At 35.7% G+C, this 72,089-nt stretch overlaps 3 protein-coding genes across 7 annotated transcripts; 1 reads left to right on the top strand and 2 right to left on the bottom strand.

Moving 5' to 3' along the window:
* Positions 1-16,854: 16,854 nt before the first annotated feature.
* On the bottom strand, positions 16,855-30,909 carry LOC308701684 (SLAM family member 5-like). Of its 5 annotated transcripts, XM_081384078.1 has the most exons (10): positions 30,541-30,909; positions 29,705-30,040; positions 27,998-28,285; positions 27,790-27,894; positions 27,225-27,292; positions 18,485-18,817; positions 18,059-18,340; positions 17,859-17,972; positions 17,617-17,687; positions 16,965-17,185 (listed from the first exon to the last, which is right to left on the bottom strand). In XM_081384078.1, exons 1-6 carry the CDS (start codon positions 30,680-30,682, stop codon positions 18,773-18,775), a joined length of 984 nt encoding a protein of 327 aa, XP_081240204.1. In that variant the 5' UTR covers positions 30,683-30,909; the 3' UTR covers positions 16,965-17,185; positions 17,617-17,687; positions 17,859-17,972; positions 18,059-18,340; positions 18,485-18,772. The 5 variants fall into 5 exon arrangements, with proteins under 5 accessions (XP_081240202.1, XP_081240203.1, XP_081240204.1 ...); XM_081384076.1 differs by having other exon boundaries at positions 16,855-17,185; positions 17,844-18,340; XM_081384077.1 differs by having other exon boundaries at positions 16,855-17,185; positions 17,859-18,340.
* Positions 30,910-33,264: 2,355 nt separating this feature from the next.
* Positions 33,265-51,788, top strand: LOC308701688 (uncharacterized protein). Its single transcript, XM_081384089.1, has 6 exons — positions 33,265-33,484; positions 40,722-41,057; positions 42,102-42,428; positions 42,763-42,885; positions 48,733-48,758; positions 49,867-51,788. The coding sequence occupies exons 1-6, from the start codon at positions 33,427-33,429 to the stop codon at positions 49,879-49,881; spliced, it is 885 nt and encodes a 294-aa protein (XP_081240215.1). The 5' UTR covers positions 33,265-33,426; the 3' UTR covers positions 49,882-51,788.
* Positions 51,789-64,228: 12,440 nt separating this feature from the next.
* LOC308701687 (uncharacterized protein) lies at positions 64,229-70,849 on the bottom strand. Its single transcript, XM_081384088.1, has 6 exons — positions 70,404-70,849; positions 69,661-69,978; positions 67,957-68,265; positions 67,782-67,877; positions 67,577-67,638; positions 64,229-65,135 (listed from the first exon to the last, which is right to left on the bottom strand). Exons 1-6 carry the CDS (start codon positions 70,450-70,452, stop codon positions 65,088-65,090), a joined length of 882 nt encoding a protein of 293 aa, XP_081240214.1. The 5' UTR covers positions 70,453-70,849; the 3' UTR covers positions 64,229-65,087.
* Between the last annotated feature and the right edge of the window lie 1,240 nt (positions 70,850-72,089).

Raw genomic sequence — 72,089 nt, 5'->3', positions numbered from 1 at the left:
TGATAAATGATGGTGTGTGTGTGTGTGTGTGTGTGTGTGTGTGTGTGTGTGTGTGTGGTACAAATATAACAAAGGTTTTATTTTCCAACATGAAAACAAACATAACAGAGTGCTAGTGCACAAACAATAACCGACAATGATAATGGATGAGAGGGGAACTTAAATACACAGATCAAGACAAGGACAACAGGTGACGGTTATGATGATGAGGAGCAGGTGATGACGAGGAGGGTGATGAGGAGCAGGTGCAGGTGATGACGACAGATGGTGAATGTGATGAAGACAAAAGGTGAATGTGATGAAGGTGAATGTGACACCAATATCACTGAAACATTTGTGTGTGTGTGTGTGTGTGTGTGTGTGTGTGTGTGTGTGTGTAGCATTATTGTGTGTAGCATATGTAGCAAGTATGCATTATTGAGTTAACATGGAAACACTGGTTTGCTTTAGTGCAGAAAACTGGTCAAAATCATGAGGTTTAAAGTGAAAGTGAGCCAATAAGTGGTCTTCTACTGCCCTCTGCTGGCCATTCTACTTATTAATTAAATTTTTCCACATGTGCTTGCATTTATACTTGAATACACACTAAAAATCACTTATATAGCAATAACTATTATAACAATCATATTTTGTCAGTGTTAATCACTTTATTTGCACTGACACTTCAAATAATTGCTAGTAATGTGGTAAATCATGGTAAATCATGGTTAACTATGCTGTGTGTGTGTGTGTGTGTGTGTGTAAGCATGCATTGAGTTAACATGGATAAACTGGTTTGCTTTAGTGCAGAAAACTGGTTTAAAGTGAAAGTGAGCCAATAAGTGGTCTTCTACTGCCCTCTGCTGGCCATTCTACTTATTAATGAAATATTTCAACATGTGCTTGCATTCATACTTGAATACACACTAAAAAAATCACTTATATAGCAATAACTATTATAACACAATCATATTTTGTCAGTGTTAACCACTTTATTTGCACTGACACTTCAAATAATTGCTAGTAATGTGATAAATCAGGCTAGAAACATGGTAAATCAAAGTAAATAATCCTAGATTGTCGTTTATCTCCTGGTAAATAATACTAGAACGTGGTATATCATGGTAAATCATGGTTAACTATGCTGTGTGTGTATGTGTGTGTGTGTGTGTGTGTGTGTGTGTGTGTGTGTGTGTGTGTGTGTGTGTGTGTGTGTGTGTGTGTGTGTGTTGTGTGTGTGTGTGTGTGTGTGTGTGTGTGTGTGTGTGTGTGTGTGTGTGTGTGTGTGTGTGTGTGTGTGTGTAAGCATGCATTGAGTTAACATGGAAAAACTGGTTTGCTTTAGTGCAGAAAACTGGTTTAAAGTGAAAGTGAGCCAATAAGTGGTCTTCTACTGCCCTCTGCTGGCCAGTCTACTTAATAATGAAATATTTTACATGTGCTTTTGCATTCATACTTGGACACACACTAAAAATCACGTATATAACTAACTATTATAACACAATAATATTTTGTCAGTGTTCATCACCTCATTTGCACTGACACTTCACATATTTGCTAGTAATGTGGTTAATCATGCTAGAAACATTGTAAATCATAGTAAATAATACTGAAATGAGGTGTATCAAGGTAAATCATGCTAGAATCCTAATAAATCATTCTGGAACATGGTATATGATAGTAAATCATGCTAGAATCATATTAAATAATTCTAGAATGTGGCAAATCGTTGTGGGAGGAGCCTATTTTACTCAAATGGCTATAACTCAAGAAGTAAATGAGATATCTTCACCAAACTCAGTACACATGTGTATGGGTTCAATTTGAGGTCACAGTAAACAATTCTATGGAGATCGGAGCATAGGTGGCGCTATAACTGTTAAAAAGCTTTAAAACCATATATATCCCATGGCAAATTGCCTGTATTGGCTGTAAATGGTCTTTTCCATCTATTATGTCAGTGGTTACATGCTTGCTAAATAAATCTTAATAACTTTTGATGCTTTTGTGCTTAAATGCCTTAAAGGCCTTAACTGCTTGAACCCCGATAAATGCTGCTTGCAGCTTTAATTATTATTATTATTTTCCCCTAAAACGCATCGTGCAGCCCAAACCGTAAATGCTGGAGACTTGAAACTCAGCCAAATGGTAGTCCTCAATTTGGGGAGAACTTATCAAAGTATGGCCCCGATTGGTCAATAGGTGGCGCTATAGCAAGCAAAAGTATGAAATCGCTAATAACTCCTAGACGGTTTGTCATAGAATCAAGTGTCTTATATCACTGTAATCCTTGGCTCAAGACGGTCAAAACGTATATCTCCGATTTCATTTCCGCCTGGGCAAATTTTCCGCCATTTTGAATTTTCTCAAAAACCTACTTTTGCGAACTAGTCCTAGGTTTTTCGTCCGATTGGAACCAAACCAGTGCAGAAATGTTCTCTGGAGTCTGAATATCAATAATTATCGAAAAAAGTTGAAATTTCGATTCACGGTCGCTAGGGAGCGCCAAAACGTACGTTGTGGGAGGAGCCTATTTTACTAAAACGGCTATAACTCGAGAAATAAATGAGGTATCTACACCAAACTCGGTACACATGTGTAACAGTTCAATCTGAGGTCACAGTAAAAAAATCGCGACGATTGAACAGTAGGTGGCGCTATAACTTGAAAAAAACATGAAAAGGGCTATAACCACCTGACCGTTTGTCCGATTGACTTGAAAATTGGTATGCAGTGTCTTGGTCCAAGGTGCCATGTATGCCTATGAGGACATTGACGTATCTCAAAAAACATGGCCGCCATCGGCCAATGAAGTTTGAGCACCTATTAGACAAGGTTAACGGAGGCTGATCGGAACGAAACTCGATGGGCATGTTCGGCTCATGGCCCAAGAGGTCTGTAAGAATTTTGAAAGAAATCGGCCACTAGTTGGCGCTAACGAGATTTTCGGCTCTGTAATCACGTGGTGTTGCATACATCCACACAATATGCATATCAGTTGATAGATCTCCTCATACTGAACAACTTTGCCTCAAGAACCATTGCTGTCAATCAAACCGTTCATTTAATATTCGCAAACATGTTAAAAACCTACTTTTGCGAACTAGTCCTAGGTTTTTTGCCCAATCGGAACCAAACCAGTCTAGGACAATTCTCTGGACTCTCTAGATCAATAATTATCAAAAAAAAGTTGAACTTTAGCATTTGGATGGCTGTAATAGGGTCATTTATAAAATGGGCGTGGCAAAATACACTAAAAAGCCTATAAATCCTAAATGAAAACTCAAAACTTCACAAAAATGGGTGAGCATATGTCACATAACATCATTAACAAGCATGCCAAATTTTATGGACATCGGACCAAAGGTGGCACTATAACTGTTAAAAAGCTTTAAAACCACATATTTCCTATGGTAAATTGCCTGTATTGGCTGTAAATGGACTTTTCAATCTATTATTTCAGTGGTTAAAAGCTTTCTAAATAAATCTTAATGTCTTAAATGCTTATGTGCTTAAAGGCCTTAAATGCTTGAACCCCGATAAATGCTGCTTGCAGCTTTAATTATTATTATTATTATTATTATTATTCTGCCGTAAAACGCATCGTGCAGCCCAAACCGTAAGGGCTAGAGCTTTGAAACTTTGCCATATGGTAGTACAAAAATCGAGGAGAGGTTATCAAATTATGACCCCGATTGGCCCATAGGTGGCGCTATAGCAACCAAAAGCGCGAAACTGCTCATAACTCCTAGACCGTAAGTCATAGACTCAAGTGTCTTATATCATTGGAAAGCTGGACGCCTGACGAACAAAACGTATATCTCCGATTTTATTTCCGCCATGATAGATTTTCCGCCATTTTGAATTTTGTCGAAAATCTACTTTTGCGAACTAGTCCCTGGTTTTTTGCCCGATCGGAACCAAACCAGTGCAGAATTGTTCTCTGGAGTCTGAATATCAATAATTATCAAAAAAAAGTTGAAATTTCGATTCACGGTCGCTAGGGGGTGCAAAATTAACGTTGTGGGAGGAGCCTATTTTACTAAAATGGCTATAACTCCAGAAGTAAAAGAGGTATTTTAACCAAACCTGGTACACATGTGTAAGACGTCAATATGAGGTCACGGTAAAAAAATCGCGGCGATTGGTCACATGGTGGCGCTATAACATGAAAAAAACATAAAACAGGCTATAACCACCTGACCGTTAGTCCGATTGACTTGAAAATTGGTATGCAGTGTCTTGGTCCAAGGTGCCATGTATGTCTATGAGGACATTGGTGTATCTCAAAAAACATGGCCGCCATCGGCCAATGAAGTTTGAGCACCTATTAGACAAGGTTAACGGAGGCCTATCGGAACGAAACTCGGTGGGCATGTTCGACTCATGGCCCTAGAGGTCTGTAAGAATTTTAAAAGAAATCGGCCACTAGTTGGCGCTAACGAGTTTTATGGCTCTGTAATCACGTGGTGTTACACTTATTGTCACAAAATGCATACCATTTGATAGATCTCCTCTTGTTGAACAACTTTGCCTCAAGAACCATTGCTGTCAATCAAACCGTTCATTAAATATTCGTAATTATGTTAAAAACCTACTTTTGCGAACTAGTCCTAGGTTTTTCGCCCGATCAGAACCAAACGAGTCTAGGACAATTCTATGGACTCTCAAGATCAATAATTATCAAAAAAAAGTTGAACTTTTGCATTTTTCGCATGGGTATATTGGGTCATAAAGAAAATGGGCGTGGCAAAATGCACTCAAAAGCCTATAAATCCTAAACAAAAACTCAGAACTTCACGAAAATTGGTGAGCTTATGTGCCATAACATCATTAACAAGCATGCAAAATTTCATGGAGATCGGACTATAGATGGTGCTATAACTGTTAAAAAGCTTTAAAAAACACATATTTCCTATGGTAAATTGCCTGTATTGGCTGTAAATGGACTTTTCCATCTATTATTTCAGTGGTTAAAAGCTTTCTAAATAAATCTTAATGTCTTAAATGCTTATGTGCCTAAAGGCCTTAAATGCTTGAACCCCGATAAATGCTGCTTGCAGCTTTAATTATTATTATTATTATTCTTCTGCCGTAAAACGCATCGTGCAGCCCAAACCGTAAGGGCTAGAGCATTGAAACTTTGCCAGATGGTAGTACAAAAATCGAGGAGAGGTTCAGAGATTATGACCCCGATTGGCCCATAGGTGGCGCTATAGCAACCAAAAGCGCGAAACTGCTCATAACTCCTAGACCGTATGTCGCAGACTCAAGTGTCTTATATCATTGGAAAGCTGGACGCCTGACGAACAAAACGTATATCTCCGATTTCATTTCCGTCATGATAGATTTTCCGCCATTTTGAATTTTGTCGAAAATCTACTTTTGCGAACTAGTCCCTGGTTTTTTGCCCGATCGGAGCCAAACCAGTGCAGAAATGTTCTCTGGAGTCTGAAGATCAATAATTATCGAAAAAATGTTGAAATTTCGATTCATGGACGCTAGGGGGCGCAAAATAATCGTTGTGGGAGGAGCCTATTTTACTAAAATGGCTATAACTTAAAAAGTAAATAAGATAGCTTCACCAAACTCGGTACACATGTGTATGGGTTCATTCTGGGGTCACAGTAAAAAAATCGCGACGATTGAACACTAGGTGGCGCTATAACATGAAAAAAACATGAAAAGGGCTATAACCACCTGACCATTAGTCCGATTGACTTGAAAATTGGTATGCAGTGTCTTGGTCCAAGGTGCCATGTATGTCTATGAGGACATTGGCGTATCTCAAAAAACATGGCCGCCATTGGCCAATGAAGTTGAGCACCTATTAGACAAGGTTAACGGAGGCCGATCGGAACGAAACTCGATGGGCATGTTCGACTCATGGCCCTAGAGGTCTGTAAGAATTTTGAAAGAAATCGGCCACTAGTTGGCGCTAACGAGTTTTTTGGCTCTGTAATCACGTGGTGTTACACTTATCGTCACAAAAAGCATATCATTTGATATATCTGCTCATGCTGAACAACTTTGCCTCAAGAACCATTTCTGTCAATCAAACAGTTAATTAAATATTCATGAATATGTTAAAAACCTACTTTTGCGAACTAGTCCCTGGTTTTTCGCCCGATCGGAACCAAACCAGTCTAGGACAATTCTCTGGACTCTCTAGATCAATAATTATCAAAAAAAAGTTGAACTTTTGCATTTGGATGGCTGTAATAGGGTCATTTATAAAATGGGCGGGGCAAAATAAATAAAAAAGCCTATAAATCATAAATAAAAACTCAGAACTTCACAAAAATTGGTGAACATATGTGAAATAACATCATTAACAAGCATGCCAAATTTTATGGAGATCGGACCAAAGGTGGCGCTATAACTGTTAAAAGCTTTAAAACCATATATTTCCTATGGTAAATGGTCTTTTTCATCTATTATGTCAGTAGTTACATGCTTGCTAAATAAATCTTAATAACTTTTGATGCTTTTATGCTTAAAGGCCTTAAAGGCCTTAATTGCTTGAACCCCGATAAACGCTGCTTGCAGCTTTAATTAGGGGTTCAAGCACGAAGTGCTGAAACCCTATTGTAATTGCCCTGATTTTTAGGGGTTCAAGCACTTCAGTGCTGAACACCTATTGTAATTGTTAATTTTCCCATGATGCAACATTCAGACATAAAACTGATCGGGCAGACCAAACCGTAAGTCGTGGAGACTTGAAACTTTGGGGGCTGATAGTACTCACACCGCCTACAGCGTCACCAAGGCCCGCCCCGATCGGCCTGACGGGGGCGCTACAGCGGGCAAAAGTACGAAACGGCTCATAACTCATCAATCGTGAGGCGTAGGCTCAAGTGTCTTATATCGCTGGAATCCTTGGCTCGAGGCGGACCAGATGCATGCCTCGGATTTGCTCGTCACCCTGGGAAAATTTTAGGGTATTTGGGGTTTTTCCAAAAACCTACTTTCGCGAACTAGTCCTAGGTTTTTGGCCCGACCGGAACCAAACCAGTGCGGCAAGATTCTCTGGAGTCTGATTGTCAATAATTATCAAAAAAAAGTGTAAATTTCGCTTCACGGTCCCTAAGGGCCGCCAAAATGTTCGAAGTGGGAGGAGCCCATTTTGCTTAATTGGCTATAACTCGTGAACGGAACGAGATTTTTGCACCAAACTCAGCACACGCATGTACGAGCTCATTCTGTGGTCACGTGAAAAAGGGCGCAGCGACTGGCCACTTGGTGGCGCTATGGTGTCAAAATGATGTATTTCTATGGAAAAAACACATGAAATGGCTGAAAGCGGCCATCTTGCTGTCTGATTTGCATACAAGCTCACAAAATCGGGCATGCGCATGCGTCACGTGATCCTGAAGAAGCTTGAAAACTTTCATGGACGTCGGGCCATTGGTGGCGCTTTAACTGTCATAAAGGTGAGAAGGCCTCTGTATTACCCTATGCAAAATGACATTTAAATGACTGAAAAATGGGGGGAAAAGAGCAGAGCTTCACCAAATTAGCTGAGCACATGCGCCATATTATTCTAAAGAAGCATGCAAACTTTTATGGAGATCGGGCCATCAGTGGGGGTGTCACAGTTTAAAAGGTAAAAAAAAAAATGCACCACATTTCCATGATAAATGAGCTAAAAGGGCAACAAACGTTCTTTTTCCTCTCCGAGGCACATGTTAGAAGGCTGGATAAAGTTTTTGGAACGCAGCAGCGCAGACGGCAAGCGCCTAGACCCTATAATTTTTTTTTTAGAGGCCTTTTTGTGGCCCTTTTTTAGCCACTTATTAGGGGTTCAAGCACTTCAGTGCTGAACACCTATTGTAATTGTTAATTTTCCCATGATGCAACATTCAGACATAAAACTGATCGGGCAGACCAAACCGTAAGTCGTGGAGACTTGAAACTTTGGGGGCTGATAGTACTCACACCGCCTACAGCGTCACCAAGGCCCGCCCCGATCGGCCTGACGGGGGCGCTACAGCGGGCAAAAGTACGAAACGGCTCATAACTCATCAACCGTGAGGCGTAGGCTCAAGTGTCTTATATCGCTGGAATCCTTGGCTTGAGGCCGACCAGATGCATGCCTCAGATTTGCTTGCCCTTCGGCGCCAATTTTGAGTAAATTGAGGTTTTTTGAAAAACCTACTTTTGCGAATTACTCCTAGATTTTTTGCCCGATCGAAACCAAACCAATGCAGAAATATTCTCTGGACAGAGACTATCAATAATCATCAAAAAAATTCTTAATTTAAATTCACGGTCGCTAAGGGAAATCAAAATGTTTGATGGCACCAGGGCCACTTTTACTAAAACAATTATAACTCGTGAATGGAAAGAGATATTTTCGCTAATCTTGGGAAACGTGTTTATGAGCTCAATCTGAGATTACTTGAAAAAAATCGCGACGATTGGCCACTTGGTGGCGCTACAACATGGAAAAAAATTTATGAAAATGGCTATAAACGCACCCAACCGTTAGTCCTTTGAAATCCTCAATCTTTCCCGAGTCCAACAATACCAAATATGCCAGGTTTCTCCTTATAGTTTGTGTATCATTGTCATTAAGCACTTAAAAAACTTGCAATTATCTTCGAAACCGATAGTCCAAATTTCTTGAAATTTGAAAACATAGATCAATAGCTAAACAATAACGCCCAAATGTCACAATTAAGATAGGAACTGACAAAAATAAATAAACAAATAAAATTTTTAAATCATTGTCACCCATGGATCATTTTTATTCTCTCATAAACAGAACTGTCTAAACTTCAAAACAAAATGAGATATTTACAACAAATTTGACAGACATGCATGGGCACACTTTGAGGACACTTGAAGTGGTGGAGATCAGGCAAGATGTGGTGCTATAACTGTCAAAAAAACTTTCCTCAGTAAATTGCCTGTATTGGCTGTAAATGGTATTTTCCATCAATGTTATAAGTTTATTTGTTTATTTGGATCCCCATTAGCCTCTTTCTAGGCAGTGGCTACTCTTCCTGGGGTCCCAAAAAGTAAATCATACAAAACTACATTTAATCAACAACAATAAAAAGTCAAGTCAATGAAACGCACTAACCCATCATCCATTCCAAATATCAAAATCAACAATTTAATATATTTTGCCATTAAATATTCCTTTGAATATTTTTTTAAAACTAATTTTTCTTGTAAAAATGTGTGATATCAATAGTAAATGATTCCATATTTTCATTCCTCTATACATTACTGTCCGTTGGTTTCCAGTGGTTTTCGAAACAGGAAATAAAAAACATTCCTTTTATTCATGCCTGGTGTAAAAAAATATGACTAGTACTATTATACAAAAGTTGAGAGTACAGCGCATTAGGAACTCTAGACACAGAAATATTTCTTATAAAATAAAGCAGAGAGACAATCCTTCACCAGTTCATTCTCAGTATATTAGCTCTTCTATAACAGTTTAAATTCAGTCCTGTCGCTCTGTTCTGGACAAATTTATTTTTTCAATTACATCCATTTTTTTTTATTTACTTGATGCACTGGTAAAAACCACTGGGCAAAAACACGCGATTCGTCCAATCACTGATTGTGCTGCAGTGACTGCCACCCCTGAGAGCCAACAGTAGCGGCATATTCTTAAGGCCCGCCCACTGTTCGCGCAGGCGCTGCTGCTGTCAGCATGATGAGAGAACAGAATAGATCAGATGAGACAGCAGCACGGAAACTTTCTTCAGAAACTCCTTGTACTAAATGATCATCATAATCTATCGGGAACTGTGATTGTGTGCACTTGGAAACTTTGGATGCATCAACTTGTCGTCAGAGAAAGGTGTAAAAGGTGAAATCGGAGTAAAGATTTATAGTGTGATAATCTTTATTGAACAATCTTCTTTAATTGAATATGTGATGCAGTCTCGTTTTGGTGAGTGACTTTTTTTTGTCATATGTTATCTTATGACAGATATCTATTTCAGAAATGATTTGATATGAGCTGAGTTGACTAGGCCGCAGTCACAGCGCGAGCTGAACTAGTTAGCCGTGTGCTAAAGCTACCGCGTGTAGCTAACATCTTTGTATCATGAGTTGTGACAGTGACTGTTTTATGAGTGTCGAATCGATGTGTTAAATAAATTTGGATTAATGTGTCATTTGAGCTGTGCATGTCATTTGTTACTGAAATGTTGAGTCAGAAATTAATTATTGTACGTTTGCCTTGTGTTTTCCAAGGCTGCGTTTTCTTGTTCTCTATTTTTTTTCCCTATGTGAACGTGATCGGCAAGTGTATCCTGTTTTGTGCCATAAATAATCCTGTGAAGGTGAATCGCCTGCCTAGTGGATGCAATTACATGCACAAATGCTAACCAGTGCCCATGGACCTGTTTCCCATTTGAACTGTAATTTGAAACCATCAACTGGTAGGATAACTACAATTTTCTTTTGTTTGTTTTTGTTTTTTATATTTATGTGTTGCTATATAAATAAGTGTTACGATGTGTATAGCATGCACAAAAATCAAGGACATTTTTTGTAACGAATGTAGCGAAAACTAAACAGCGTCTCTGCGCATTGAAAGGCTGTCACTCAGTGCACAATCACATTGTTACAGCAACGGATTGTCTTTGAGTCATTAAACCGTACATGTACAAACATGTTCAAAAACACTGATTCGTTAAAAAGATAGATGTGATGAAACTAGGTGGTAATTATTTTTAACTTTAAGCTCCACTTTCGAACTTCACCTAATTTAATCGAAGCTTTTAGGCTGTTGAATCATTAAAAAGAAACAAGTCGGTGATGTCTGTTTTCATTTACTAACTCTCTATTGTTCTTATTTGTCACTCATCTTTCTGAAACAAACTACAAAGAGAACTTTTTAATTTATCAATATCATTTTCTCTTTGAATCAGAACAAAATTGTCAACTAATTGCTCTCCTGTTGCACCATTTCCTCCCTCCAGTAGATGATCCTTGCTTCTGATTTAATTATGCCCTACCGAATACTATATCTAGGTGTAGCACATCAAGTCAAGTTGCGCACTACATGCTACACAGTGTTGTGTAGGGCTGGGTTTCGATTCAAATTTCAAGAATCGATTCGATTCCGATTCTCAAGATCTTGAATCGATTATCATTATTCGATCCGATCTGATCCGATCTTCGAGATTTAGATAATGTTAATTTCCGCCATGATAAATTTTCCACCATTTTGAATTTTGTCAACAACGTACTTTTACTAACTAGTCCTAGGTTTTTCGCCCGATCGGAACCAAACCAGTGCAGAAATGTATAGAAATCCTATAAATGTTAAACAGCTTTAAAACCATGTATTTCCTATGTTACATTGCCTGTATTGGCTGTAAATGGTCTTTTCCATCTATTATGTCAGTGGTTACATGCTTGCTAAATAAAACTTAATAGATTTTAAAGCTTTTGTGCTTTAAGGCCTTAAAGGCCTTAACTGCTTGAACCCCGATAAATGCTGCTTGCAGCTTTAATTATTATTATTATTATTCTTCCCTAAAACGCATCGTGCAGCCAAAACCGTAAGGCCTAGAGACGTGATACTTGGTCAAATGGTAGTAGTATTGCTCGCTACTCAGATACACGGACTTAGCCAAATCGGCCCATAGGTGGCGCTACAGCGACCAAAAGCGCAAAACTGCTCAGAACTCCTAGACCGTATGTCGTAGACTCAAGTGTCTTATATCATTGGAAAGCTGGATGCCTGACGAACAAAACGTATATCTCCGATTTCATTTCCGCCATGATAGATTTTCCGCCATTTTGAATTTTGCCAAAAACCTACTTTTGCGAACTAGTCCTAGGTTTTTCGCCCGATCTGAACCAAACCAGTACAGAAATGTTCTCTGGAGTCTGAATATCAATAATTATCGAAAAAAAGTTGAAATTTCGATTCACGCACGCTAAGGGGCGCCAAAACGTACGTTGTGGGAGGGGCCTATTTTACTAAAATGGCTATAACTCCAGAAGTAAATGAGGTATCTTCACCAAACTCGGTACACATGTGTAAGAGGTCAATCTGAGGTCACAGTAAAAAAATCGAGGCGATTGGCCACATGGTGGCGCTATAACATGAAAAAAACATAAAACAGGCTTTAACCACCTGACCGTTAGTCCGATTGACTTGAAAATTGGTATGCAGTGTCTTGGCCCAAGGTGTCATGTATGTCTATGAGGACATTGGTGTATCTCAAAAAACATGGCCGCCATCGGCCAATGAAGTTTGAGCACCTATTAGACAAGGTTAACGGAGGCCGATCGGAACGAAACTCGATGGGCATGTTCAACTCATAGCCCTAGAGGTCTGTAAGAATTTTGAAAGAAATCGGCCACTAGTTGGCGCTAACGAGTTTTACGGCTCTGTAATCACGTGGTGTTACACTTATTGTCACAAAATGCATATCATTTGATAGATCTGCTCATGCTGAACAACATTGCCTCAAGAACCATTGCTGTCAATCAAATCGTTCATTAATTATTCGCGAATATGTTAAAAACCTACTTTTGCGAACTAGTCCCTGGTTTTTCGCCCGATCGGAAACAGACCAGTCTAGGACAATTCTCTGGACTCTCCTGATCAATAATTATCGAAAAAAAGTTGAACTTTTGAATTTTTCGTATGGCTATAATTGGGTCATAAAGAAAATGGGCGTGGCAAAATGCACTCAAAAGCTTATAAATCCTAAACGAAAACTCAGAACTTCACGAAAATTGGTGAGCATATGTGCCATAATATTCTAAACAAGCATGCCAAATTTCATGTTGATCGGACCATAGGTGGCGCTATAACTGTTAAAAAGGTTTGAAAACCATATATTTCCTATGGTAAATTGCCTGTATTGGCTGTAAATGGACTTTTCCATCTATTATTTCAGTGGTTAAAAGCTTTCTAAATAAAACTTAATGTCTTAAATGCTTATGTGCTTAAAGGCCTTAAATGCTTGAACCCCGATAAATGCTGCTTGCAGCTTTAATTATTATTATTATTCTGCCGTAAAACGCATCGTGCAGCCCAAACCGTAAGGGCTAGAGCTTTGAAACTTTGCCAGATGGTAGTACAAAAATCGAGGAGAGGTTATCAAATTATGACCTCGATTGGCCCATAGGTGGCGCTATAACAACCAAAAGCGCGAAAGTGGTCATAACTCCTGGACCGTATGTCGTAGACACAAGTGTCTTATATCATTGGAAAGCTGGTCGACTGACGAACAAAACGTATATCTCCGATTTCATTTCCGTCATGATAGATTTTCCGCCATTTTGAATTTTGTCGAAAACCTACTTTTGCGAACTAGTCCCTGGTTTTTTGCTCGATCGGAACCAAACCAGTGCAGAATTGTTCTCTGGAGACTGAAGATCAATAATTATCGAAAAAAAGTTGAAATTTCGATTCAGGGTCGCTAGGGGGCGCAAAATTAACGTTGTGGGCGGAGCCTATTTTACTAAAATGGCTATAACTCCAGAAGTAAATGAGGTATTTTCACCAAACTTGGTACACGTATGTAAGAGGTCAATCTGAGGACACGGTAAAAAAATCGCGGCGATTGGCCACATGGTGGCGCTATAACATGAAAAAACATAAAACAGGCTATAACCACCTGACCGTTAGTCCGATTGACTTGAAAATTGGTATGCAGTGTCTTGGTCCAAGGTGCCATGTATGTCTATGAGGACATTGGTGTATCTCAAAAAACATGGCCGCCATTGGCCAATGAAGTTGAGCACCTATTAGACAAGGTTAACGGAGGCCGATCGGAACGAAACTCGGTGGGCATGTTCGACTCATGGCCCTAGAGGTCTGTAAGAATTTTGAAAGAAATCGGCCACTAGTTGGCGCTAACGAGTTTTATGGCTCTGTAATCACGTGGTGTTAGATATATTGTCACAAAATGCATATCATTTGATAGATCTGCTCATGCTGAACAACTTTGCCTCTAGAACCATTGCTGTCAATCAAACCGTTCATTAAATATTCATGAATATGTTAAAAACCTACTTTTGCGAACTAGTCCCTGGTTTTTCGCCCGATCGGAACCAGACCAGTCTAGGACAATTCTATGGACTCTCTAGATCAATAATTATCAAAAAAAAGTTGAACTTTTGTATTTGTATGGCTGTAATAGGGTCATTTATAAAATGGGTGTGGCAAAATACACTCAAAAGCCTATAAATCCTAAATGAAAACTCAGAACTTCACAAAAATTGGTGAGCATATGTGTCATAACATCACAAACAAGCTTGCAAAATTTTATGGAGATTGGACAATAGTTGGCGCTATAACTGTTAAAAAGCTTTAAAACCATATATTTCCTATGGTAAACTGCCTGTATTGGCTGTAAATGGTCTTTTCCATGTCTGATCATATAATTTTCATATCATAATGTTCAAAACTAGTGCAATACAATTCTCTGGACTCACTAGATCAATAATTGTCAGAAAAAGTTGAACTACTTCATTTGGATAGCTATAATAGGTTCACTTCAAAATCTGGCCTTTACCAAGTGTCCCCGAAAGCCTATATCTCTTTAATCAATGCTCAGACCTTCTTAAAAACAAGTCAGAACGTGTGAAATATCAACCTGAACAAGCATGAAAATTTTCAGACAGATCGGACAAAATTTGCCTCTATAACAGTTAAAAAGGTGAAAATGATATGATTTAATGGCATGTTAAGCCAATAAGTGGTATTTTACTGCCCCCTGCTGTTTAAAATAGTCATTTTCTCATATTGGTATTGGTATCAGCCATGGTAAATCATGATAAATGATGGTGTGTGTGTGTGTGTGTGTGTGTGTGTGTGTGTGTGTGTGTGTGTATGTGTGCCCTTGTTTATATTACATTGTGGGGACCAAATGTCCCCATAAGAATAGTAAAACCTGAGATCACCTACATTGTGGGGACCAGCCAGCGGTCCCCACTTTTCAAAAGGCTTATAAATCACACAGGATGAGTTGTTTTGAGAAAGTAAAAATGCAGAATGTTTCCTGTGATGGGTAGGTTTAGGGGTAGGGTTAGTGTAAGGGGACAGAATATACAGTTTGTACGGTATAAAAACCATTACGTCTATGGAGAGTCCCCACAAAGATAGTGAACCAGACATGTGTGTGTGTGTGTGTGTGTGTGTGTGTGTGTGTGTGTGTGGTACAAATATAACAAAGGTTTTATTTTCCAACATGAAAACAAACATAACAGAGTGCTAGTGCACAAACAATAACCGACAATGATAATGGATGAGAGGGGAACTTAAATACACAGATCAAGACAAGGACAACAGGTGACGGTTATGATGATGAGGTGCAGGTGATGATGAGGAGGGTGATGAGGAGCAGGTGCAGGTGATGACGACAGATGGTGAATGTGATGAAGACAGAAGGTGAATGTGATGAAGGTGAATGTGACACCAATATCACTGAAACATTTGTGTGTGTGTGTGTGTGTGTGTGTGTGTGTGTGTGTGTGTGTGTGTGTGTGTGTGTGTGTGTGTGTGTGTGTGTGTGTGTGTGTGTGTGTGTAGCATTATTGTGTAGCATATGTAGCAAGTATGCATTATTGAGTTAACATGGAAACACTGGTTTGCTTTAGTGCAGAAAACTGGTCAAAATCATGAGGTTTAAAGTGAAAGTGAGCCAATAAGTGGTCTTCTACTGCCCTCTGCTGGCCCTTCTACTTATTAATTAAATTTTTCCACATGTGCTTGCATTTATACTTGAATACACACTAAAAATCACTTATATAGCAATAACTATTATAACACAATCATATTTTGTCAGTGTTAATCACTTTATTTGCACTGACACTTCAAATAATTGCTAGTAATGTGATAAATCAGGCTAGAAACATGGTAAATCAAAGTAAATAATACTAGATTGTCGTTTATCTCCTGGTAAATAATACTAGAACGTGGTATATCATGGTAAATCATGGTTAACTATGCTGTGTGTGTGTGTGTGTGTGTGTGTGTGTGTGTGTGTGTGTGTGTGTGTGTGTGTGTGTGTGTGTGTGTGTGTGTAAGCATGCATTGAGTTAACATGGAAAAACTGGTTTGCTTTAGTGCAGAAAACTGGTTTAAAGTGAAAGTGAGCCAATAAGTGGTCTTCTAGTGCCCTCTGCTGGCCATTCAACTTAATAATGAAATATTTTACATGTGCTTTTGCATTCATACTTGGACACACACTAAAAATCACGTATATAACTAACTATTATAACACAATAATATTTTGTCAGTGTTCATCACCTCATTTGCACTGACACTTCACATAATTGCTAGTAATGTGGTTAATCATGCTAGAAACATTGTAAATCATAGTAAATAATACTGAAATGAGGTGTATCAAGGTAAATCATGCTAGAATCCTAATAAATCATTCTGGAACATGGTATATGATAGTAAATCATGCTAGAATCATATTAAATAATTCTAGAATGTGGCAAATCGTCGTGGGAGGAGCCTATTTTACTCAAATGGCTATAACTCAAGAAGTAAATGAGATATCTTCACCAAACTCAGTACACATGTGTATGGGTTCAATTTGAGGTCACAGTAAACAATTTTATGGAGATCGGACCATAGGTGGCGCTATAACTGTTAAAAAGCTTTAAAACCATATATATCCCATGGCAAATTGCCTGTATTGGCTGTAAATGGTCTTTTCCATCTATTATGTCAGTGGTTACATGCTTGCTAAATAAATCTTAATAACTTTTGATGCTTTTGTGCTTAAATGCCTTAAAGGCCTTAACTGCTTGAACCCCGATAAATGCTGCTTGCAGCTTTAATTATTATTATTATTTTTTAATAATTATTTTAGGCTCAAAATTAATATTTTTTGGGTATCCCAAGAATCAAATAATACTTCAATGCGTCAAATGATTTAGATAATTTATTAAACAATGTACTGCATGGCAAATTCATTTGAGGTTTTTAGGAGAATAATCCAACCCAAAATAAAAGTCTTTCATGTTAATAACACATTATCCATGTAATTTATTTATTGTTTTATTTTTGTCAGAATTGTTGCTATATACATGTGATGAATCTTACCAAGCCAAGAACTCAACCATAGACTTTGAATCTGAGGTTGTTTCAAGAGTTTTTAAATGAAGGGATGAAACAGCTGGATTTGGGAAAAAGACTGAAGTTTGATCATCTCATGGCAACAGGTGCATAAACCACATGATCCTCCTCTTCAGCTTTCTGTAAAAATACCACACAAGCTATAATATTTTAGCTAATATATAATATAATATCAATGTGAAATATTAACAGTAAATAAATATGAACAGTTTTTTTTTTTTTTTTTGCATATTTGTTTCTGAATGTGTACCATGAACTCCACAGGCCTAACACTATGCAAAATATTAATATATTGTAAAAATATGATATAATGTAAGCTGAAAAATTGGATATTTATTTAATGGGTTAATAACAACAACAGCTGTGATTCTCAACAATCGTAGATTTAATAGCCTATATTAAAGTAATCTCAAATTGGTCACAAAAATATGATCTGATACATGATTTTGCTGTAACAACATTTAATCTGTGACAGAAAAAAACATGGACAGTGTAAATGCTGGTGTTATAAAGCAGGTTTGACGGTCATTGAATGATTTAAAAAATCTTACCGGTTTGTGTCGATTTTTTGCTTTGTAGAACGTTGTCTCTGCATAGGTTATTTCTTCATCACGAGTCTGAACTATTTAAAGAATAATAAAACAACAAAACTCAATCTCAAATCGATTTGTTCTGTTCTGTTCTTTTCACAGCATATATTAATAAGGCTCAAATGTAAGCATTTTGAAATGCAATTATTAAATTACATGCAATTAACTAAAATGAATTAATGCCATACTCCATATGTTTTTACATTTCCTGCAGATCCAGAAGATCACAACAACTACAGCAACAATCAACAGAGATCCAGCAGAGATCAGCACTATTAGAGGCGAGTCTTGTTGTGAAGGAGAGTGTGGGTTTGGTTCTGTAATGATAAAGATAGAAGTGAATGTGCCAGTCTGATCTCCAACAGAAGACAGAGATCAGGTCAGTTAATTAACCACAGATAACCTGCACATGTGTGACAGAGTGTGTTGATGTCCAGATGTGTGGTCTGGTTGCTGATGGGATTGTTCAGCACACAGCTGTAGGTGTTTTTATCCTGATATACCACCTCCAGAGGTAGAGAGAGACTGATGCTGAGATCACACACACTGATGCTGGACAATACACTGATTCCTGCGTGCCAGGAGAGAGTCGCATCACACACATTCAACACTGATGAACACACCAATGAACAATTTGATGATGATGAAGAACAGTTTCTACTGATGACAGGAACAGGCAGACGAGCTGGAAAACATGAGAGAGTAAACAAAAATATGGATAAATCTAATCAACATATTGGTTCAGTGTGTTGAATGTTTAGTGTGATGGTAGTGTGTGTTTTTTTTTTTTTTTTTTTTGTGAACAATTGGACAAATGCTCTCTACTCACCATAGACAGAAACATTGAATCTTATTGATGTCAGTTTTGCTCTATTTATATCCAGTTGATAAACTCCAGCATGTTCTGTTGTGATGTTTGTGATGGTCAGAGATCCAGTTTGATTGTCCAGCTTCAGTCTGTCTCTGAATCTCCCATCAGGATCATCAATTACAAAGGTTAGTTCCTTTCTTCGAATTTTAGCTATCAAAGAGTTGTTGGCTCCAAATTTCAACTCTATGACGTCGGTTTGTTGTATTTCGGTAACGTTAGTGTGTAGAAGGACAGAATCTCCCTCCATCACTGACACTGAATGCACTTCACTTGTTTCGGCCCAAAACACACCTGGAGAACATGAACAGGAACAGATTAAAGCTCCTGATGGTTTACAAAGCCTGAAATCAGATTTAATTGTTTAAATATGAACTGAAGAACATCCAGAACAGCAGCAAAGACACAAAAGCAAAGTGAAAGGTGAGATTTATGAAAAAACTGATATAAACCAAAAATTTGATCTTTAATATATTTTAAACTTATAAAAGATGTCTGGTATTTGAAAGTGGTTAAACGCTGATAAAGCTGATTGTTGGAGATTTTAACATTCACGTCGTAGATAATACAAATGATTTGTTAGGGTTGCGTTTACAGACTTACTAAACTCATATTGGGTAAAACAAAACGTAACTGGACCCACTCATCATTTTAATCATTAGATTTAATTATGATGCAAGGTACCAATCCTACCGATATATATATATATTCTACCGCAAAGTGATGTCACTGTTCACTACCTTCTAATGTGCGGACTGCTTAAATCTTCCATATAGCGCAGTGTTATCAACAAGAACAATTCTCCCAAACACTACAGACAGATTCACTATAGCCTACCTGATCTGTCTCAGCTTCTCAGTGTCCCCAAACACACAAATGAACAAGAGGAAATGACAAGCATTTGCACCATTTTCTCAAGTACATTAGAAACTGTTGCACCCATCCGATTGAAAAAGGTCAGAGAGAAAAGTACTGCACCATGGTACAACAGTATTACTCACGCTATCAAGAGGAAAAACTCATAATCTAGAGCGCAAATGGAAACAAACTCATCTAGAGGTTTTTAGAATCGCGTGGAAAGACAGCTCTTCCCGTTATAAAAAGGCGCTAAAAACAGCCAGGGCCGAGACTATAGATCATAAATACTCTTAGACCTATTACAAAATTACACTGGTATTCAGGTACAGGCATTCAGGGGGTTTAGTTCGTATCTATCAGACTGTTACCATTTTGTTTATTTAAATGGAGAATAATCCAAGTATTCATCAGTGAATTATGGAGTGCCACAAGGATCTGTGTTAGGCCCTCTGCTATTCTCAAAATACATGATGCCTCTTGGTAATATAGAAAACATTGAATAGTTTCCACTCTTAAACAGATGATTCTCAGTTATATATTTCATCACGTCCAGATTAAATCTCTTACAGAGTGTGTTAAAGATATAAAATATTGGATGACCTGTACTTTTCTTAATTAAATTCAGATAAGACTGAGGAATTACTTATTAGACCAAAAACATGTACACAGAACCTACTAGAATACAGTTTGCATTTGGAAGGATGTACAGTAACTTCATCCTCTTCAGTTTAAGACCTAGGCGTTTTATTAGACAACAACTTGTCTTTTGAAAATCATATGTTACAAACACAGCCGTCTTCCACCTCAGAAAAATTGCTAAACTCCAGAACATGCTCTCTGTTTCTGATGAAGAGAAGTTAGTTCATGCATTCATGACCTCTAGACTGGATTACTGTAATGCGTTACTAGCTGGTTGTCCTGCATCCTCGGTAAAAAAAGAGACAATTAGTCCAAAATGCAGTAGAGTTCTTACTAGATCAAGAAAATATGATCATAACACCAATTTTATTGTCTCTACACTGGCTAACTAACTTACATATCAATTACAAAGTATTTTTACTGACCTATGAGGCCTTAAACGATTTAGCTCCTGTGTATTTAACTGATCTTCTATCGCCTTACAATCCATCACGCTCTTTAAGATCATAAAACTCTCTTCTAGTAGTACCTAGAATAAGTCCACTAAAGGAGGGAGAGTGTTTTCACATTTGGCTCCTAAACTCTGGAATAGCCTTCCTGATCATGTTCGGGGCCCAGTTTAAATCTATAGATCAAAGACGCATCTCTTTAGTCAATCATTCATAATGCACTGCATAACCCTACGCAATTATATCAGATCAAATGCACATGATTATCCTGGCTCAATGTTATGAACAGCAGCTATGCTAATTATTTGCTTTTATGTCTCTACCTCGGGATGTCTAACATGCACCCCTGCCAAATTTTCTATAGTGTATCATTTTGATCACGTATTTTTCTGTAAAACTGCTTTGAAACTATAAGTATGGCGAAAAGCACAATATAAATAAATGTGAATTGAACTGAGTTCAATGAAGGTTTTGTATTTTTGAGCAAGATAAATTTCCAGTCACAATAGAAGGCATGGAAATTGCCACTATGCATACCAGTATTTAAATTTAAATAATTAATAAAAATTAATTAATTATTTAATTAATATTTAATTTAAAATTCCAATGAAAACAGAGACGGGTATTCAAAGTAAATCTAATGATATTGATTCATCTAGTACATATGACAGCAGAAAATAATGTAATATGAGCTGCAGAATACTTTGTTGCCCTGAAATGGAAAAAAATTACATCGTAAAAAAATATATATAGATTTTATAACTTACCCATCAGACTCCAGGAGCACAAACAGAACAAAACAAACTTGTGAAACATATTTTTTTAATGGTTCAGTCTGCTGAAAACTCCCACCCTGTTGTCTAGTGTGTGAGTCCTCCCCTGACAGATTTTGACGCTCTTAGTTCACATGCTCTGAACGTGTTATGAATAAATATATATTGGGTAGTATAGAATATATATGGGTAGTAACCCATATTTTTTAAAAAAAGTGATTATATAATTACATGTCATTCTCACAATGGCAGTAAATTATTCATAACTCATTGAATCCCTCTACTACTTTTTTATCTTTTAAATGTTCCAGTCTATAAAAGCCTATACTGCTTTATACGTTCAGAAGATCTTCCAGGTTTGTGGAATTGCTCACACAGACCAGTCAATAGTCATGTGACTATCACTGAAAACTGAGACCCGAAGGATTTGATCACTGGATTCACGGAAATAATTTCACTTTTAACAAGTCTTCTCAACATTGCAGCACGGCATATCTAATCACCTGGCAAACACATTAATTTGAATTATCAATCAGTGTGTCATTTAACCAAGTATTACTGTCTTTGGAAGGCTTTTGTCTTTCAAGCACATTAAAATACAAATTCATGTTATTTCATAAAACATGCAATGCAGGGATCCCCAACTTTTTTGTCAGCTGAACCTCTTTGACCTAATATACTTACTTGAAGTGTAAGTTAATAAGTTAGGTCAATAATACAATTATGTCAATAATAATAACAATAATAAAATAACATTCACAGTTCTCTGATGTCGGTTAATGGTCACATGATAAGCATGTAAACAAATAAAAAAAAATGTATCTTTTTTAATGAGTGTTTTATTTTGATTGCTTTTATTTTAAAATTGTTTATTGTAATTTTACATTTTTATTATTGAATAACTTAATAGCTTTTAATTGTACTCACATACTAATAAAGAATGGCATATATTTTCTTTCTCTTAGCATTTTTTTATCAATATGGTACAAGATTATCTTGTTAAAAAAAAAAATTGGATAAATGAGTTAGGCCAAAAGTAATTAAAAGTAATCAAGTAAGACTAAATTACCTTATGTATAGTGTAATGGATTTTGTTATATATATATATTACAAAATATATATATATATATATATATATATATATATATATATATATATATATATATATATATATATATATATATATATATATATATATATTCACATTCACTTTAGTTGTCTGACTGGATTAAATGTCTGTTTTAAATCTATTGTGAGTCAGACTGAAACCTGCTGTGGTCAGGTCTCTTCAGAAACGTGGTTTGATCTGTTTGGTGGACAAACATCTTGTGTGTGAGAAAACACGTTGCAACAAGCATGTAGTTTGTGTGTGAAGGGCCTCATTTCCATGGCATGTTAAGCTAAAAAATAGAGTATTTTAGCTGAGTTTCTGTATGCTGTGATATTTTTGAACCACAGACATCACAGAACTTATAAGCGTAATCAAAAGTTGTGATATGAAGAGCAAAAGTAAGTGCAGAAAGAAAAAAACCTGGCAGAGAATAAATGTGACCAATATTTAACTGAACATTACTTTGTCTGTAGAGTAAAATAAATTGAGTGTTATGAGTGGAATGAACCTTAGAAACCTGCACCATCTGAATGACTTCACAATACACAAGAACAGCAGCAACTGTTCAGAGCAGTGAGAGGAAATGACATCAAACATCCACTTGATGTAAACCACATGACCTTTAAACGGTTAAATGATCAAACATGCACAGTTTGAGACTCACTGATTCAGGGGTTGAAATTAGACAGAAGCGTAGCAGATTTCAGGCTTTATTCAGCTCTGTTCAAGTCTCATCGACTGCACTTGATCTGTGTGAGTATCAGCATCCTCATGTCCAGCAGATTGCATCAAACCATTTACAAATAACAAGCAGATTCAGCCATTTTTTTAAATACAAATATGTTTAATTAATGTTTTGATGTGAGATATATATAGCATTCCTGTGAACAGTTTCCCCATGGTGAAAATGAATCCTGCCCTTTTCTGGTTAATAGTAATAGTAATTCAGCACATTTTGGTGATCATTTATTTAATGGTTTTTAGTATGATGTACAAATGTCATTTTCACTTTTGTTTTAATTATTTTTTTTTAAATATTACAGTGTAGTGTAGGTCTTTATAGAATGAAATTTATTTCCACATCTTATATTTGACATTATCCGGGACAAACGTAAAAATAAAACCCATTTAAGCACACAAACCTGGATCCATTGCCGTTTCATTAAACAAATTGTTCATTCCACTGCAGAGCGCCATCTTGGGTCCAAACAAGACCTCACTTTTGGAAGAATAACAACTCTACCTTTGACCAATAGAGGGCCCTATAATAAGATCTCTACAGCAGATAATGACCCAATAATAAACCCTTTTAAATCAAAGACACTCTGACATTTTATATTTGAGTGTCTAATGCTCTATGATTCCTGAGATTTCTGAATCATATTGATTCACACTGCATTGCTAACCCGGTTGAGTAGGTATTCCTGCCGTTTCAGGACAGCGTTTCTAGGACACTATTGTTGACACTAACCTTAAACATACCCGTTGGTAATTTATTTGAAATATGAGCCCCTATATTCTAGTTTTAAATTTCGTTTTCTTGGAAAGAGCAACGTTTTTTATATCTCCTGACCACTAGGAGGCACTGCGCCAAAACTGTGCAGGTGGCCTCAGGTCACCGGATTCTGATAGTGAAACAAGGTAATGATACAATTCACATCCGAATCTGAATCTGCAATAAATCCACTGAAATTAACTAAAGTGATTAATAATGAGATAGGGCAGATTGACAATGCAAAAATGTTGAGGGGTGGTAAATTGTTATTATTTTGTAAAGATAACAAGCGGTTATCAACAAAGTGTAGTATGGTTATCAACACCATGTGTCACTCACTATGGGTTAATAGGTTGTATTATCATGTAGTGAGAACCTGAATGAGTTGGATGCTTATCTGGTCCAGTAGAGGGCAGTACTAAAAGTGAAGTGAATTCTCTAGTGCAGAGGTCTTCAATCCTGCTCCTGGAGGACACTGTCCTGCAGAGTTCAGTTCTAACCTGCTTCAGCACTCCTGCCTTTGGATTTTCAAGTGATTGTGAACAGCTGATTCAGAATCAGGAGTGTTTGATTAGGATTGGAAGTTGGAACTAAACTCAGAAGGACAGTGAACCTCCAGGAGCAGGACTGAAGACCTCTGCTCTAGTGATAAGGTAAGGTAGGGATTGGGAATTGAAGCCTCATAAAGAAATTCATAACCACATACTACTCTGACGATGGTGAGAGTAGTTCGAGTTGTATACTACTATGCGATTCTGAACTCAGTACGAGGGTTTCCCCGACTGTTATGGTAAAATATTCTAAATTCCCACAGTGAAAATAAAGCAGCTAAAAGCTTGTGGAAGATTCAGTTTTAGATTACGGTCAAACCAGTCGAGATTATATATATAAAACACACACACACACACACACACACACACACACACACACACACACATTAGAGTGTGCATTACTATGATTACGGCAGTTTCAGGAAAAGCGAATTGTGAGGAAAAAACAGTCATGATTTAGATTGCAGTTTTTTTACTTCTACTTTGTTATATTATTACCTATAGGCGCAGTGTCTTTGATCCATCAATCACTCAATCAATCAATCAGATTTATTTATATAGCACATTTAAAAACAAATCAAATCAAAAATCAAATGCAAAGAGATGAGTCTTTAAATGAGATTCAAATGCACTAAGGGTGGCACAAGATCTAACAACTGTTCCATAAACAAGGAGCTGCAACAGAGAAGGCCCTGTCTCCTTTTAATTTTAGTCGAGACTTAGGAATGGTTCGCTGAAGAGGATGTATGTTGCTTAAGAAGTTCACTAATGTAACTTGGTGCCATCCCATTTAAGCCCTTAAAAACAAATAATAACATCTTATACTTAATCCTAAATTGATAGTTGTATTTCTTCGATTTTTTTTTTTAAAGATTACTGTTAATTCTTTGTAGATGTGTTAACAGCAGGATTATTTGCATGGGCAGAACAAATAAATTATATATTAATCATTCTAAATATCTCCATTGCTCATTTGTTTTACTGTACTGGAATTGGTGTAAGTCTTGCATGCATTGTTATATGATGAGGTTTAACATCTGTGCTGAAAGTGAATGCATTATTCTACGAGTTTGAGGATACAAGATCATTGTTTCATGTTAAGGATCTCCCACGCTCTGTGCACTGCGCACACGGCATTTTTTCACTCCAGCTGCCAACAGATACCTAAAAAAAATGAACGGCCAAAACAGGGGAGGTCCCATACTATATGCACACCTCATATAAAACCATTTTTGCTGCAGCATGAGATGTGTGACATTCCACTTCAACAAACACCTCTACAGATTGACATGGTGTCATCGATTTGTCATCAAAGTGTTTATCATTGGGTGTTAGTATCTGTTGGAAGGAGTTTTAGGAGTGACCAGTTATTACTTCAATGTCATGCTACAAGCGAATAATCAGAAATAAAATTAAAATATTAATTAATTAATTAAAATACAAAGAGCATTTTTTAATATATCATATTCACATTCATACAGTAACATCTCTCTTTGGTTTGAGATTGAGATGTTTTTATGTTGGATTTAGATTGGATTTGTAGTAAAGCGGTTTTGTCTAAAGCAAGTCAAACAGTTTCATGTGAGCAGGAATGGAAAAAAACCTTTAGCCACACGCTATTGACACCTCATACACACTCTCACACCGACATTAACACAAACACACAGCAGTTACAAGCTCACGCATAACCTTTGTCCAACAGATCAATCCACATTTCTGTACAGATGTGAATAAATGAGACCACAGTCTCCACTCCTCATGGTGATTATTTTGCATCTACATTTTGCACTTAAAAAAAAGGAGAGATTTACACACATGATCTCTCTAAAACTTTAAGATTTAAACATGAAAATGCTGCACTGTGCCATATGATTTAGATAATTTTTTAGTTAAAGTCAAAGAAGCTTCCAAGTTTTTAGAAGACCATTTCATGAATCCATCTTTTAGTACCAAGAATGATCCTGTCCGCTGTGATTTCCTGATGAAACATGTTGTCATCTTCATCATTGAAGTTTGATCATCATCTTATGGCAATAGGCGTATACACAACATGAGTTTCCTCTTCATCACACAAGAGATGATAAGGCTAAAAAACAAACATCTGAAGCGTGACCCTTATAGCAGACAGAGAGACAGATAGACAGATAGATTATTTTTGTTGTGATGTTCATTTTACTTTCTGACTTCAGTGATTTGCAAATGTATTGAAGTAAATCCAAATTGGACACAAAAAAATATCTGATAGAGATTTTGCTGTAACAAGATACAATCTCCCAGAATATGAAAAAAAAGAGATGGACGTGCTCAGTGCTTTGTCATATTACAACGATGCTTTTGGGAAACGCACAACGAACATTCGCAAACAGCATCGCAAAGTTCTGGAACGTCAGAAGCACAGTTTTGACCCTACTACTCTACTGTATGTTAATATTGGTCATTATGCTGGAACTTGGAGAGCCAAATATTTTCTGAGGTGGTAGCCTACTTGGTGTATAAAGTTAAATTTGCGCGTGAAGGGGTTATAAGATAGTAAATTTCTGCTAAAAATACATTTGTTTGTAATATCATGCACTCTTTCAATGCTTCTGAGTTGTTTTAAAAATGTATTTAAAAAAACTTTTTTGGAACTACGTTTTTTACTCAAAGCACATTTTTGGGTTGTTTCTGGCATTGAGTGGTGATCTTATGGCTTTTATAAATATTGGTTAAGCTGCTGTTGTGTGTGATGGATCATTATACAAAAACACAGTCACACACATCTAATCTTACTCACTGCTAAATGTATTCATAGACACAGAACATAAATTAGGAATAAATTCTCTTACCAATTTATGTGCTTTTCTTTTGTGGAATGTGAGAACAGCGTATGTCATCTCTTCTTCACGAGTCTGAACTGTTTTAGCAACAACAACAAATCAAATGCAGACAGGATGTTTAAAGCATCTGAATTCTTTGTATGGTGAAATTAAATCATCATAAAACTCAAAGTGAAACAGCGTCATTCATATTGATGTTCATTTGTGCACAAGCAGAATGCTGCATCTTTACACACAAGTTGTTTTATTATTGAAATAATTTAGTTTTGCATTTCTATGTTCATATTTCCAGTGTGATTTGTAAAGAGCTGAGTTCAGTGTCATTATATAGATATAGACATGCATAATGTAATATACCGAAACAGCAAAAAAAAAAAAAAACTTAACTTTTAGTTTTATATATATATATATAGATATCAAAAAATAATTTGTAATACAATAATAATACAAAAATACAGTATGTATTAGTATTTGTTATAAAACTTATTTGTTTGTATAATAGTTATAATAATTTATTCATAAAACTTATTGTTATTTGTTATAATACTTCTTAAAAGCAGTATGTAGCTCTTGCCTTCTTGATCAGTTTTTCTGCGTCTCCTGCAGATGCTGAAGATCACGACTGTAGAGACAATCATCAGAGATCCAGCAGCAGCAGAGATCAACACTATCAGAGACACTGGAGGATGGACGAAGTGAAGGAGAGTGTGATGAGATGATTAAGAGAGACAGTCATTAAGTCAATGAGTGGATAAACAGTAATATCATCAGTGCTGTGGTACCTGCACATGTGTGACAGAGTGTGTTGATGTCCAGATGTGTGGTCTGGTTGCTGATGGGATTGTTCAGCACACAGCTGTAGGTGTTTTTATCCTGATATTCCACCTCCAGAGGTAGAGAGAGACTGATGCTGAGATCACACACACTGATGCTGGACAATACACTGATTCCTGCGTACCAGGAGAGAGTCGCATCACACACATTCAACACTGATGAACACACCACTGAACATGATGATGAGGATGATGATGAAGAGCAATCTCTGATGATGACAGGAACAGGCAGTCGAGCTGGAAAATATGAAAATATTTATGAAAATATTTAGAAATCTAATAATATTATTTTCAGTCCAGTGTGTTGAATGAGGGTTTATTCAGTGCTGTTTATCCCTATTTCGAACCTCTCTTTTCTCTCTAAAATATTAGAAAAAATTGTTTCCTCCCAGTTACAGGCCTATTTAACAGCATAACCTCTATGAGCCTTTCCAGTCTGGCTTTTGTCCTTTACACAGAACTGAAACCGCCCTGGTTAATGTTCTTAATGATCTCCTCGAAGCTTCTGATTCTGGCACTCTCCTTCTGTTAGACTTTTGACACTGTTAGTCATGAGATTGGAATTACTGACACAGCCTTTGACTCCTATTCGACAGCGAGGCAAAGATTTGTTATTTATCAGAAGCACAAACCATTCAACAAATCCATCAGTTCGGGTGTCCATCAGGGTTCTGTCTTTGGCCCTCTTCTTTTCACTATTTAAATGTTACCAACTGGATAAATTCTCAAACGCTATGGGTTTAACTTCCTCTGTTATGCTGATGACATTCAGATTTATTTTTAGCACACCTTCCGCCTCAGTGTTTCCTCCGCTTACATTAAAGGGTAACTCTCGCCAAAATGCAACCTTGGGTCTTTTTGTTAATCTACCCGAGGCAAACTCTCATTTAAAAGCATAATAAGAATGGAAACGCCACTTTTAAGTTTGACCGTATTTTCGTTTTCGGTCAAATTGCCTTTTGAATGGGAGTACATGGGGCACTACTATGATAGCATCAAAAATCACTATTTTTAAAACACAAAGGCGGCTCGACACAACATGAATGCTTGAAGTATCACCGGTGATTTACAATGAATGAAATACCTTTCAACTAAAAATATAAAACAATTACAATATGTTCAAAACTCTGCAGCCCACTTGATCACTCACAAGAAAGAATGAGCACATTACTTCAACTGCCTCCTTCATTGGCTTCCGGTTTCCTTGCGTATAAACTTCAAGGCACTAATCCTCTCTTACAAAGCTCTCCATAACCTTACTTATCTGACTTTAGCCTTGTGTTCCTGTTAGTTTCTTACGCTCTTGAAATACAGTCAGTGTCAGTGATGGAGGGAGATTTAAAAAAATAAACTTTCTCCGAATATCACTCTTCAGCTCTCAGTCTGTAAATTGTACCTTGTTATGGATATGTTATTTGTCTGAATCCCTCTTTGTTTGTATCTCTTGGTTTGCATATTGTGCTTTTATGTTGATATTTATTTTGTTCTGTTCCTTAACCTATCTTTGTAAAGCGACCTTGGGTGTTGGAAAGGTGCTATATAGTACAATTTATTATTATTATTAAACTATAAAATAATTAAATCAATATGCAAATAGTTTAAAGGTCAAGGTACTAATAAAATAAGAATAGGACAGAACAAATGCTCTTTACTCACCATAGACAGAAACATTGAATGTTTTTGATGTCAGTTTCTTCACTCCAGTTATATCTAGTTGATAAACTCCAGCATGTTCAGTTCTGGTGTTTGTGATGGTCAGAGATCCAGTTTGATCGTCCAGCTTCAGTCTGTCTCTGAATCTCTTATCAGGAACACCACGTGTGGGGAAGATTTGGTTCTCAATGCTGATTTTAGCTATAAGAGACTTTTTATCTCTAAATTTCCACTGTATTTCATCGTCTTCATGTATTTTAGTATTAGTGTGTAGAAGGACAGAATCTCCCTCCATCACTGACACTGACTGTATTTTAATTTTCTCAGCACCAAACACACCTGTAGAATGTGAACATGTTTAAAACAGATTAAGACTCTCGTTGGTTTACAAAGCCTGAAATCATCTAGTTATTGTCATTTACATATGAACTGAAATACATTCACAACAGCAGTAATGTGAGATATATGAACAGACAGATGTTGTTATAGATGAACCAATAATTTGGTCTCTGTTTTAAAGTTATCTACAGTTGAACAAAATCATTGCTTAAAATTACATAATGTACTGAAAACAAATACATGAAGTCTAATTATGCTGGATATTTTCTAAAATTATTTTTAAATAAATAAGACGGTTAGATCAGTAAAACAGAAAAATGAAAACTGCAGAAGTATTGAAAAATAAATTAAGGAACTCGATTTCAAAGTTAGTATCTCACCATAATTATTCATCTGGTAAAGATAGCAGCAGATGAAAATAATCTAATCTGAACAGTATAGCAACTTTTTTGCTTCAAAATGGAAAGAAATGAAACCATTAAAATGTTTTTATAACTTACCAGTTAGACTCCAGCAGCAGAAACAGAACAAAATAAGCAAGTGAAACATTTCCTTTTCAGTGCTTGATCTAATAACACTGTTAACCAAAACACTCAGTCTATGTGAATCCTGTAAAAATACAGAGTTAAAAACTACTGGCATCTCACAGTACCGGCTGCACTGACGTTCATCTTCCAAGTCAAACTGAAAGTAGCTGTGGTGGGTTTTCAGAGATGTGGTTTGATCTGTTGGGTGGACAAACAGCTTGTAGGTGAAAAGTTTCTTCCTGTCCTGCAAACAGCCTTTAAGACTCTTAAAAAAAAAACATGACGAGAAACTGTTTCTGACAGAGGGAGAGAAACGATAACTCTCATCTGTTGTAAGTAAAGGACTGTGTGAAGTTTCCACTCACTGTGCAAAAAAAAAAAAAAAAAAAAAAAAAAAAAACTCAGTGGCCTTTAACCCTTTGATTTACTGTTTTTATGCTATAGAAATCGTCTAATGGCTTTAGTAGGTTCCCACAGCAAATGTATAGAGAAGGGTATATATGAATCAGGATGTTGGTTGTATGATGTTCATTAAATTGATCAAGATCATCCATGAGAGACTGTAGTTATATAACAAATAATATAACTGATGAGATCATCTCAATCACCTTCACAATGACGCAATTTTCACACTGAGTCCAAGGTCGAGGCAACGTAAAGTTTCTGAGGAGAATGTAAAGGATTTGAAAACATTTTTTTTCTTCCATCCCAAATTTTTTCCACCACCATGTCCCTTTATGGGCTTCATTACCAAAGGCATGAGATGCCAAGAACACATTGCTTAAAAGGCTACATGTGTTGCATTTAGGTGTTAAATGTGTTGCATTTAGCAAGTTGTTGCATCGTCTTCATAGATCACAGACATGATTTCTATTTTTGAGGTGCTGCATCTGTCTGATGTTTCCTGTTGAGCTGGCAGTGCTGTGATGCTGCTTTAGCTGCTGTTTCTCAGAAACCCACTAGATGGTGCTATTTATCAGTTAAACCAGTGTCATACACCTGAAAAGTGGCACTCACTGCAGAGTCAAATGACGTCCAGCTCCTCCTCTCTGGTTAGGGTGTGGTTAGATATCTAGCTCCACCCATTAGGCCCAATTTAAATTTACTAATACATTTTATTGGAGGATTTCAAAGGTTGTGCTCATGAAAACTTGGTGGTTCTTGCTGATGAGTTTATAAACTGTTTTTTTCTCCAGTGGGAGGTTTGATTAAAGGTTGCTGTCCGTGGTTCTGAAATGCAGATGAAGAGAGGACAGGATGCTAATACCAGATTTAGCCGGGGTGGGGCGTATGGAGGGGGCAGATCCACAAAAACTCACTCTAGTGAGCGGCGGGTTTGTTTCTACTGTATAGATGCAGGATCTGATCGTTGATTGTGAAGCCTGGAAAAAGAAAACTGTCAAGCAAGCCTAAAACTGTAGGTTTTGTGAATTCTGTTTTACCCATTTCTCCCTCATCTGGTTATAGTAGTGAGGAGGACGATAATACACACATTTGGATATTATGAGCAGCTCAATCACTCATTGTAAGCAATGTGCTAACGCTGGCCCCAGAGACTACTACTGCTTCGCGGTGTGGGTGCCGATTGTATAAAAGTTCCTCTACACAGACTTTTTCTGAAGTCAGACTCTGTATCCGGGTATGAACGTGGCTGTGAGCACACAACTCCCGGTGGATTGAGTTTAGTTCATCTTAGGGAATGACCTTTCTGGTGGTCAAGTGTTTTCCCAGTCTATTGTGGAAGAAACCCCAGAGGAAGTTAGTGATTTCCCTCACAAATGTAAGGATGCTTTTCCTGCATGTGTGATAAAGCGAGCACAAACTTGTAAGTTTAATGATTTGGTGAACTTGTCAGATTCATTTATTGTGTCACCTGATAAGAAAGAATCATGTTCTGATCCAGAAGAGCGTGTATTCCTTCTAGAAACACCTTTACAGATTGGTCGCAAGCAGCTAGCTAGCTATTATGATGTATTGGAGAATGATTAAGGTATTAATAAGCAGATTCCTGTAAGAGAAGAGAAAGGGGAAATGGCCATTAGAAATAAAGATAATGTAGAAGTCTTAGCTTCAACCTTTGCTAAAATCCATAGTGTTGAAAACTTGGATGATACGTTTTTTAAAAAGAAGGCAATAAATAAGTTAGAATGCCTGAAAAACTTGAAAAAACAAGGAGTAGATAGCAATTTGGATGAAGATTTTGATTATTTTGAGTAAAAAGTAGCAAGAATAAAGAATGAATAAAGAGTCGAAAGGGAGACACCTATTCAGCATTCAACCTAAAGTGGGGATTGAAAGAAGGTGTTTGGAAGAGAAGATACTGTTATGGCTCTGTATAGGACACACTAACCTTCATTATTCACCACATAATAGGAAAGTGTGAGACAGACTGCTGCAGAATAACAGTTTGAATAACAGAAACAGAACATGTGATTTTACACTGTGAGGCAAAGCTATAAAAGAGAAATAAATCAGCTTGTTGAAAAACTCCAAAGAGATTTGGAAATCAATGTCATTACAGATCACGATATATTTCAGAATGCACAGAAACATTTAAGGGTCTATGATATTCTTCTAAAATATTTAAGAGATACAGATTTGATCAGAAGGATATAGTTTTATTTTTCTTATTTTTTTCATTCTTTTTATTTTATTCTCATTTCATTATTCCTTTCGTCCATCGAGGCTTCACACTCCACCCCAGTAGGTGGCGGAAAAGAACCTGGTTGCCAAGTAGAATACCGAGGCTGAAGCGAAAGAAAAAGCAGAAGCGGGAACACAGAAGAACAATAACGACACGTGTTTGCCCATGTATGCATTCATTCATTTTTTAAGATTAACTGACGGGAACAACTGTGCATGGAAAACATGAACGCAAAATATTTATTTTGCTCAGTGTTGTTTTTACTCGCACATGGTAAGACATTTTATGTTACAATCTCTGTTCAAGTCAACCATAAGAATGAATGAACGCTACTCCGTGCGCTGCTCCGAGAGCATTGCTCTCTCACAAACTTAAATCTTTTAAAACACTACAGAAACTGATCAATGTACATTGAATGTAATTTTAGTGGCTTTGAATAATAATAATGAAAAAAAGTAACACTTTAATACGGGTGCACTAATCTGCATTAATTCATGCTTAACTAATGCACAGATAATCATTTGTTAATCTATAACTCATGAAGAACTAACGTTAAACCATTAATTCATGATTACTGCATCAGCAACTAATAAAGTTTCTAAATGATTAGATTAAGTTATAAACGAATTGTTATTAATTAAATGTCATAATGTATTAATTCCTTAATAACTTATTTTATTAACTTAAAGTGTAAATTAATGAATTAATTAATTAACACATGATTATCTGTGCATTAGTTAAGCATGAATTAATGCTTATTAGTGCACCCGTATTGTAAAGTGTTACCAAAAAATCTTCTGCCAACTGAATAATGCAAATGAACATCAAACGTTTTATTATAACTAGTCACCCCCATGTTTTAAAGGAACCGTATGTAAGAAATGTAATTCAATTAATCATAAAATGGCCATACAAATGTTTTAATGGATAATTTTTATCTATAATTCTTATAATGGGAAATGGTCTTTATGAAGCTATGAAAATTGGTTGCATGAATCCACTGCTAGGGGTTAATAGTTTAGGACCCAATGACTAGGTCCTGTATGTATAAAACTTCTAAGAAATGCTCTTAAGTTTAGTCTCAAGCTTTGACTTAAGTGTCAAAATATTCTGAGTAAAAAGTAGGACTTCTCTAAGAGTATGACACTTTTATAAAGCTAAAAGCAACTTTCAGTAAAGTTTAAGACTGATTCTTAACTGCTGACTGAAAATGGACTTAAGTGCTGTGAACTAAGGACTACAATGATGTCAACCCAAAATGGCCACCCTCAATCTCTGAATCAGCCAATAGTGAGCCTGCAAGGGTGAGGTCACTGCAGCATGGCACCAATCATTTAATGTAATTACAATAAATCATTTAATTAAGACACTGAAACTTTAATACATGGGTCAATGACGTGACGCCTAAAAATGGGGTTAAATGCATAAAAAGATACTGTATATTTGTAGTACCTCTCCCATGTATGTACTCACTTTAACTTTTCAAAAACCTTTACTTATATTTAATTTTTTTTTGTTATTTAAAGTGTCAAAACATCATGTGGTGCGACCGTCCGGCCATAACTTCTGTTTTGAAAACGTCTTTGAAATTACTCTTAGGGCTGCAACAACTAATCGATAAAATCGATAATAATCGATTATGAAAATCGTTGTCAACGAATGTCATTGTCGATTAGTTGGTCTGCTCACGTCACGGGGAGCGTTACTGATGACGTCACTTTCATGACAACGCAGTCACGCGAAATGGCAGAGAGTAATCGGAGAGAAACATCAGCACGGCAAGCAAAAACTGTATATTCTCATTATATGAAGATGTGAACATGGTATAGTCTAGTTTAATTCAATGCTACTGTGTAAACAGCTTTGTTGACTAACTTCGGGACAGTCACACTAGATCTATTTTGTATTGAGCATCAGGTTGCGCAATCAGTTCGCTCGCAACATAAGTGATGGATTAAAATAGCGCTACCGCAGAAATAGGTTAAATTAAATGGTGTTTACAAAGTGAAGCACTAAATATAAAAGCAGTTAATAACAGCAGCAGTAAAATATTGTTTTTTAGTCACTGTAGTCAGTAGGGCTGCACGTTTTCAAGTTTTTCATTAACCGTTAACCGAGGCCCTTAGCGGTTAATACTCGGTTAACCATAGTGTGCGCGCCGCAACCCCGAGATAGGCAAAATTTGCGGGTGGGACATGTCCCCACCACTATTTTCTAAGGTCGATATTGTCACCACTTTTGAAACATCTCGCGGCATGAATACCAATACAAATAAACAAAACATCTTCAGTTAACTAGCAGAGCATTCATTTCGTTCGTTTTTTTTTTTTTTTTTAGGCGATCTAGCGCTGAAATGTTTTGTTTTTTAAATCAAGTGATCAAAGTGCTCGTTGCCGCTGCGATCGAGAAGGGGCTTGTAAAACGTGCTGAGGTATTATTAATTCGTGGCCACAACAATTCACCTGATACTGATAAATATTCACCAATTCACAAAAAAAAAAGGAATAAAAAGCTGTAGTCGGCCTTCACTGAAGAGCTATCTTCACAGGGACGAAAAACAGTTTAATAATTATGATTAATTCGTGGCCACGAAATAATTCACCTGAATATTCACCAATTCACAAAATATAGGTCTTTAGCATTCACTAATTAATAGTATCAAACTGTTTTTGGCCACGTTAAATCAAAATGAGGGAGGGAAATAGTTCAACGTGTCCACGATTTATTAAAACGAGGGAACAAATAAGTCGTCGTAACAACTAATTATTTAGATCAGTGGACAGGGCGCATAAGAACAAACAGTGAGAGAGCCCCGGCCGCGCGCGCGCGCACTCTCACCGCCTTCAAACAACACGAGCGCTGTATTGCTCTCTCTCCCTCGCGCATATCAACACAGTAAAAGGTCGGAAGACCGATTGTGTTTTATAGATTAGTAGTTTGTTCATATAAAGTGTTTGATTAGCAAGTACATGTTTAGGAAATGCATAATACAAATTGTATGGGTTAATGTAACGGTAAACGGACTCTGCGGGTAAAACTGTTGTGATGAAACTGCGCATGCGCGGGGTAAAACTGCTGGTGTAAAGCTGTGGCTCTGCGGCTCTGCAGACAGATATTATTGTGCTGCGATCAGTGGCGCGGATACTGACTGACTATATTTGTTTCTGGCTCGCGCACAGCCTTCATTCTCGGACGCGCGCTTTCTTTGCCCGCTTCATATTAGAAAACTGGTCTAGCGGTCTCTGGCGGTGCAAAAATGTATTACAACTAAATTCAATGCACACCATTGACGCCACTTAACCGAGCAAAATGTTTCACTCGGTTACGCAATTTTTAACGGTTAATCGGTTAACCATGGACACCCCTAGTAGTCAGTGGTTTTCAGCGAATGCTTGTGCAGTAATACATAATTTTTCCTGTACTTTTAATCAAGCCTGTTGTCAGCTGCGTAACAGTTACCTCCATTCCGCTCTCTTTTTATAGCATTTGTCTACTATGTAAGGGATAATCCCGCTTATTACATGGCTACCCACCAAATAAATCAATAATTTTACACAAAATATTGATTTAAAAAGGAGTTTATTGATTTAAAAATTATTGTATTGCTTCCGCTAAAGAAAATAGTCCGTTCCGTCTCTACGGTTAGAATCCTGCGTCCATAGCAACGCTCTGTTTTTCTGGTGTGTTATACTTCGCAGCGGTCTGTTATCAAGAAATAACAGATCGCATTCTACATTGGAATTCAAAATCTGCTGCTTAATATCTTATTACAAACATGTTTGTGTCCTAATTTCATAATGTGAAGTTTATATGAGCAGCGCAACTCAATATTTTGTTTTGTTTATTTATATTTTGGATATTTAAAGAAGTTTTACTGTTTAAAAACTGGACAAACTTTTGTGTTTGGGGTTTAAAATGTAAAAAATAAAGATTATATTAGTAAAACTCAATCTGTGGCTTTTGCACTTTTTAAAGTACACTTTTACACATAAATACCCTGATTTAGGGTTTTATTTAGTTATAAACAAAAATCAAATTGAATAAAAAAAAAAAACCCTATCCGATTAATCGACTAATCGAAAAAATAATCGTCCGATTAATCGATTATCAAAATAATCGTTAGTTGCAGCCCTAATTACTCTGAATTTATTCAAATTTATTTTCTGCACTATTTAGCATGATTTCCAAAATGTTTTGTAATCCTTTAAAAAAAATTCAAAGCATTTGTATTTATACTTCCATCATAATATACAAACAAACTTTGTCCGATGATGTCCATTTTATGAAATATCATGTGGTGCGACCATCAAGGAACTACCATTTTGGGACTTATATGTTGAAAACTATTCAAACACATGAAGTTACATCATAAACCAATTTACCAAGGACCCTTGGAAGCAGCAAGCAGTTTTGTAATTCTCTCAAATTGGAAAAAAAAAATAAACCTTTGTAATGGTTGGTATGTAGTTGCCACTTTTGGATGTCATGTGGTATGACCTCAAAAAAAATAATATTAAAGTTATTTCTACAAATATATATATTTATTATAAATTTCATAGTGACCTTTTTTGGCAAGCTAGCTCGTTTTGTTTAGGTGGCCATTTCTGTGCCTGTAAATTTTGACTGAATTTGTAAATATCATGTGGTGCGACCACTGCAGACTGTTTTCCATAACAGATATATGTCCGAGATTGGCAGTTTTATGCTTTTATATTCAATTGACGGTTTATAAAAAGTAATTTACATTAGTATCATTTGGAATAGATTTTTATGCAATTTGGGATATTTTTTTATATATTTCAGACAGTTTGTGTTTACTCTTTTTATAATATGAGAAAAATGCAATAAAAAAAATTAGAGCATGTAATTTCAGTTTACTAATAATGCATTTATTAGTAGTGTATTTATTATTGCCTATTTATTTATGTAAAATTATTTTAATCTATTTTACCAGATTCCTCTGCCAAATGAAAAAAGTCTGACCCTGCAGCAAGAGTGGAGTACCTTGATAGGAAAAGATTGAAATATTATTACAGTTTAAAATATGTTTTCTATGTGAATAGTAAAGTGTTATTTATTCCTGTGATCAAAGATGAATTTTCAGCATCATTACTCCAGTCGCAGTGTCACATGATCCTTCAGAAATCATTCTAATATGTAACCCTAGACCACAAAACCACTCAATGGGTCAATGTCACATGGGTAAATTTTTTGAAATTGAGATTTATACATCATATGAAAGCTGAATAAATAAGCTTTCTATTGATGTATTATTTGTTAAGATATAACAATATTTGGCCGATACAACTGAAAATCTGGAATCTGAGGGTGCAAAAAAATCGAAAGATTGAGAACATCGCCTTTAAAGTTGTCCATTTATGTTTGCGATATTGCTATATTCACTCACAAAACTAAATGTTTATAAATTTATGGTAGGACATTTACAAAATATAAAACATGATCTTTATTTAATATCCTAATGATTTTTTGGAATAAAAGATAAATCGATAATTTTGACCCAAACAAAGTATTGTTGGCTATTGCCACAAATACCCTGTGCGACTTGTGACTGGTTTTGTGATCCAGGGTCACTAATGATTTGCTGCTCAAGAAACATTTCTGATTATTATCAATGTTTGTATTTTTTTGGAAACTGTGATACATTTTATACAGGTATGTCAGGATTATTTGATGAATAGAAAGTTCAAAAGAACAGCATTTATTTGAATACTTTTATGAAATAATTTATATCTATAACATTATTATTTGTTAGAAAGAAATTCTAAGTCAAGTTAAATTAAATGGTGCACTTGTGTTTGTGATGTGATTTTTATAAAAAAAAATTCAGAAAATTCTGTGAAATTTGTATAAAATCTGGTTTAAATCTATTTTTTTGTATAAAATGTATTTTTCATTGATCTCTTTAAATAGATTTTTAACAATATAAGGTCTTCGTGTTGTTTGGAGCGACCACTTATCATGTGGTGCGACCAATAAAAGCAATCACTGTATTAAATTTAAAATAAAATATCTTATTTATGTGGCTGAAATATGAATCACTGATGCAGTATGCTTTAGTAAATTATATTTTTAAAACATTTCTATCAGTTTTATGTGATTTACAGGAAAAATAAGTCTGTTAACTAGATTTAAGAAGGCAACTCAGAAATTATAGAACAAAAAATGAGATCATTATTGACAAAAACTCAAAATAAATGAGTTTCTAAACACTTTAATTACAAAGAACTTGTAAAATAATGTTTAAGCATGTTAAGGAAATTAATTAATTTTAAGCACCACATGACATTTAAGGCTACGGACAATTCATCTAGATGAAAAAACACTAAAATCACTTTTAAATGAATTTAGGTGTACACAACATCCTTAAAGTTTGAACAATTGCAACAGATATTATTTTTTTGTATTTTAAAATTGGCCTGTCGAAAATCCTTATACGTCATTGACCCACATACATTAATCGATTGTCGAGTTCACGTGCATAGGTTTAGTTACCTATGATCACGCGCGTGAACTCGACAATCGATTACTATGGACTTCGACCGAAAACAGGATGTAAATACAGGTATGTGCGCTGGCTGAAATAACATCATTTTTATTAATATCTTTCAGATCTACTGCAGTCAGATTCACCGTGTTCACTCTGAAGGAATCACTCACATTTTCTGTGCACTTGTAATGACACTTACAGGACGTTAAGAGGCTAAAAGCAGGTTTAAAACTTACCCCATTGAAGTCAAAAGGGTGCAAATTTTAAAAATAGAATAACTCGGTGTAGGCAACACCGATTTTAGTCGTTGTTCTCTGTACTGACAGCACTCCAAATTTACAAAAAAATTAGCTCAATGTTAAAATTGACCGGAGTTCTCCTTTAACAAAGAAATGGTCCCTTAAACTATTGGCTTCATTGACCCCTATATGTTTAAACACGTTGGAAGAACTTTCTCAAACACAAAACATTTCCCCATTTCATTCTGGAAGCCGGGCTAAATAAGCAAGCACTGTTACTGCATTCAGATATCAGATACAGGCATTAAAGAATACGTTTAAAGAATATTTCAGAAAATCACACTGGTAACTTGTATAACAAAATAGAATCTCCAGAGAAGTCATTCAACTCGTGATATTTAGAATTGATAAATATTGATAAATATTGATTAATACCTTGATTATAATCACTCATTACATATACATTGAAGCAGCAGTGGATTCCACTCCACCCCCTTCACCACAAATATATGTTTAGGGAAAGCAGTTAATATCAGGATGTGAGTTTGGATGATGTTCATTAAGATCATCCATGAGTCTCGTGTATGTTTCTCTGATGAGTGAATGTGTAAATCAATGATATTCTTCTGTTGTTTGTTTGCATGTTACATTATTAATCCAGACATATTTCTCTTATCACAATCGTTATGATCTGGAGGAAAAAATCCTTTTCACTGCCCTTTTTTAGTGTTGTGTAGTAATGAACTGATCATTTCTTCTTCAGGTGCGTCAGGTGTTGGTTCAGATGAAGTGCCAGTGTCAGTGATGGAGGGAGATTCAGTCACTCTAAACACTGGTGTTCAAACAAACCAACAAGAAGACATTAAATGGTATTTTAAGGACACTCGTATAGCTCAAATCACTGTAGATCTCAATGATATCTGTACAGATGTTCAGTGTAAAGATGGTGATGAGAGATTCAGAGACAGACTGAAGCTGGATCATCAGACTGGATCTCTGACCATCACAAACATCAGATCCACAGACTCTGGACTTTATAAACTAAAGATCTTCAGCAGCAGAAATACCTTTGAAAAGATCTTCAGTGTCACTGGTCACGGTGAGTAATTTAATGAATGCACCTGTTTAAATAGACTATAAAAAAATTGGACAACGCACCTTCATTCTCTTCCATTGTAGAGAAGTGAAGCCGCCAAAGTCCAAATATGGCGCTGATATCATGGTTCCAGAGTCTGCAGTAGTGAGTTTGAATTGGAGCCGTGATATAAAGGCTCTGCCATCACTCCTGAAGAAATGGTTAGTACAGTTTACTGCAGAGAAGCTCATCTCTTATGTTGGTGAGAAACAAACCGTAATGGAATTGTAGAAATTAAAGTTAAAGCTCCAGTCTCCTCCTGAAGACCCTGAAAATAGTCCGGCAGTGACTATTTAAAGTGATGGTTCACCCAAAAATGAAAATTCCATCATTAATTACTCACCCTCGTGTCGTTCACGACACAACACAAATTAAGATATTTTTGAGTTCACTTATTTTTGATAACACTTTGAAGGCCCAGAAAGGCAGGAAATACGAGTGATTGTGTGATTGCTTTACTATAACATATAGTAAAAATATAGCCTAAAAGACAAATACTCAGACAGGAGCATTTTTACTGCATTTTAAGAGTAAAACATGTAGAAAACATGCACTTTTAATGTGCACGCGCAGCAGTCAACCCAAACTGAAAAAGTTTTAGTGTATGTACTCTCTAGATGCGTTTTTGTTTGTTTTTTGCTAAATTAGGGGCGTACTCCATAATATCAGATTGCATATCATTAAAACAATTACCGGTACAATATCATAGACTATATATATTGCACACCCCAAGCCCTACATTATACACTGACCGACAGCTTTTACGACCAATGACAAAGACCTTTCTCCAAGCCCCAACCTTTAAATTACTCCAACCTTACGGTTAGTTTTGTTTTCCATCTATGATTACATTCTCTTATCAACTGTTTGGTTGAAGATTTAATGTAAAATGTAAAAGTTTATGAAATGTGTGCAAAATATAAAGTTGCTTTTATCTTTAGTTCGTTCACATTTCGTGTGTGTTTTTGGCATGCATATCCTTTAATCAGCTGTTGGTTTGTGTTTCAGATGTTCCTGCTTCACAACGAGATGAATTGAAGAGAAAGTCAGTGATGGAGGGAGAATCTGTTACTTTAGATCCTGGTATAATAAACCCAAATGATGTGATGACGTGGTATTTTAATGACACTCGTATAGTTGAAATCACTGGAGAACCCAGTAAGATTTGTACAGATGTTCAGAGTGACGGGAGATTCAGAGACAGACTGAAGCTGGATCATCAGACTGGATCTCTGACCATCACAATCACTACTAACACACACTCTGGAGTTTATGAACTGGACATCAGTAGCAGCAGCTTCAACATCAAAAGGAGTTTCAGTGTTTCTGTCACTGGTGAGGACACTTTAGTAGTTCCCTTGAGCAAACTTAACATTTTAAATCGACCAAGTTAATGTTTTCTTTGTGGAATGTTTGAAAAAGTGAGCTTTGACCTCGTAATTGAGTTCACATCAAGTGACGCAACCAACACATGCTGTTCACAAGATTAATGTTATTAACATGAACAAACATTCAAACAGTCAGTTTTTCTGTGCTGCTGATGCTGTTTTAGCTTCTGTTCTTCAAAAAACACACCAGATGGCGCCATCTGTCAATTTTTATATGAGAAAAAGACTGGTAAAATTGATTGAGTCACTCTCTGTTGAATAATAATGATGTCTGTCTTCAGCTGTTCCAGGTTCAGGTCTGTCTGCAGGTGCTGCTGCAGGAATAGTTGTTGCTGTTGTTCTGCTGGTGGCTGCTGCTGTTGTAACTGCTGTGATTTATTGGAAGCGTAAAGTAAGAAGGAAAGGTGAGTATTACTTTAGTGATTGGAAGTCTGATACTTATCTGTGAACTGTTTCTTTCAGACAGTTCGTAGACATGTTACAATGGTAGACACTGTAAACAAAATGTGTGAATTTGGGACTACTGATAAATACTTTCTTTATCAGTGTATGTCAGTACAATAAGCAGAACAAGTAAAAAAAAAAAAGATATATGGTTAGAAAGCAGGAAGCTCATGTCAAAATTCAAGGCTACTGTCAAGCCAGATGTCTTCAAAGGTTTAAAGAGGGTGTGACCAAAAAAGTTTGAGAACAACTGGTGTAGACCATCTGAAACAGCGCTGCGTTACCTCACAAGTTTTATCCAATCAGGTCAAAACAGGTCAAATAAAATGACCTTTGAGAGTAGTAATTCAGCACTTGTGGGCAGTAAGGTAGAATTAAATGTCCTTATTCCATATCAGCGGGACTTGTGTGTCGTGCTGATATCTGTCTCTCATTAGCAATCGCGCCCTGCTTCATACCACAGTAATGTTAAAAACATCAGTGTATTCACTCATCCATAAACATCATTAGATCCATCGGGATGACGTCAGGTTCCATGATTCCACGCTCATTTACATACTGCGTCATCAATCTACGCCTTTTTTTATTGTTTTGAAGAGCTTAGCGACCCCAGCGGTGAAAAAATACAGATTGTAGCTTAACCCTCTGGGACCCCAAAGGACCCCAAAAACTGTGTTTTTGGGGTCCTTGAGATGTTCTGACATGCCCTGACATTTTTGCTTTTTTCAGTTGCTTATAAACATATTAATGGCAAAGGTGTAAATTCACTCTATATAGCACAAACAGGGCTACCATCATATGTGAGCACCATGCATGTACATGTTTTCATTTTTGAGAGAATAATGTTTATGCATGGTTATTGAAAAAACTAAAGTTTCTGAAATAAGGCCATAAAACACATTCTAAATATATGTCAATAAGACTTGTGACTAATGGATGTCATCGCCTAGTGTTTTTTCTTCAAAATGATGTGAAAATTATCCTGCCTAATCATTCACATAACACAATGCATTGATTTAAATTTTGCAAAACACTTTCTGTCTGGAAAGGCAATATGCGGAGTGGGCGTCAACGATCATGCATATTTAGTGGTTCGCACCTGGAGACAATGGGGCCCGCATACTTAATGAGCCATTCATTCAGGTGTGTCACAAGAAAGAATGCAAGAGCAACAGTTGGAAGCATCTCAATATTTGGTTATAAAAGTCTTAAATGAAAACTAAAAGTCTAAATTTGAAACTAAAAGTCTAAGTCGAAAACTAAAAGTCTAAGTCGAAAATGAATTTGGTATTTAGGATTGGGCATTTGGTATTTAGGATAGGGCATTTTGTATTTAGGATTGGGCATTTGGGCATTTAGGATTTAGGATTGAGCATTTAGGGATTTAGGATTGGGAATTTGGTATTTAGGATTGGGCATTTATTCATTTAGCCATTTAGGATTTAGTATTGGGAATTTGTGGATTTAGGATTGGGCATTTGAGGATTAAGGATTGAGGAGTGTATGCAAATAAGGAGGCGTGGCCCAAATACTGGAGGCTGGGTTTGAAATGGCTGGTGCGCAGAGGCACCTCATGGACAGCAGAGGGAGCTCCCAGTGCTTAGGAGCACACTGTAATGAAACCAAACAGAGCGAGTGAGCAGGGCTGGAGCGAGGACTGTACTTTACAATGTGATAACTTCAACTTAATGACAGCATTGTAACATTTATGTGGCCTCACACACAAAGTAACCAGTGAAAGGAGTGCTATCGGTCTGACGGCGAGAATAACTATTATTATTATTATTATTAATAGTGAGTGCGCGCGCGCGGCCGGGGCTCTCTCTCTCTCTGCTCGTTCTTATATATGCTCAAGCGCGCCCTTGTTACGCCTGGTTCACACCGGACGCCGAAGCAACGCGGAAGCGGCGCGAAACGGAGGCCGCTTCCTTTCGGCGCCCATGTTAACCTATGACCGCGGCCGGCCCGTGCCGTGAAGCGCCAGTTTCGGCGTCTGGTCTATTTTTTGCGCGAGCCGCGAGTGATCCGCGTCCATTCCGGCAGGAAGTCACACCAAGAAACACGAGACAATCCGGTCAATTGTCAAAATATAAGCAATTTTCAAAAATTTAAATACCGCGAGTGACAAATGCGATCATATTTGTGTATCTAAACAGACTAGAAAGATGAAAACAAAAAAAACAAAAAAACAACAAAATAGATTTAATAAATTTGAAGAGAGGATGTATATTTCAATGGTATATCTACACTACTACTGTCTACCATATTCTTTCTCTGGCTGCGTGTGTGTCTCGACAACGGATTAATAAAAGAAGTGTACAAACTTCTTGGTTACAGAAACATGGTGTATTCATTTTATGAGGTTATTTACTTACCCATGATGTAAAAAAAATAGCTCTGAATAAACAACAACTGAGCAGAAGCGCTTGTCGACCGCCGCAGAGAATACGCGTCTGGTGTGAACAGGCAGGCGCCGGACCGCGCGTGATTTTCCGTTCTGCGCCGCTTCTGCGTCGCTTCGGCGTCCGGTGTGAACCAGGCGTTAAACTGACATGCAAATGACAAACTTTCACTATATGATGGTTAAACTGTGCAATTAATCCGATAATGATAGGAACCACCTGTTTAAGCAGAAGTTGTAATAGACAGCACAAAGGTATAGTAGCCTAATAAAGAAGCTGCTTCTCTTGCCACGGCTTTCACAATATCACTGTATAGTATACAATAGATCTGCGCGCGCGTACTTACTATCAACAACCGTTGTCATTGTCAACAAGCGTCAACAAGCTTCCCCGTATTTTTTGACAAGCGTCCTTGACAGGGCGGCCAGAGCTTCTTTGCAGCTCAAGTCGGCGGCGTTGTGAACGTACAGTTACTGTTTCCTAACCTTGTTTTTTCTGATGCGTTGCATTAAAATATATATTTTTTACTTGGCTTGGTTGAACTCCGATGTAGAATGCGGCCTGTTATTTCTTGATAACAGACCGCTGCGAAGTATAACAGACCGTTGCCATGAAAAACAGAGTGTTGCTATGGATACGGAACGGACTATTTTCTTTAGTGGAAGCAATACAATCGTTTTTAAATCAATAAACTCCTTTTTAAATCAGTATTTTGTCAAATTATCGTCTGATTAATTTGCGTCTGATTATTTCTCAGGGACACAAAAGCCACCAATTTCGTGGAATGACCCTTATGTATTTTGTAGGTAGCCATGTAATAAGTTGGATAAGTATGACAAACTAGACGATGAGGCCATGTCAAGAGGAGTCGGTGGTTTACTTGGATCATATTTCACTTGATTTAAGCTATTGACATAGTTTTGTTGTCGACTAGCTATAACTTACTAGTTAGAAAGATGAAGCTGCTAGCAGCTACGTGATTAACGTTAGCTCTCACTAGGCACGCTACCTTGGCTGTTAACTGATTTTACTGTTGAAATAGTGGCAGGCTAGGACTAAAGTGGACTTGGCTGGTTTCTGCTTGTGTCTAGAAAGTGCTAGGACTTTGAAAGTTGTAAAAAGGTTTACAGTGTACAGCAAAATATGTATGGGACCTATGTATGGGGCATGTTTTTCATTGTCTCTACCCCACTTAGGCTAAGGTACGGACTATTTATGTTTTTAGCATCTGACATGATTGTTCTGATTACAGTGTTTGAGGGTTTCTTACTAGTATAGCTAGTCGACAACAAAAGTCAATAGCTTAAATCAAGTGAAATATGATCCAAGTAAACCACCGACTCCTCTTGACATGACCTCATCGTCTAGTTTGTCATACTGTGAGTGTGTTAATGACAAAAAATAGGCTAACGTTGCTACTTACTTGGTGATTCCACGAGATAGTGGTAGATGTCTGAATAGTCCATATTTGATCACTGTGTGGGGTCATTAATCCAGTTTTCGACCATTTCAAAGGGACATCTCTGTAACTCCCTATCCAGTAGCTTCTTTAAATACCGCTCACGGTCCTCGGCCGGCAAAGAGAGTGTATGTTTGTGCCATTTTTGCTATCAAGAAACTTTGCAGGTCTAGACGAGCGAGCGAGTGAGTTCTGTTCTCAGGGGAATCCATTTGTCTTCCCCCAAAAAGGGGCGTTACCCTTCGATGACGCAAAAGTAGCGTTAGTCTATCCTCAATCCTCAATTGCCCAATCCTAAATCCCCAAATTCCCAATACTAAATCCTAAATGGCTAAATGATTAAATGCCCAATCCTAAATTCTAAATGCCCAATCCTAAATACAAAATGCCCTATCCTAAATACCAAATGCCCAATCCTAAATACCAAATTCATTTTCGACTTAGACTTTTAGTTTTCGACTTAGACTTTTAGTTTCAAATTTAGACTTTTAGTTTTCGTTTAAGACTTTTAGTTTTAGACTTTGTTTTAAATCTGACCCAATAATCCCTCCATATTCTTGAACTAATACTACTAATAATAAAATATATGGAAGCACTTTGCTCAATTAGCCACATAAAAACATCTCACTCAAATAGAGAACAAATACTTCTCCAGTATATAGTCCACAACAACAGTTAATGAAAGACTGCCACCCTTTATTCAAAAGACCTTGAGACCTTGTACCTGAATGAATTTAAAATAAATGTTCTATATTTCAAATCAATATATTTGTTTCCTTCAAATTTTAATTAACTTTAACTTTATTCTCATCTGAATTATAAATAATTTATTCCTGTATAAAATAATACTACCAATAAAAACAATAAAAATAAACAGATTAGTGCTCTGTTTTAGGACAAGCAATGAAAACCAATATAATATGATGAATGTCCAAAAGATGAGATAATTTTTGCTTTTAAACAGCGTGTGCGTGTGTGTGATTTTGGTTGGGTGACAGTTAGAGGTTACAGTTTGACGAGTTTACAGTTTGACAAAAGCACAATGTTGTGTTTTACACAAATATGAGTAGGCTAAACACTTTGCAGTTTTAAATATGTCCAAACAAACAAAATGACGGAGTATATTTTTATGTTTCCACTGTTCGATCGCGCCCGTGCCTCTCTCTCACTGACACACACACACACACACACACACACACACACACACACACACACACACACACACACACACACACACACACACACAGACACACACACACACACACACACACACACACACATTCCAGCATTGCAATCTTGACATCGCAGCCTGTTCATTTTGCTGCATTCACACCAAACGCAGATAGAGCGTCAAATTCGCGTCTAGTTCGACGCTTGAACATTTTGAATCCATTCGCACGTCCAAAGTGAATAGGACATGCATATAAAGCGAGCGTTTGAAGCGAAATGTCTGTCTATGCGCGTATCTAACAGTAGTTCAGTAGTTAATGTGCACGCGAGTTTTATTTATTTTTATACCGTGTAGGCTATTCTCCGTGTAAATCCATGCACCGAACCGTGATGCACGTACCGAACGTACGTTCAATACGAATACACGTACTGTTCGGATCATAGGTATCAGTTTTTTTTTTTTTTTTTTTTTCTCCGATATCCGATCTAGTGTTCTGGGCCAGTAGGCTATCGGCATGATACCGATGTCGTGGATCGGATCGGGACATCCCCTAGCCACAACTGTTTCAGACAATTCAGTTCAGTTTGGAGAACTGGCTCATCCAGAACTGGTTCAGAAGAATTATATGTTAAAGAACTGGCCATCACTAAATGACATGCAGTTGAATTAACAAGATGGAAATTGTGTGTAAATATATATATATAAAAAAAAAAAAGATTCTTCTAAATAACCATAGTAATGTGTGTTTAATTAAGTTTTTTAATTGTTCAAACAGAGACCAGGATGCAGCTCAATTATCAGGTAAGATACTCACTGAATTTGTCTGACTACTGAAATCAGATTCAGATCTGCAAGTTGGCAGGGTTTTACTTGGTTAGATTCAGAAATCAACATTAACCCAATAATAACTGACTCTTCAGGACAGCACTGCTCTTGTACTATTTTACTTTATAATAAACAGTGGTATGGATACATTTATATTTTTATATAATTGAAATTATTTAATTATATTATCACTATTATGTTTATATACCGTAGACTGTTATATGACCCGGCTGAAGGATCTGTGCGTTATTTCAACAGCGCTTAAATCAAACGCAAGACATATTTTCTTAACACACAGAATGAGTTGCAGTCTGAACATGTATTTCCGCACCCTTTTGATTGACAGGATATAATCGGCCCTGATCATTGGCTGTTTTTAAACAATCATATATCGATTATTGGTCAATACATCAGTACATCTCTAAAATAAACTAAATAATATAAAAATAAAAATTGCAACTTTTTGTAGAAAGTAAAAGTATCAATACTGTCATATTAATACAATAGTTCAAGCATTTTAGATGTGCAAATGAAAAGTGGATCTTCAACTTTAATTAATTAATTAATTAATTTTTATTTAATTAATTTAAACAAAATTAATAGTAACAAATCACATTGTGACTCATGCCTTTTTTTTTTTTTAAACCCAAATTCGTTCTGAATGTTATATGTAAATCTTAATGCTTCAGACACTGTGGAATGCAAACACTATACAGACGTGGCCAAACATTTTGGAAATAGTCATAGATACCAAATACTTTGTTCAATTTCAACTTATTTTTAGGGTTAATTTGGATTTGAAAGGAAAAAGGGTGCAAGGGTGCGAATTTTTTTTTACCATGACTGAATGTTATTGTAGTACAGAAGATGACAGTGTAATGCAGTTTATCAGATGCATTTTGAGAAACATCCCACACTTATGACAACGTGTTTAATATTTGGGTAAAGAAAACTACCATACATTCTGCAAAAATCTAAAGAAATGCACAATTACTGTTTCTAGTCTGTAGTATTTTTTTTTTTTTTTGGGTGTGTAACTGAATTATTAATTTCTTTCACCTTCTATGAATCTGTTTTCTTACAGGCGAATGGTGTTTAAGGCTTGGCCAGTGAGACATCAATGAAACATTTTTAATTATTCTGATACTTTAACTGAAAAGGAAAGTGAACAAAAGATGGGAAATGAGATTTTCTTTTGTTCTCTTTATTGTAAGTTGCTCTGAAAAAAGATTTTAGTAGTTGGTACCAATACCAGTGAAGTTTCACCTCAACGAGTTTCAACACCGCAAAAATAGTAATTTTTGTAACAGATTAAAACATTAAATATTAAGTTATATACCCATTTCTTCAAAAAAAAATTAAAAATTAAAAATAAGACAATTAAACCACATACCAGTAATAACACAAAGAACAAAGAAACAATTTACAAGCAATAGAACAACATTTTTTCAGTATACAGATCAGGGGTATTCAATTAAAGTTCCAAGAGGTCCGGTCTCTATATTTCCTTCCCAGCGGTGGTCAGGACAAGACTTTTATGTAGGAACAGTTACAGATTTCCATTGAGGCAGCTGTAAAAAAAAAAAAAAACTAAACTAAACGCTCAAAATATTCACCAAAGATGAGTCAATGCACTGAAATACTACTTTTGTCCCATTTGGGTACATTCAGTTAGAACTGACTGTTTACATGAATATGTTGCTACGATGAACACAGCTGAAACACCTGCTCTTCACAGAAATGAGCTTGTGCACAAATGTACTACTGATACTGGAAGTGTTACTGGTATTGTTGCTGTTAGTAAAAAAAAAACTAATATGTTGCTAAGTACGAAAATCGTAACCTTTAAAAAGCTTAGATAAAAGCTTTGAAAGCACGAGATCCCACCCTCCCTTCAAAAGCCACGCCTCCTACGAAGGGCGGACCGCTCCGAGTCACAGGTTTTCGTCTCTTCCAAACTACAGTAGTTATGGTGTGAATATGGTACATAAGCTCATTGTTTTGGGAGGAACTGTCAAAGGCAGCTGCTGTTTCTGTTGCGGTGCTGACATGTCTAACTCTACATAGCATGTAACGCGCTGATGACGTGTGATGTGGAGGAGAAAGTATATCTATCTATCTTAACTATTAAAAAACTCTTATACCTAATATTTTTTATCTTATGGTTATTTTGATCATTTTGAAAGAAAACACCGTAGTAGGCCTCACACATTTTTTTCCCCCATTTCACTATGCAACTTTTCCATAGTTTTTTCAATGTAAAAAATCGTGTTAGACTGACGTGTTTGACAGTCCCACGTTCATACTTTGGCAGTGTCTCGTGAATGACGACAAACACTCTAATAATAATTTTGTGTAGTCTTTGAACAGTTTTATATATATCTTTGTTGAAAGGCGTGAAAATGAATTTCAGTGAAACTGTAAAACATAAAACATAAAACTGTGAACACAACATTTGTGATATTTTATGTGCTGCTGATCAGATTCTCACTGCCACGTGTTTTTTGGGCGTCCCCTCATGTTATCTGAATACTGTTTTTGCTTTAGCTTATAATAATAATAAACCGTTTTAAATGTCAATGTTGTATTTTCACTTAGTGTTAATAGCTTTTAATGTTATGTGTGTATTTCAGTTATTTAGCCTGCAAGCTGTGTATGTTTTGCATCCTTGCCCTGACTCATGCCGTAATGCGTTTTCTCCATGTTTTCTTCATTCAAGATGTGCTATATTGTTTTTTTCTTTCTTTTTGCTGTGTTTGTATGAAATCTCTTTGAGTGATGGAAATGTTTGCCTTCATTTGAGTAGTCTGAGTGGTCTAGTCTCTCCCACCTTGTTCTTGGACAGAACGCCTCTAAATCCTGTTATATCCTAATATCATACGTGCCTAATTCTATTGAGGCTTTAAATAAAGCGGAATATGTTTGTCCATTTCATTTTATAAAAGAACTTGTAATGTCTTTGTATGTCCATGTGCCATTAAAAACATCTGATTGACTCAACAGCTGAAATCTGAATTTGTCATGATTTTTTTTTTTTAAGTTTGTTTTTGGAAATAGCTGAACAAAGTTACACTGAGTTATTAGAGCGATCATTGTGAATCTCTTTACATTCTAGAATATGATTTTAACTCTGATTGGATTAAAACTTTACATTTTTAAAATTTTTAGTCCTTAAAAACTGAATTTTGGGTTTTGACACTAGAGGACATTCCAGTGGTAGCAGAAGTAAAACTGCTAACATCTTATGAGCAGAAATGGAAAAACACCTTCAGCCACATGCTATATGCACAGACATAAAACTGACACCTTTAAACACACTCACAAACATCCAGCCACACACACTCTCATGCAGAAGCTGTTTGTCTAGGTCAAACCACATTTCACAAAATGAAGTTCACTTTGAAGTGTACAGAATGAAGTTCACTTTGACTTGTTCTGATGAATATTTTACATTTTTAGTTTGCAGATATACATGGTCTCTAGTTTTCAGACCCCACTTGTTCATCATTGAAACACAAATTAAGATGTTTTAATATTCTCTCATTATTTTCAAGCTTCAGAAGGTGCATAAAAACATAAAAGTAATCCATTTGAATCAAGGGGTTTCAATGTAAAGTTGTCTGAAGAGACACGACCACTTTTATATGATGAACATATTTTATTTACACTTTATGCAAATACAAATATTGATCAATGCACATACATACAGCTCATCTAATGTGGTAAACAGAAGCTCACATCTGCATGCTTGATGCACAAGAACCATTGAGGTTCGTCCAGGCATTTTATTATTATTATTATTTTTTTTAATAGACTTTAATGGATGGAAAAATGGAGTTTGGAATGACTTGGTGTGTGAGTAAATTATTTTAGGCTCAAAATTAATATTTTTTGGGTATCCCAAGAATCAAATATAATACTTCAATGCGTCAAATGATTTAGATAATTTATTAAACAATGTATTGCATGGCAAATTCATTTGACGTTTTTAGGAGAATAATCCAACCCAAAATAAAAGTTTTGTGTAAAACTTTCATGTTAATAACACATTATCCATGTTATTTATTTATTGTTTTATTTTTGTCAGAATTGTCGCTATATACATGTGATGAATCTTACCAAGCCAAGAAGAACTCAACCACTGACTTTGAATCTGAGGTTGTTTCAAGAGTTTTTAAATGAAGGGATGAAACAGCTGGATTTGGGAAAAAGACTGAAGTTTGATCATCTCATGGCGACAGGAGCATAAACCACATGATCCTCCTCTTCAGCTTTCTGTAAAAAATACCACACAAACTATAATATTTTACATGTTAAAAATGTGGCATTGTGAAGATTGATTTAGATTCAATGTGAAATATTAACAGTACATAAATATGAACAGGTTTTTTTTTTTTTTTGCATATTTGTTTCTGAATGTGTACCATGAACTCCACAGGCCTAACACTATGCAAAATATTAATATATTGTAAAAATATGATATACTGTAAGCTGAAAAATTGGATATTTATTTAATGGGTTAATAACAACAACAGCTGTGATTCTCAACAATCGTAGATTTAATAGCCTATATTAAAGTAATCTCAAATTGGACACAAAAATATGATCTGATACATGATTTTGCTGTAACAACATTTAATCCGTGACAGAAAAAAAAATGGACAGTGTAAATGGTGTTATAAAGCAGGTTTGATGGTCATTGAATGATTTAAAAAATCTTACCGGTTTGTGTCGATTTTTTGCTTTGTAGAACGTTGTCTCTGCATACGTTATTTCTTCATCACGAGTCTGAACTATTTAAAGAATAATAAAACAACAAAACTCAATCTCAAATCGATTTCTTCTGTTCTGTTCTTTTCACAGCATATATTTATAAGGCTCAAATGTAAGCATTTTGAAATGCAATTATTAAATTACATGCAATTAACTAAAATGAATTAATGCCATACTCCATATGTTTTTACATTTCCTGCAGATCCAGAAGATCCCAACAACTATAGCAACAATCATCAGAGATCCAGCAGAGATCAGCACTATTAGAGGTGAGTCTTGTTGTGAAGGAGAGTGTGGGTTTGGTTCTGCAATGATAAAGATAGAAGTGAATGTGCCAGTCTGATCTCCAACAGAAGACAGAGATCAGGTCAGTAAATACACACATATATCATCAGTGCTGTGGTACCTGCACATGTGTGACAGAGTGTGTTGATGTCCAGATGTGTGGTCTGGTTGCTGATGGGATTGTTCAGCACACAGCTGTAGGTGTTTTTATCCTGATATTCCACCTCCAGAGGTAGAGAGAGACTGATGCTGAGATCACACACACTGATGCTGGACAATACACTGATTCCTGCATACCAGGAGAGAGTCGCATCACACACATTCAACACTGATGAACACACCAATGAACAATTTGATGATGATGAAGAACAGTTTCTACTGATGACAGGAACAGGCAGACGAGCTGGAAAACATGAGAAAGTAAACAAAAATTTGAATAAATCTAATCAACATATTGGTTCAGTGTGTTGAATGTTTAGTGTGATGGTAGTGTGTGGTTTTTTTTGTTTGTTTTTTTGTGAACAATTGGACAAATGCTCTCTACTCACCATGGACAGAAACATTGAATCTTATTGATGTCAGTTTTGCTCTATTTATATCCAGTTGATAAACTCCAGTATGTTCAGTTGTGGTGTTTGTGATGGTCAGAGATCCAGTTTGATCGTCCAGCTTCAGTCTGTCTCTGAATCTCCCATCAGGATCATCAATTACAAAGGTTAGTTCCTTTCTTCGAATTTTAGCTATCAAAGAGTTGTTGGCTCCAAATTTCAACTCTATGACGTCGGTTTGTTGTATTTCGGTAACGTTAGTGTGTAGAAGGACAGAATCTCCCTCCATCACTGACACTGAATGCACTTCACTTGTTTCGGCCCGAAACACACCTGGAGAACATGAACAGGAACAGATTAAAGCTCCTGATGGTTTACAAAGCCTGAAATCAGATTTAATTGTTTAAATATGAACTGAAGAACATCCAGAACAGCAGCAAAGACACAAAAGCAAAGTGAAAGGTGAGATTTATGAAAAACAAAACAAAACAAAAAAACAGATATGAACCAATAATTTGATCTTTAATATATTTTAAACTTATAAAAAGATGCCTGGGATTTGAAAGTGGTTAAACGTTGATAAAGCTGATTGTCGGAGATTTTAACATTCATGTCGTAGATAATACAAATGATTTGTTAGGGTTGCGTTTACAGACTTACTAAACTCATGTGGGGTAAAACAAAACGTCACTGGACCCACTCATCGCTTTAATCATTAGATTTAATTATATTGCAAGGAACCAATCCTACCTATATATATTCTACCGCAAAGTGATGGTGTCACTGTTCACTACCTTGTAATGTGCGGACTGCTTAAATCTTCCATATAGCGCAGTGTTATCAACAAGAACAATTCTCCCAAACACTACAGACAGATTCACTGTAGCCTACCTGATCTGTCTCAGCTTCTCAGTGTCCCCAAACACACAAATGAACAAGAGGAAATGACAAGCATTTGCACCATTTTCTCTAGTACATTAGAAACTGTTGCACCCATCCGATTGAAAAAGGTCAGAGAGAAAAGTACTGTACCATGGTACAACAGTATTACTCACGCTATCAAGAGGAAAAACTCATAATCTAGAGCGCAAATGGAAACAAACTCTTCTAGAGGTTTTTAGAATCGAGTGGAAAGACAGCACTTCCCGTTATAAAAAGGCTTTAAAAACAGCCAGGGCCGAGACTATAGATCATAAATACTCTTAGAACTATTACAAAATTACACTGGTATTCAGGTACAGGCATTCAGGTTGTTTAGTTCGTATCTATTAGACCGTTACCATTTTGTTTATTTAAATGGAGAATAATCCAAGTATTCATCAGTGAATTATGGAGTGCCACAAGGATCTGTGTTAGGCCCTCTGCTATTCTCAAAATACATGATGCCTCTTGGTAATAAGAAAACATTGAATAGTTTCCACTCTTAAACAGATGATTATCAGTTATATATTTCATCATGTCCAGATGAAATCTCTGACAGAGTGTGTTAAAAATATTGGATGACCTGTACTTTTCTTAATTAAATTCAGATAAGACTGAGGAATTATTTATTCAACCAAAAAAATTTACACAGAACCTACTAGAATACAATTGGCATTTGGAAGGATGTCCTATAACCTCTACAGTTAAAGACCTGGGTGTTATATTAGACAGCAACTTGTCTTCAAATCATCATATGTTACAAACACAGCCGTCTTCCACCTCAGAAAAATGTCTAAGCTCCAGAACATGCTCTCTGTTTCTGATGAAGAGAAGTTAGTTCATGCATTCATGACCTCTAGACTAGATTACTGTAATGCGTTACTAGCTGGTTGTCCTGCATCATCGATAAAAAAAAGAAGATACAATTAGTCCAAAATTAGCTGCTACTAGCTCAAGAAAATACGATCATAACACCAATTTTATTATCTCTACACTGGTTACCTATTAAGTTCTGTATCAATTACAAAGTTTTTGTTACTGACCCATAAGTCCCTAAACAGTTTAGCTCCTGTGTATTTAACTGATCTTCTATCGGCTTACAATCCATAACGCTCTTTAAGATCACAAAACTCTGGGCTTCTGATAGTACCAATAATATCTTTAAATCCACTAAAGTAGGGAGAGCGTTTTCACATTTCGTGAGCTTAGAATTATAAGGTTCTATCTCCACTTTTGGTCGAAATTGAGTTTTTGACATAATCTGATCCATTAGGTGTTTATTAATGCCTGTGTGGTGTTATTTTTGTAAAAAAAAAAATTTGTTAGTAGTTATTAATAAAATAAAAAGGTTCCATCTCACAAAACATAAACCGAGTTGGGATTATAAGGTTCTATCTCCAGTAGATTCAATATCCAATCAAAACCCTGAATGAACACGGACGGACCAATCAAAACCCACCTCTTAGCTCTGTAGCCTGGACACAGAGCTAAGGGCTGGACATTAGCCTGGACATTTGAAGCCGGCGAAAGATGGCATTTCCATCTTTCTATCTTTTTTTATAACGAATCAATCGTTCTTTCTTTATATCTTTCTATCTATCTATCTATCTATCTATCTATCTATCTATCTATCTATCTATCTATCTATCTATCTATCTATCTATCTATCTATCTATCTATCTATCTATCTATCTATCTATCTATCTTCAAACTGTTTCTATCTGTCTTCAAACTTTATCTATATATCTATCCTTAATAACTAATCAATCTTTCTTTCTTTTTTACTAATCTCTTTCTTTCTTTCTTTCTTTCCTTCTTTCTTTCTTTCTTTCTTTCTTTCTTTCTTTCTTTCTTTCTTTCTTTCTTATCTTTATTTCTAGAACTAATCTATTTTTCTTTCTACTAATCTATATTTCTTTCTTTCTTTCTTTCTTTCTTTCTTTCTTTCTTTCTTTCTTTCTTTCTTTCTTTCTTTCTTTCTTTCTTTCTTTCTTTCTAACTAATCCTTCTTTCTTTCTAACTAATCTATCTTTCTTTCTAACTAATCCATCTTTATTTCTTTATTTCTTTCTTTCTTTCTTACTAATCCATCTTTCTATCTTTCTAACTAATCCATCTTTCTTTCTTTCTTTCTTTCTTTCTTTCTTTCTAATATATCTTTCTTTCTAGCTAATCCATCTTTCTTTCTTTCTTTCTAACTAATCCATCTTTCTTTCTTTCTTTTTTTCTTTCTAACTAATCCATCTTTCTTTCTTTCTAACTAATCCATCTTTCTTTCTTTCTTTCTTTCTTTCTTTCTTTCTTTCTTTCTTTCTTTCTTTCTTACTAATCCATCTTTCTATCTTTCTAACTAATCTATCTTTCTTTCTTTCTAATATATCTTTCTTTCTAACTAATCCATCTTTCTTTCTTTCTTTCTTTCTTTCTTTCTTTCTTTCTTTCTTTCTTTCTTTCTTTCTTTCTAACTAATCCATCTTTCTTTCTTTCTAATCTATCTATCTATCTTTCTTTCTTTCTTTCTTTCTAACTAATCCATCTTTCTTTCTAATCTATCTGTCTTTATTTCTTTCTTTCTTTCTTTCTTTCTAACTAATCTATCTTTCTTTCTTTCTTTCTTTCTTTCTAACTAATCCATCTTTCTTTCTTTCTAATCTATCTTTCTTTCTTTCTTTCTTTCTAACTAATCTATCTTTCTTTCTAACTAATCCATCTTTCTTTCTTTCTAATCTATCTTTCTTTCTTTCTAACTAATCTATCTTTCTTTCTAACTAATCCATCTTTCTTTCTTTCTTTCTTTCTTTCTTTCTTTCTTTCTTTCTTTCTTTCTTTCTTTCTTTCTTTCTTTCTTTCTTTCTTTCTTTCTTTCTTTCTAACTAATCCATCTTTCTTTCTTTCTAACTAATCCATCTTTCTTTCTTTCTTTCTTTCTTTCTTTCTTTCTTTCTTTCTTTCTTTCTTTCTTTCTTTCTTTCTAACTTATCCATCTTTCTTTCTTTCTTTCTTTCTTTCTTTCTTTCTTTCTTTCTTTCTTTCTTTCTTTCTTTCTTTCTACCTAATCCATCTTTCTTTCTTCCTTCCTTTCTTTCTTTCTTTCTTTCTTTCTTTCTTTCTTTCTTTCTTTCTTTCTTTCTTTCTTTCTTTCTTTCTTTCTTTCTTTCTTTCTTTCTTTCTTTCTTTCTTTCTTTCTTTCTAACTAATCTATCTTTCTTTCTAACTAATCTATCTTTATTTCTAACTAATCCTTTCTTTCTTTCTTTCTTTCTTTCTTTCTTTCTTTCTTTCTTTCTTTCTTTCTTTCTAACTAATCCATCTTTCTTTCTTTCTTTCTTTCTAAATAATCCATCTTTCATTTTTTAAAATGTTTCAGAGCACAGAGGGGGTGGGGTGGAAAGGGATGAAAACATAATTTTCATGATGTTACACAATATTTTGTATGTTTTAATCTACTAAATGAACCGTTTTTAATGTATGTAAGATGCTTCCTAAATGTTTTTACAGTACAGAGGAGTGGGGTGTAGTATGTGAAGAAAACATTTTTTGTTTAGCTGTAATTTTTCCATGTCCATGTTCTTTGAAAATAAAAATAAAAAATTTCTTGCAAACTTGCTTGGCTTTGATGTATACTATACTATTATATATTATATTATATACTACAAGCTGTGTGCTTGTATTATAAATATATAAATTGATTAAAATCAATGGTTATATACATTTATTCTTTGAAATGTGGGGTTTTATTTGTAAAAATGGAGATAGAACCTTATAATTCCAAACAGAATCAGAGCTCTCAGAATTATAAGGTTCTATCTCCATTTGGGCCATCTTAAAAAATCCCATTTCCAAATGTGCCAGGATTTTGATATTCTATCCTCAAAGTACCTGTAGGGTGATGGTCTTGTTGAGCTATAATAGTAGATTATACTACATAACAGTTTTGCCAGCTGGGATGTAAAAACTTTGATGCTCAATATCTCAGAACTACCCTAAACGGAGATAGAACCTTATAATTCTAAGCTCACGATTTGGCTCCTAAACTCTGGAATAGCCTTGCTGATAATGTTTGAGGCTCAGACTCACTCTCCCAGTTTAAATAGATTAAAGGCGCATCTCTTTAGCCAAGCATTCATAACCCTATACAGTTATATCAGATCAAATACACATGATTATCCTTTCTTAATGTTATAAACAGCAGCTACGCTAATTATTTGCTTTTCTCTCTCTACATGTTGGATGTCCAACATGCACCACTGCCAAATTTTCTATAGTGTATTATTTTGATCACGCATTTTTCTGTAAAGCTGCTTTGAAACTATAAGTATGGCGAAAAGGGCAATATAAATAAATGTGAATTGAACTGAATTCAATGAAGGTTTTGTATTTTTGAGCAAGAGAAATTTCCGGTCACAAAAGAAGGCATGGAAATTTCAATTTAAAATTCCAATGACAACAGAAGCCGGTATTCAAAGTAAATCGAATGATTTTGATTCATCTAGTACATATGAGAGCAGAAAATATTGTAATAAGGGCTGCAGAATACTTTGTTGCTCGGAAATAGAAAAAAATTACACCGTAAAAAATAATTTTAGAACTTACCCATCAGACTCCAGCAGCACAAACACAACAAAACAAACTTGTGAAGCATTTTTTTTTTTAATGGTTCAGTTTGCTGAAAACTCCCACCCTGTTGTCTAGTGTGTGAGTCCTCCCGTGACAGAGTTTGACGCTCTTAGTGCACATGCTCTGAACGTGTTATGAATATATATATATATATATATATATATATATATATATATATATATATATATATATATATATATATATATATATATATATATATATATAGTAACCCATAATAAAAAATAAATAAAATGTGATTATATAATGACATGTCATTCTCACAATGGCAGTAAATTATTCATAACTCATTGAATCCCTATAATATTTTTTTTCTTTTAAATTTTCCATTCTTTAAAAGCCTATACTGCTTTATACGTTCAGAAGGTCTTCCAGGTTTGTGGAATTGCTCTCACAGACCAGCCAATCCTGTGACTATCACTGAAAACTGAGACCCAAAGGATCTGATCACTGGATTCACAGAAATAATTTCACTTTTAACAAGTCTTCTCAACATTGCAACACATATCTAATATCTAATCAGATGTCAAACACATTAATTATTATTTGAATGATCAATCAGTGTGTCATTTAACCAAGTATTGCTGTCTTTGGAAAGCTTTGTCTTTCAAACACAATTCATGTCATAATGACATGCAATGCAGGGATCCCCAACTTTTGTCAGCTGAACCTCTTTGACCTAATATACTTGAAGTGTAAGTTAATAAGTTAATAATACAATTATGTCAATAATATTAATAATAATAATAACAATAAATAATAAAATAACATTCACGGTTCTCTGATGTCAGTTAATGGTCACATGACAAGCAGGTAAACAAATAAAATATTTTTTTAATGATTCTTTTATTTTGATTGCTTTTGTTGTAAAATTAGTTACATTTTTATTATTGAATAACTTAATAGCTTTTAATTGTACTTACAAACTAATAAAGAATGGCATATATTTTCTTTCTCTTTGTATTTTTTTTATCAATATGATTCAAGATTATCTTGTTCAAAGAAATTGGACAAATGAGTTAGGTCAGAAGTAATTAAAAGTAATCAAGTAAGACTAAATTACCTTATGTGTAGTGTAATGGATTATGTTACTAACTACAATTGTTGTCATGTAATTAATTGTAAATTAGTAACCACCTAGCATGTTATATATATATATATAACATTCACTTTTTTGAAAGCTATAGTTGTCTGACTGTATTAAAAATGTCAATAAAAATATAACGTAACTTTAGTGATTTAAAAATGGTTGTATATATAGGCCTATTCAGTTTATTCCATTGTTGTGAATGGAAAAAAACTAAGTGCAAGGTTAAAAATTTCTGCATCACACATTACACACTGTAGTTCAGCTTGTGAGTCAGACTGAAACCTGCTGTGGTCAGGTCTCTTCAGAAACGTGGTTTGATCTGTTTGCTGGACAAACATCTTGTGTGTGAGAAAACACGTTGCGAAAAGTTTGTGTGTGAAGGGCCTCATTTCCATGGCACGTTAAGCTAAACAAATAGAGTATTTTAAGCTAAACAAATAGAGTATTTTAGCTGAGTTTCTGGATCCTGTGATATTTTTGAATCACAGACATCACAGAACTTATAAGCGTAATCAAAAGTTGTGATATGAAGAGCAAAAGTAAGCACAGAAAAAAAAAAAAAAACCTGGCAGAGAATAAATGTGACCAATCTGTACTTAGCTGAACATTACTTTGTCTGTAGAGTAAAATAAATTGAGTGTTATGAGTGGAATGAACCTTTTTTTTTTTTTTTTTTTTTTTTATTCAAGAAATGTTTTACAATATTGCAAACATACATTTCTTAGAAAAATAGAACATTTCCCAAAAATGCATATATTAAACAGTTTAAGTCAATTTTGCACAATTTAGAACACCAAAAAAAAACAAAAAAAAAAAACACAAAGAAGTAAATCATGGTACATGGAGGATCTCATCATATTTTTTCAGAAAAGACGTACATTTTCTATTATCAATTGTTCTTAGTGATTTGATTAAATATTTCACCTCACAAAGGAAATCAACAAAAGTAGGAATTTTCTTAAGAAACCTTTGCTTGTGAAAGTAAAATTTTGCCACAAGGATAAGGAAGTTAACAGTAGATTCTAAAGATTTGTTTGGGCTTTCAAAAAGACAAATTACATCCTTTATGCATAGATTACTTATCATATTAACTTTAGAAAAACTGTAAGAGCTTAAATCATTCATGAGTGGAATGAACCTTAGAAAACTTCACCATCTGAATGACTTCACAATGCACAAGAACAGCAGCAACTGTTCAGAGCAGTGAGAGGAAATGACATCAAACATCCACTTGATGTAAACCACATGACCTTTAAACGGTTAAATGATCAAACATGCACAGTTTGAGACTCACTGATTCAGGGGTTGAAATTAGACAGAAGCGTAGCAGATTTCAGCTTTATTCAGCTCTGTTCAAATCTCATCGACTGCACTTGGAAATCCAACTGTGAGTATCAGCATCCTCATGTCCAGCAGATTGCATCAAACATTTACAAATAAACATATTCAGCCATTATTTTAAATACAAATACGTTTAATTAATGTTTTGATGTGAGAAATATATTGCATTCCTGTGAACAGGTTCCCCACCCTGGTGTAAATGAATCCTGCCCTTTTCTGATTAATAGTAATAGTAATTCAGCACATTTTGGTGATCATTTATTTAATGGTGTTTATTATGAAGTACAAATGTAAATTTCCATTTTATATATATATATATATATATATATATATATATTACAGTGTAGTATAAGTCTTTATAGAAGAAAATGTATTTCCACATCTTATATTTGAAATTATCCGGGACAAACATAAAAATAAAACCCATTTAAGCACACAAACCTGGATCCATTGCCGTTTCATTAAAAAACTTGTTCGTTGCACTGCAGAGCGCCATCTTGGGTCCAAACAAGACCTCACTTTTGGAAGAATAACAACTCTACCAATAGATCTCTAGATAATGACCCAATAATAAACCCTTGTAAATCAAAGGCACTCTGACATTTTATATTTGAGTGTCTTATGCTCTATGATTCCTGAGATGTCTGAATCATATTGATTCACACTGCATTGCTAACCCGGTTGAGTAGGGTATTCCTGCCATTCCAGGACAGCGTTTCTAAGAAACTATTTTATGTGTGTGTGTGTGTGTGTGTGTGTGTGTGTGTGTGTGTGTGTGTGTGTGTGTGTGTGTGTGTGTGTGTGTGTGTGTGTGTGTGTGTGTGTGTGTGTGTGTGTGTGTGGATTGTTGTTTTGATGCTTACATGGACTTGTGTTTTTCTGAGAAAATGTTAAAGTATCAGTCATTAACAAACACTCTAGCAGTGTGTGGCTACAGGACCAAACTACTCATTCTTATTTTTGGTAGCTTAGGCCATGTCCATAGATTATGCGTCAGAGGTTTGCAGATTGCTGGACTGAGTAAAAAGACCTCTAAGCAAATAGCTAGATATTGCTCTGTGTCAGCAATCATAGGCAGTCTGCATGTGTGGAGAAGGCGATGTCACCTCTATCCATAGCCTATTTATTTATGTGGTTGTGACTATTTGCATTGTCTGTATTGTGAGATTAAACATGAAAAGCTCTTTGTGAATATTTGGATGCTGTGTTGTTTTAATCAGTATTTGTTATTCCAAATAAAATAATCAAATGTGTGTGTGTGTATTAGTAATTTATACTATTTTATATCAATTACTATTCAATTCTGTATTTTTATTATTACTTTCAGTAATTATTTAGTTGTAAATAATGTAAAAATGTAATTGATATATTGTCCTAACCAACCCCTAACCATAAACATACCCGTTGGTAATCCACTTGAAGTATTTAACCTAATGTGTTTCAATCGATGAGCCCCTATATTCTGATTTGAAATACTGTTTTTTTTTTTTTTTGGAAAGAGAAAGGTTTTTCTTATCTCCTGACCACTAGGTGGCACTGTGCCGAAACTGTGCCGGTGGCCTCAGGTCTTGGTTGTCATAAGTTAACACACACCAAGGCTGCATCCGAAATCGCATACTTCCCTACTATACAGTAGATGAAAATCAGTATGTGACACGAGAAGTATGTCTGAATTCACAATATAGGCTACTCATAAAAGAATATGTAAAAATTTACAGAATCCCCTTACGGAACAAAAATATATGGGAATAACTTATATTTTTCAATATACTGCAATAAATGCAATGACCATGTATAGCTATATATTAACACTTATAAAATATGTATAAATGAAGACAAAAATAGCATTACATGTAATATTCACAAAGTTTTATCCTTTATTGTGTACATATATTACACATGCATGTTCCCATATAATTGTGAATGTATGTTTGTTCACACATACACACACACACATTCAAAGGAATGAGTTACAACAGTTTCTAGTTCTCAGCATGCTTTGCATCTGACTGTTAAAGGAGAGCAAATGTGAAAATTAAGTGTTTTTTCATGTGTTTTGCTCAATATTAAATACAGCGACTGGGGGAGATCTGTTAGTCTTTAATGTTCTATTATTTTGGAATCTAAAAGGGTTTCTGGTATGTCTGAGTTTTCGGGGTCATTTGTGCTGAAGAGTAGAGCCTGTGGTTCAGTTGATGATTGGCCAAACACCATTAGGACTATATTTAAAAACATAATGGCTGTTTATTCCTCACCTCAGCACAGTGGAGTCTCTTAAATACCTTAGTACAATGATGCAAGTGTGCTTGTGCTTTTGTTAACTAGCTTAAGAATATGAAACATTTGTAACGTAAATATTTGAAAAGTATAAGAATATTACATTATATATTTCTCTATATATGTGTGTTTATGCTACTTATTTGATCAGAAAAAGGAAGTGCTATTTTTATAAAGATGTGATTTTCTGCTTTGGTCACTAGAGAGCAATGATGTGCTCATTTGACACTCCTATACATTTGACAAAGATTTCAGCAGAGCATGCTAACAAAAAAAAAAAAAAAACAAGCAGTAAATTAGCTTAATAATGAAATATAGATACATTTGCATGTGATGAACTAAAAATAGAACATCCTGGCAGAGAATGAATGTGAACAACACCAAAAGGTGTAAGGTATTGTCCCTCATGAACATTAATTTCAGTAGATACAGTAATCATCGTTTTTTGGGGACATTTTCATACACAGCACCCGTCTTGGATTTCTGAAAGGAAACACAAATTCAATCAGGAACCTGTGGATCTGGATTTTTTTTAAATAATCAGAGTGAATATTAAATGCAGACCAACCTTCACAACAAGACCTTAGTATTATTCTGTAAATTCTGTAAAATTATTTTTCCAGGACTGGGAATCTAACTATTAAAAATGCAGTACGAGATTTCAGAGAACCACTTTTGATATTTGAAATCAATCCAAACAAACACCCTCCCTTCATTGCTCCGCCCCCAAATGAACGAACACACAATTCTAAAGAGCAAATGTGCCCTTATTAGGGGTGTAACAGTACATGTACTAGTCCCGAATATTCGCAGTATGAACATTGTTCAGTGCATGCAGTCAGACGACGAATACAATCAGTCAAAGGCGATCCACACTCTAATCCAAAAGGGGGCCGGTGCGGTAATGCAATGCTGTTTGCTAACTGCCACAACAAGAAAAAGGGCAGAAATAAAAGTGACAGTCTGCACCAACCAAAAACTCATGTAAATGTACCGATCTCGTATCGAATTGTAACGGCAAAACTGAGGTAAGTACCAAACAGTGACTTCTGTGTACCAATACAACCCTACTGATTATCATAGCTGATGGAGTGAAGCAAAGTCCTTCGTGAAAAATGCAGCTTAGATGGTGAACGTACGACAAGGAAGAACAAAAAAATAACATACAGTACACAAGAGTAGCCAATACATAAGCAATAGTTTGTTGTTAGTCACCAGCAGCACCAGCTCCAAACAAACAACGCCCCTTGCTGATTGGCTAATTCTCTCTCCTCCCCCATCATGAATGGACATGCCCCCTGCTGTTGATTGGCTCATTCTCTCTCCTCCCCCATCCTGTTGATTAGCTACAAGTGTGTTGTGCTGCTTGGTCTGATACACTTTCAGCAGCGTTTCTCAGAAATCACTTACTACTCTTTAACTATAAACTAATATAGCTGCATGCAGCGATGACAGGCCCAAGCCCCAGTGCCACCGCCACCACGGAGGCTTTATGGAGACTGTGCAAGACAGGAAACATGCATTTAAACTGGGTGAATGTAAAGAGGATTATGTTAAGATTTAAGAATTTTCCTGTTTCCCTTTTTGGAATTACTCAAACCTGTTTAAGATATCCAATATCCGTTCACAATTTAATATCTTCAATATCTTGCCACCATGTTCAGATAGTGTGTTGTGAATTGTTTGAATCTCCAAGGAGGAAAAGAGATGAAAATTCAGAGCCTGATTTAAAAAAAAAAAATCCACATTCAAACCAAAATAGTTGTCCGGCTCAATGAGAACAATATAGGCCCAAACATATATCTGGCGCCAGGCGCGACGCAAGTGTTTTTTGCTAGTTTCAGCCCGACGCAGTTATCATTTTCATGTCCTGCGCCAAGTTGTTTAAATAGCAAATGCATTTGCGCCTATTTGTGCGCCCATAGACCTTATTCAGAGCAGCACCATGACAGGAATGAAAGTGAGGTTGCAAGGGATAGATAACAGTGTTTCCAGAAGCATACACTGTAAAAACCTGTATAAAGCTCCTAGATCACTTATAATTTCCCACATCATGGAGTTTTTTGTCTACTGAAATGTCTTGGAAAGATGTTTTTGCGGTGTTTTGTAAGCAGAACAATTAAAAAACACATTAAACAACTGAACAACCCACTAAAGAGACGTATGTCTATCCCTCACAACCATGAAGTCAATTAATTGAGGATTAGTTTAGTGCACGGATTTTTGATATCTCGAACGGCTTGGCCGTGAGGTTGAAATGAATTCATGGCGAGAAAATGGAAAAAGGAAGAGTGTTATAACTTTTCCATAGATTGACTGATTTTGATGAAACTTCAGCTATGTGTTCGTTGTAAGTGGCCGATCATATGGATGTGACTATTGTGAGTCAAAGTCATAGGGCCACAAACTGGCAGCAGGAAGTGTGTCCACATTTTGGTGACAATAAGATGAATTCCCTAGGAGGAGTATATCAAATTCAAGTTCAAGTAAGAGTGGGCGACATGTAACCCGCCATATGGTGGAATAATTCCTGCCTTCTAAATAAAAGAGACAACTGCTATCTCATTAAAGTATAATAATATATTACTGTTACTTAAAAAAATCAATACTTTTCTGTGCTAACAAATTTTGATTAACTGTATACCTACTTTTTTAAGGTCTGCAGAATGAAAATATGTCCTACCGTATGTTAGAATTTACACTGAGGTGCAAACAGTACATGCACAACAAAAAATAGCATAAAAACATGTTTAAAAAGCTTTTAAAAAAGCATCTTTTTAGAGCCTCTCCTCCAAACTGAAGGTAATAATGATCAAGGCTGACCGCCAACGTCTGTTCACTGACCGTCTGATGCTGCACACAGAACATCAATCAAACTAACTGACTGCAACAACTTCTTGTAATACAGTCATGAAGGATCTTACCAGTTTTTGTGTTGTTGGTTTACACAAAGCTGAAGCAGTTCTGTCTTCCTGCCGGGTCTGAACTACATTAACAATTATACAGACATGTTGAAACAACAGAGCTTGCAATCTTGTATAGAAATCTGTATATCTGATTCAAATCAGATATAATTAATCAAATGCATTTGATCAGTCAATATTTCTAGGTAATAACTGAATTTCTTACCTGTTTTTCTACATTTCTTGCAGATGCAGCACATCACGACTATTACAACAATCAACAGAGATCCAGCAGAGATCAACACTATCAGAGACACTGAGACTGGAGGATGAGGAGAGGAAAGAGTCATTTTTGTGAGTGAATCTGTAAACACACACATATATCATCAGTGCTGTGGTACCTGCACATGTGTGACAGAGTGTGTTGATGTCCAGATGTGTGGTCTGGTTGCTGATGGGATTGTTCAGCACACAGCTGTAGGTGTTTTTATCCTGATATTCCACCTCCAGAGGTAGAGAGAGACTGATGCTGAGATCACACACACTGATGCTGGACAATACACTGATTCCTGCGTACCAGGAGAGAGTCGCATCACACACATTCAACACCGATGAACACACCAGTGAACAATTTGATGATGATGATGATGATGATGATGATGATGAACACTGTGAAGAGTCTCTGCTGATGACAGGAACAGGCAGACGAGCTGGAAAATATGAGAGAATTAACAGAAATATATTTCATGACATCTCAAATTATAAAATAACTACACATTTCAGTATGTAAATAATAAAGGAATATCCAGAGTTCAGTATTGCTCAATCTAAAGCAATTGGGCTATCGGTAAGCCCTTCTCCTCGAACACAGGTGAGCCAATGGCAGTTGAGTATCAGTTGCACGGGGACCAGAACTCAGACAACTTTAGGTTCCAGTGCCATAGAGAAACATGGGAAGATCCAATGCTCTCATCGGTTTGATAGTGTTTATGCTACAAAAATGGTAAAATGCTGTGCCTAGGGTACTTGTAACACTGATTCCAGGTATCTGAGAGGATGGGCAATGGAATTTATTTAATTTTATTCAATTTCATAAACCCAAACAAGAAAGAGCAAAATATCTGCCTGGTGCATTAATCCAACGATGTGGGTGCAGACAGTAACCTGGTTCCCTAAGGATTCAATCCTGATCCCAATGAAGATGAAAACGTTCATTTTCAGGTTCCCATACTCTCATTAAGTTACAATTAAAGTTAGTGAGTCCATGCTGATATATACAAGCCTAATAACTAACTAATAAATGTGGTACATGAACAGTGATGATCCTGTATGTTGTCATCTGTGATCGTGACGACCGTAACATGAGGCTTTTCCCGCATACATTGTGATCTGTAAACCCTCGTTTCCAAATTAATATTGTAACTACCATATTTATTTTACATTTTTTTATATATCCCTTCATGGCATATTTAAGTCCCACTTGAATGGTTCTTCTGTGTCCAAAATGTATTAAAAACATCTTGGAACAAGGTTTTTACACTAGGGCTGTCTTTGCACTCCGTTTGTTTGTTTGTCTGAGTTAGCAGGACTTACCGATAGGTCAATTGTTGCATAATTCTGATTACCACAAAATAAATGAATTTATAAAATTGTATAAAAAAAAAAAACAGCAAAAATGTGGGTTATACAGTGAGACTCACAATGGCAGTGAACGGAGCCGAGCTGTAAACTTAAGATTACTGTTTCAACAGTACAGCCAAAAGACATAAGACAATATCAGCTAACTTACTTTAGAAACAAACACACACAAAAAAAATCACTTACTAACCTTTTCTGATGCTTTAAAAACCCTCTAAAAATGGACCCCATTGACTTTCATTATAAGTGCCTCACCGTAACCTTAATGTCTTCTTTTTATACATTTTTTTTGAAAGTAAACAAAAATTTTTTTTTTTTTTTGGTTAATCAGCCTTATTCCACAAATGCTGTTGATTAATCTTAACTTGTAATTAATTAATTAATTTATTCTATTTTATTAATGAATTCATCAATTATTAACAATACAATAATATATGAACATTTTGACAAATTATGACTATACTCACCATATACAGAAACATTGAATGTTTTTGATGACCATTTTGCTCCAATTATCTGTAGTTTATAAACTCCAGCATGTTCAGTTGTGATGTTTGTGATGGTCAGAGATCCAGTTTGATTGTCCAGCTTCAGTCTGTCTCTGAATCTCCCATCAGGAACATCATCATATGTGGAGAAGATTCGATTTTCTCTGTTTATTTTAGCTATTAGAGAGTTTTCAGCTCCATATTTCCACAGTATGTTGTCGTCATCTTGTATTTCAGTAAAATCAGTGCGTAAAAGTACGGAATCTCCCTCCATCACTGATAACGACTGCACTTCATCTGTCAAAACAACAAAAACACCTTCAAAACAAAGTTTACACATCAGATTAAGGCTCCTGGTGGTTTGCAAAGCTTGAAATTTGCAATTTTAAACTAAATATGAACTGCGCTTTGACTAACTAATTACTTTTGCGGTTGTTCATTTTTAAGAGAGCTGGGTATAGGATTTCCTTTTGTCTGGAAACAAAAGGGTTCATTAATATATTTAAAAATGAAAACAAACAAATAAAAACTGCCTGAGACATGAAAGTTGCCCAATGGAGGATTCACTTCCAGTGTTTTTTTTTGTTGTTGTTTTTTTCATTATAGAATTAGACATTTCAGTTATTCTCCCAAGATTTAGCAATTTAATTAGTTTATATGACAAAAAAATAGTATCATCTGATCAGTAGTTTTTTACTCATAAAAAAGCATTTATAACTTACCAATCAGACGACACCAGCACAAGCAGAACAAAACAAGCATGGGAAACATTTCCTTTACCCACTCAGTGTCTGGTCTAACAAGATTTTCTGTTGAAAACACTCAACCGGGTGTGAATCCTCCCACAACAGAGACTCTCGTGCATGCATGTGCTCTGAATGTGGGCTATATATTGTTTCATGGTCTTCTGTCCTGTAGACTTCTCATAGACTTTAACTGTTCCTAAAAATGGAAAATAATCTTCATCTTTATCATTTAACATTGATTATGTTTGAAAGGTATGGTTGTCTAACTACATTAATAATAAACTAATAAAAATAGAACAGTAGAAATATAAATTTCTCTCTTGAATTATGGTAAAATGGATCTACTGATTTCAATTGAATTATCCATATCAGTTATAGTGTATATGGAAAAACAACTGAAAAGGTCAAACTGTCTGCCTGGCAGTGCAAGATTTACAGAGGTGTGATTTTATAGCAGCTCATCTATCGAGTCAAACTGAAACTTCTGCGGTCGGTTTTCTTCAGAAACATGGTTTGATCTGCTGGATGGACAACATCTTGCATGGTGCCATTTGTTTCATCTATGTTTAGTTTGTAGGTGAAGAGCTTCTTCCTGTCCTGCTGTTATGATGAACCTTACAGTCTGACTTCCTCTCAAGACAAAACTGCTTTACACAATAATAAAGTACTAAATCAATCCATTAAAACTGATGTGTTAAACACAGTCAAATACTCATCAAATATCATTGATGAATGTGATAAACACTACACCAAATAATACATCAGAGGTAAACATTTTCCTGGGTACACATCATTTTATTGTATTATTATTTTCAAATTGTTTGATTTTGAGAAATCATAATTCTATTCAAATTTGGATATTTGATTACTCTGGGTGTCCCACTTTCAATTATTTCATTCGCCAGGGGCCCGATGCCGCATAGAGGCCGAGTTATGTGGATCACACGGACACAAATTTGCTAGTCTGATCTTTGTCAGAGGGTGCAGGGTCAGCTACTACTTTATAAAAGATAATCGATACAAAACATCAAATGCTCTGGAATAAAGAGAAGAGATGCAACCCAACATTAAGACATACATTAGGCTTAAGAGGTCTCCCTCTCAGCCTCAAGGCGAATCTGAGGTACAGAAAGGCCCCGAATCCCCTGCTGCATTTCATTATATAGTCAGGACCTCTTTCACTTGGAAACATCTTACAATGGAAATTTGCATTCAGAAGTTACACCTTTTGGCGGGATACCATTTGTCTACCTTCCTTTGTGTGTCAGTTATCCCTAAACTCTTAAAAACCTTATTACATTTTGTTTTACTTATTTGGAAATGAGACATTTGTACCAGTCACACTGAGACATTTCAAATGATACTAAATATGTACAATACTCGATGTTAATCATTCACATATATTCTTGGGCGAGTCCTTGGTGATCTTCACATGGGGGAGAAGGAGAGAGGGGATGAGGGAAAGAGATGTAGATTAGGATGACTCAGAGGTGAGACTTTCGTCTCGATAGTGCACAAGGGCTAGTTCAAATGTTAATTTCCAGAAAGGTCCTTTGTCCTCTCAGGGTCTGGTCACTCCTCAAACAGACTGTCCGGCATCTCCTAATTTCTCAATTCTTACAATGTTTATAATATCTGTATCACATTACATAAGAAAAACAC

The sequence above is a fragment of the Scardinius erythrophthalmus genome, assembly GCF_964197995.2.
Source record: "Scardinius erythrophthalmus genome assembly, chromosome: 14".
In the NCBI taxonomy this organism is placed as follows: Eukaryota; Metazoa; Chordata; class Actinopteri; order Cypriniformes; family Leuciscidae; genus Scardinius; species Scardinius erythrophthalmus.
The sequence above is the reverse complement of the archived record's forward strand: the minus strand, read 5'-3'. Positions and strand labels throughout refer to the sequence as shown.

Excerpts from the sequence above, each read along its gene's own strand:
- LOC308701684 (XM_081384074.1), bottom strand. The coding sequence starts at position 30,682 with ATGCCAGTAGTTTTTAACTCTGTATTTTTACAGGATTCACATAGACTG. Across the intron at positions 28,286-29,704 it reads ATTCAATGTTTCTGTCTATG|CTCGACTGCCTGTTCCTGTC; the intron begins GTGAGTAAAGAG and ends CATATTTTCCAG. Across the intron at positions 27,293-27,789 it reads CAGAAAAACTGATCAAGAAG|TTCAGACTCGTGAAGAAGAG; the intron begins GCAAGAGCTACA and ends TTGCTAAAACAG.
- LOC308701688 (XM_081384089.1), top strand. The coding sequence starts at position 33,427 with ATGGAAAACATGAACGCAAAATATTTATTTTGCTCAGTGTTGTTTTTA. Across the intron at positions 33,485-40,721 it reads GTTGTTTTTACTCGCACATG|GTGCGTCAGGTGTTGGTTCA; the intron begins GTAAGACATTTT and ends TTTCTTCTTCAG. Across the intron at positions 41,058-42,101 it reads CTTCAGTGTCACTGGTCACG|ATGTTCCTGCTTCACAACGA; the intron begins GTGAGTAATTTA and ends TTTGTGTTTCAG.
- LOC308701687 (XM_081384088.1), bottom strand. The coding sequence starts at position 70,452 with ATGTTTCCCATGCTTGTTTTGTTCTGCTTGTGCTGGTGTCGTCTGATT. Across the intron at positions 67,878-67,956 it reads ACTCTGTCACACATGTGCAG|TCTCAGTGTCTCTGATAGTG; the intron begins GTACCACAGCAC and ends CTCATCCTCCAG. Across the intron at positions 65,136-67,576 it reads AACCAACAACACAAAAACTG|AAATCCAAGACGGGTGCTGT; the intron begins GTAAGATCCTTC and ends GTTTCCTTTCAG.